This window comes from Nyctibius grandis, chromosome 1, assembly GCF_013368605.1.
Source record: "Nyctibius grandis isolate bNycGra1 chromosome 1, bNycGra1.pri, whole genome shotgun sequence".
Lineage (NCBI taxonomy): Eukaryota > Metazoa > Chordata > Aves > Nyctibiiformes > Nyctibiidae > Nyctibius > Nyctibius grandis.
Window position 1 is genome coordinate 16,969,711 of NC_090658.1, and position 62,259 is coordinate 17,031,969.

The 62,259-nt window shown below is 42.9% G+C and overlaps 1 long non-coding RNA gene across 2 annotated transcripts; it reads right to left on the reverse strand.

Annotated features, from left to right (window-relative positions):
- Positions 1-20,852: 20,852 nt before the first annotated feature.
- On the reverse strand, positions 20,853-59,110 carry LOC137670196 (uncharacterized). 2 transcript variants are annotated; one of them, XR_011049220.1, is made up of 3 exons: positions 58,970-59,110; positions 53,259-53,327; positions 20,853-21,094 (listed from the first exon to the last, which is right to left on the reverse strand). It is a non-coding gene; the product is annotated as an uncharacterized lncRNA (long non-coding RNA). The 2 variants fall into 2 exon arrangements; XR_011049219.1 differs by lacking the exon at positions 20,853-21,094 and adding an exon at positions 42,134-42,216.
- Positions 59,111-62,259: the final 3,149 nt, after the last annotated feature.

Consider the following 62,259-nt stretch of genomic DNA (forward strand, 5'->3'; position numbering starts at 1 on the left):
GTACATCCACTAACAACAAGTAATTTTGCTCTGTTAACTTTGAAAGATCACTTCTAATCAATTAAGATGATGAATTTACTTAATGTTTAAGCAAGAAGTCAATCAAATAAAGTTTAAAATTATTTTTGCTATTATTCACTGTTCCTATACCCAAAGGTTTGAGCCATCGATAAGGCAATCCATCCAGATCTATCACCAACAAACTGCTTTGTGTTGCCCAGGATCCACATGAGAAGGCAGCAGTGTTGCCCCAAACCCTACTATTTTGAAGACTAAATCATTTAAGCATGGAAATGCACTAACTTCTCCTCTGCAGAGGCAGGACTTCAGCAAGTGGTAACTTCTGCCTGTGCCACAATTCAGAGGCTATGTCTTGCTTCTGAAAGCCACCAACAAGGTGACAAGGTGGCCATGCTCACTCCAACCAAGGATCACTCTGGCCTGTCATTCTGTACCCAGCTGTGGCCATAAGTAGACAGCGGGGCAGGGGCAGGAGCAGCGCAAGCATAAGTGATCCTTCTGCCTCCTAATATTCTCCCAACCTCTGCTTACGTTCAGCTCAGGGGCTTCCTGAGCCTGGTGCGCTTTGTCTTTCAGTAACCAAAGGGTCTCTCCAAGCACTTTTCCATCTTCCCTTTGAACTCATAAAAATGTCTTGCATCCAAACACCATCCTTTAGGAAAGACTTCCTAAGGTTTGTCGCTTTTTTCATGGAGCACCACCTCCTTTTGTCTTGAACCTGGTTTACTCATTTACCTATGTGTAACTTAGTAGCATTAGAGTAAAGGTCACCCTGTTCGTTGTACAAAATTCCAACATCTTTCTCTGTCAAGACTGTATCTGTGACAAATGCTAGCCAGTTCCCCAATACACAGAAAAGTACTCTGAATGGTCTGAACCAAACTTGTGCTTTTTAAACAAGGGAAGCTAGGATGAATTGCCCAAGAGATGAATGCAGGTGACCATGCCAGGAAGCAGCTTAGTGATGGAAGAGGTGGCCCCGCATTGTGGGTCCATGACCAGATGGGGACACCCGGCCAGCAAGTGAGGAGAAGTCAGGGATGGGAACATGGCACATGGCGGTCCCAGGAGCATGGCAATGGGTGCACCCGGGGCCCTGGCAGCCAGCAGCAAAGGCCAGACACACTGCTTACGGGTTTTTGGCTCATTTTCCAGTTCCAGTAGGAAGGAGGCTGTGGCAGGAAAGTACGAATTAATCTTCTGGCTCGATCTCAAAGTCCAGTCTGTTCAGCAATTCCGATGCAGGCTAGTATTGGATGCTTCCCAGGGTGTAGAAAAATCTGCATTTCTCATCCCAACACCAGGAGTTAAACACTGGCTTCCAGGAGGCCATTCAAGAGCTTTTTCAACTTTATTCTCATTTGGTTTAGCAATAACAATAGTAATGCTGGATATTCTTGATTGTGCCCGCTCCCTTTTGAAAATCAGTGGCAATAGGAAAGCGGAACTGGAAATGATTCATGTGGCTAAAATCTGCAGAACAGAGGTGAACTGTTGGCTGAGCCAACACGGGCTCCTACAGATAACTTAGAGTTTTGTGGGTCGGAAAAACTCTTTGTCTGAGGAACAGAAAGACCCTCCAAAAGGCATTGCCAAACCTTTTTTAACTCCCTGATCACATAGCTGTGTTTACACCACCCGTGTTATTTATTGGCCCTGTGCTTGACAAGCGGTCACCATAAGGAATACTAATTCAAAGTGGCAGTAAATTTCAGGAAGAGAAGCAATACATTTTTCAATTAATATTATTTGCAGCCTTGCCTAGACACGGTGACCTGCTTATATGGAAATTCGTACAGTAAATAATTTACTTTGCCTATACATTTGTTTGATTGTTTCAAATACACAAAAGAAATACTTCTGTTTCATTTTCTACTAAACCCGAATGGTATTTTCATAAGCTAATAAATAGTATCACACCTTTATACACTTGCTTGATTTCTGTGTCAGGTTTATATGAGGCGAGAAGGGAATAATATCAGTTGCGTCAACCCCGCAGGCAGTTTCCAAAGAAATGTATAGATGCCGCTCGGTGAGAATAAAGCCAATTAGATATTAAGCTGGCTGCTACTGTTCTGCCAGGAACGTTTTTATTACCATATCAAATGTTTCTGACTCGCGAGTCAGTTGTAGCTGTATTCATTGTTTTTCACAGCTTCCCAAAAGCGAATGCCACAGCAGTCAGGGCTGGAAGCTGCTGGGAGCCAGCGACTGCTTAAGGATGGCTCCAGTTTGGGGAAGCAGGAGATAAATTTGCCAGTCAAATGGCTAGTGTTACAGATATTTTGGAAGTGTGGATCAAAGCCCTGTCCACCCTGCATCGCCACCTCAAACTGATATCATCATGGAATAGATTGATAAGGGCATAGAAAAATCAATCCACAGTATGCCATAAAAACCTATTGGCACATTCAAGGACACGTGTGATGTGGTATTTCACAAAATTGCAGTTATGCATGACAGCAGATTCCTCTGCCTTATGTAATCAGTGTATTGGCATTCGCTGCAACCTACTTGCAAGAGCATATTTTGAATTTTAAAAGCATGTCTAAGCTAGCAGACATTGTATGAGTCAACATTGAACTGCAAAATTGCACGTGAGTGATGTTCTATCATACATGAATATTGGCGCTATGCAACGACATGAAAAAAACTTGTCAAGGTTTAAATTAAACACACTTTAATTAAAATTAATTATGGCAATGATCTCAAAATGGATGCAATCACAGCTGATTACTTTGTTTAAAAAATGAGGTGAAAGTTCAAACAACAGCTGTGAGATTTTAACCACTGGAGTTGTCGCTCTGCTTGTTTTTACAATCAGATTTTCAGATTCTCAAGAAGTCCCCAAAGCTATGTTGCTGCTGATTATATAAAAATATAGATTTATTTATTTATTTATTTATTACCCCCTAGAAGAAAAAAGCAAAGTGTCTGCTAAGAACAGGGCAGATGAGATGTAAAGGATTACGCCTATCCAGGCCTTTGCTGGAGGAAAGGCCGTGCCACATCTGTGCACGCCAGCGTTGCAGTGCTTGGTTTTGGGGCACATCACCTCCCAGTGTCACCAATGTGCATCCTTGCCTTACACAAGGAGGCCAGGTCAGCACCTCGCTCTCTGCCACACTGGACCATCTGGATGCCCAGGAAGAAGCCTAGTGGCCAGGAAGGTGGCTAATGAACATCATGCCTCTCTTTGGCGCTCGAGCTCCCGTTCCCTGGGCAGCTGAGCCCCCAGATCTTCCCTTTGGCCAAGCACCTTCACCGTCCCCTTCTGAAAGTACAGAAATTGTGTTTCTGGGAGCAAATGGCAGCACTCAGGCTGGGTACGGGTGAGCCAGGCTGCAGGTCTCAATTTCTGACCTAGGAAGAAAGTGAAATTTTTTCTGCTGATGTAACTAGTTCAGCTCCACTGAGCTCATTAGAAAGATTTGTGTTTGTATCAGCCACACATCTGTCTCCCAGCTTCCTTTGTTCACTCCTTCCATGGATGATAAAATTAAATAAAGAGTCCAGAAATGCCACTCCAAGGGACCATTCTGATGTGAGGACAGGCAGGGCAGAGTTACTTGCATGTGGCAAATCAGATGTAATATCAACACTATTGATGTGTATCAGGCGTGCTTTCAACCCACAGCACAGCGGAGGATGACAGCATCGCAGTGCCAGCACAACCTCACCGGTATCAGCACCGCTGTAAGTGCGACCGTGAAATGACAGGCTGGTTCACAACGAAAAATAAGGCTGACCTTGCTGTGCATCAGCTGGGTCCCCCATCTTCAGGGGTTGTTGCACGTATGAATCCAAGACACCGAATTTGACAGCAAATGGAAACTTTGCAGCCGGACTCAGCAAAAACATAATTTAGTCATCAGTGTAACTTAGCTTAATTTTGTTTATCCAGAAAACATCAGGCTGATGCAAGTCCCATGATTTTGCCACTTAGAGCTGCTTTCTGCTTACCATGGGGGGGACATCCTCCATTACGTTTCTTCTGAATTTTCCTGCTCTCTGTTCCCGTGTCTTGTACATCATGCCAGCTGTCAGCATTTAATGAGTTACAAGAAACCAAAAGGGTAAGCTTTTCCCATGAGAATTAAACCAAAACAAGGCAGAGGATCGTTTAGGAACTTTATGAAATACAAGGGAGGTCAGCAGGACTCCTGAAACACCTCTGTAGCAGTGTTTCATTAAGTTTCATAACTAAAACAAGGCTTAACGCTTAATTGCATTTAAAATAATGTTGCAGACTTCAGGCAGCCAAATTTTCCTCCCAGTTGTGTGACCGTACAGCCACTCCACCCAGCCACCCTCAGGCTGCTCAGGTGAAGACTTCCATCCATGGTCAAAGCCACACTTTGAAACCAGTCATCTTTGGTGGAGTATGTGCACTGGACAACAGGGCTCAGCAGGAGCCTGCTTGGCAGGGCTTCCCCCATTTTAAAGTTTCTTAGGATGAATTTAACTCAGCGAAGAGCTCAATAGGAAACTCAGCCTAACTAAATGCTGAGGGCATATCATCATCTTTGATTTAGATTGGCCCCGTGTACACTTGAACATGCAACCACTGTGAAACACAGGGGCTAGGAGAGCACAGAGGCGGGAGAGCAGTGGGACTGTGCCTTTCTTGGTGGCAGACGATGACGATTAAAGACCGAGAGCTTGTCTTTCTCATTACTAGGCAGAGCTTCAGGCTGAAAGGCTAAAACCTGCCCCAGCAGTCACACCAAGGGCAAACAGACACCCCACACTATCACATGCCACTCGGCGTTCTAGCCACGAGCTCTTTGCTGTTTGCCTCTGCCCCGGTGCCTCTGCCCACTCAAATCCACCCTGGTCTCAGGGTGGTTGAGCAGATGCAGTGCCAGCCTCCTGCAATTTGCTACAAGGACAAAAAAAATGCTCTCCCACTGGTGGGGCAATGCTGGCAAAATACACATGTACAACTCACAGCAGCAGTAGAGTCTTTTTACTGTATTAGTTACATTGAGTGAGGGATTTTAGCTCTCTAGGAAGAAGGTTAGTTTTATCACTATAGGCTCTCTCTCTACTGCGGTCTTTGCTGACAAAAATCCTACCAACAAAAATGTCTATACAGTAGCCTGAGTCCCTGTCTTAAGATGTGGATGCAAATGCACTGTTTGTATTAACTGAAGAAAGCTGATCTTTCTGCTCTCAGCAGTATTAAACAGCTCCTCACACATCCTCTTATTCATATTAATTTCTCCCCAGCTTTAAATATGTTTTCCCAGATGCTAAGCCAAACCTTACTCACATTTATGACAATACAGATTTAAAATCTGTATCAATCAACAGAGGCAAATTCAGATAATCATCTTGAAAGCAGAATTTAAGCCACAACCACAGAAGCAAGTGCACTTGTTTATTATCACTGTGGTTATTAGTAACACTGCGGTTGCTTGAAAAATACAAGATTCTTTCAAGTAAATTCTTTTGGCATTCTCCAAGATGTGTGTTAATGTAGATAGCACATTTCCAACAACTACAACCATGTATTCTCAGCAATGGCTGTAACAGTGAAACTGTTTTTCATGTTTTTACTGACGTGATAATTGGTTTGAACATTGCAAAGTATGGGACATGAGAAATTGCTGCTGTTATATTCTAAAAAAGCTCTTCTTTCTGGCTCCATAACAAAAGGGAAAGTCATAATTAATGTAATTTGCAAAGATGTTATTACATTAGTTGTGCCACACAAATCAAACAAGGCAAAAAACTGGTTGAAAGTGTTCTCAATATCCATCACACATTTTGTGCAATGAAAGTGATATTTCTGTAGCTGCCAGTTAAAAAACCCTTAATCACCTTCTGCAGCAGCACTCAGTAATAAAAACAGAGGAAGGAGTTGGATTTGATTCCCTGTGAGAAAGATGAGCAAGGAGAATGACGACAAAATTGGTTTGTTTTGGTTTTTTTTAAAGTAAACAGCCACTTGGAGGAGACAGAATCGGAATAAGAATATCACAACATTTAATTTGACACTGGGATTTATAACAATCTTGATGGTAAGGTGAAGACTTTAAACAAAGAAGCCAACTTCACCCATGCTGTACCTCCAGAGGTGCAATGAAGCCACTGAGCTACTTCACGGAAGGAATAAAGCCTGCTGCCCTCATTTTTCAAGAGTCGTAGCTTGCAGACTTTGAGCTAGATGGATTTGTCCTTTTGAGCAGATAAGGCAAGACCTTCAGCTGGCACAAAAAAAGCAGCACTGCCAACATCCACCTGTTCAGCTTGGGTGTCTCATGTCCAGCTCACCCAGGCTCAGCACATGCTTCCAGGTGCCACCCTTATTCCTATTCTGGTTTTAAGGTTGGTTTGATACAGGATTTTTCCTTCCAATAGTAATTTGCTCCCCTTAATACTGAAGCCGGAGCTCATAAGCTTCTCCAGCAGTTGGTGGCTGCAGATTGTTGTGCAGATCCCAGCCAGTGAGTGGTGGCAAGCCTTCGGCACAGATAGCACTGACAGGCTGGCTTGCTGCTGGTTTCGTGTATTTTTTTCCAAACTTCTCAAATGACAAGATTAGGACCAACCAAAAACCACCTCTCTTGTAGCAGTGGGGTGGAGGAGTGAGTCACTTCAACTTGATGGCAGTGGGGAGGAAGGCCGGTGCACGAGCTGCATCCTCATCCTGCATCCAGACGAGTCTTTGGAGAGTTGTCCCAGGCCACGTGCAAACACCACTGTCCCTGCAACCTCCATTTCCAGTGGCTGTGGGGAAGGAGCCGACATGGGAACCCCACCTAGCCAGCAGCTCTTTGCTGCTACCAGCACAGATGAAACACACAGTAGCTGAGTGGAGGAAAGTGGTTTAAGGTTTAGTAATCAGTGAGGCACCAAATGCCAGAAAGAGAGAAACAAAATGCCTTAATTGTTGAAAAAAGTGGTGGTAGGTGTTGCTTCAGGGGTCGTCTTTTCCCCACCCATTTCCTAGAGAGGTAAGGCACAAACACAGGACTGGGATGCAGATGGACAATTCCTGCACTTTACCCACCCGCACAACAGTAAAACTACTGTTGCTTTTTCTCCACTAAATGAGACAAAGTTTGTAAGAAGATATTATATCTTTTATTAAAGCAACCACCCATGCAGGAAGAAAGTTATCCATCACTTTGGGTGCACAAGCCCTTTTCCCAGTCATGAGGAGGACTTTAGGGTAAGATACTTGAAGCACACCCTTGAACACAAAACAGCTGCATTTGGCAGCAGGGCAGTCGTGCCCAGCCTGAGGTTTCTGCACAAGGGACTTGCCTGTCTGCCCTTTACCGTTGCTCCAGCTCACAAAACCAGTACACAAGTGCCTGCTTCTTAATAACGCACTGCTCTTGGAGGCAATCTGACTACACGTTATCAACTACTGCTGCAAAAGGAAAGGGACCTCCAAGGTTTTAGGGATTCAAGAAAAGACGGCTTTGCCACGGCTTCTCAATTAACTGCCCTGAAAGAAGAAACAGGATGTGCTAATAATATACTCAAACTCGAATGCCAGACCTGGGAATTTTCCATGCAGATACACTGGTTGGGTCCTTGGTAGAGAGCAATTGGCCCACTTCATGAGCGCAAGCGGTACATGTTGGGAAAGGACCCCAGAAGCATCATCAGTACTCTGTGTTTTACTCACACGGAGAAATATTATTATTAATAGGTCTCTAAAATATCTAAAAATGCAGTGTGCCTTGTTACTGAGACACTAAATGCGAACTTTAAACGGTTCTGATGTTCTGCTTGTTCAAACATTTCAGAAATTGAGCTCCTCATGCTCTTGATACTGCACATAAAGTATTCACAACAAGCTGACTAAAGCCACATTGCTGACAGAAAATCTTTATCCTTTTCTTTGAACTTGTAAAGCTGCAGGAATGTTTTATCAGTGCAAGAGGAGCGTGTCTGGAGAGGCAGAAGATGCAGCCTCTGTAATCTTTCCTTGGACACTGTTTATCTGTGTGATAGTCGATGTTGATATACTGGTCAAAGATAACCTCAGCTGAGTGATTTTCATGGAAAATATTTGAGCATCTGAATATTTTACCTGCCTCTGTGGCATCTACATTCAAACAGGGTAATTTGTGCACTGAGTCAATCCTACGCTTTTAGCCTAGTACCCAGCACCGACAGGGTTTCATAGCAGAGGGTTTAGTGGCACGTACTCAAAGCCCGAACATGGGCAAGGAGGGAATGTCCTGTCCAAAAGAAGCTTTCTTCTAAATCCTGACTAATGGCAGTTGCCTCACGTCTAGTTTACAGCTCATCTGATGTAATTGGGGATATTCTCATTGTTCCCATAAGCGATCTAACATCTGCTCAGCTCCTGCGTGCACAAAGTCTTGTTGCGGCAAGTGCTGTGGCCCTTGGTGCGGAAATACCTCCTTCACCGCCTTACATCTGCAGCCTTCAGTGCTTCATGGGATGCCCGGTTGTGGAGGTGGGTAAATAAATGGAGACAGAGAGTGCTTTTGGTCCAGGTATTGTTCTGGGCAGAGCATGCATGTGCACGCATAGGTATTGTGTGCCGCAGCCTACCAAAAAGCCCATGTGGCTCTCAGCGTCTCCTACGGCAGGAGCAGACACCACGAGGTCGCACTGAGGGACACGAAGGAGTGAAGGAACTTGACCTGCCTCTTACATCTGCGATACAAATGTTCTTTACTTGACATGTAATGGAAAGCGGAGCCTGTTTCTCTTGCTATTGCTGTGACCGGCATGAACAAACATCGTTAGAGCACAGAATAAAATATTAGGAAGGTGGTAGGGGATACAGATGTTCACCTCGTGTGTGTGAAAGCAAACTGTGCCAGTCCACGCTGCCTGCAAGGACAGGCCTGCCGAGACATCTAGGAAAGCATTATCTACTCCATAGCAATAAACAGCATTTTGTTTCACTTTATTTTTAGCTTGGTTCCTCCTCTTCCTCCCCACATATGAGCCCTTCAGCTCAAGGCAAAGGTCCAAGAACAATAGCGTTTCGAGCCAAGGACTAAGCTCACAATCAGAAAACCAGAGCCTAGATATAACAGGCTGCTCTATTTACTAACACAGGGCACATGAAACCAAACCAAACCAAAATAACCTACTTCAATATTTTTGCTTCACGCAGCAAGGAAAGTGAGTCTCCCTTGCACTCAGCTCTGATGTGCTGCCATCAGGAATACCCTGAGAAGTCGGATGAAATTTATATAAAACACTGAAACCCTTGTGTATATGTTCTTGCTATAAATTTGAACCTCAAATGGGAATGTGATTTGAATTTAAACACTTAAAGCTGTGGCCTTAACAGTAGGCACTTTTGTATATTCATGCTCCTGCCACTGTCCTCAGTCTCCCATGGTCTTGAATGACATGTTGTTTTCAGACAATCAGCTTCTTGTCTGCAGAAGAGCAGTTTGGCCCTATCCCTTCCATTGTCTTTTATGTCCAGGGAGGAAAAGGGGGGCAGAGAAAAAAAAAGAGAGTCAGATTTCAGTCAAAAGCACTACATTGATAAGGGATTAATAACAGCCTGCCTTGTGATCGGATGAAACCTAACAATCAGCCTGAACGCCTTATATTTGATTAGCAAAAATGAGCGCTCCCAAGTATTGCACATAGAACTGACTACCTACGTCCCTTCAAGCAGCAGCAGCTCCCAGCAGTGCCCGTTGCCGGTGGGTTTTCACTCTAGCAGACCCTGCTGCGGCCAACTTTTTTTAAGGACAAGAATTTGTCCAGCTAATTGAGTAACGTAAGAATGGTGTTTAACAGCCCCAATTAATGCTGAAGACACAAACAGCTCTTTCCTAAATGCACACAACAGAACTGGTTATAGAGAACTGAATAGGAAAAAGTGGGTAGTATGGTGAGCACGGTGTTTTTGTGCTGTATTTTAACTGTTTCAGCAGTTTTTTAATGTTTGAAGTTTTAAGAGCCAGATATCCCACTACTGTGAAGAACCCAAGTGATGCTAGACGGAGCAGAGAACAGCAAATATGGGGCAGACAGGCGCTGCAGGAGGGAACACAGCAGTTTGGGTGCAGGCTTGGAGGTGTGAAAGGCAGGGGGGAGGCAAAGTCCCTGGCACACCTTGCTGCTTCTCAGGGTACCCAAACCATCCCCCGCTGAAGAAGCCAGGAGAAGTACCATCACACATGAGGAAGGTGCTTTCGCCATGGGAGTGAGGTTCAGAGACTCCGAAGAAAATAAATTGTCATGGATGCTCATGCCATCCATCAGAATGGATCCACCTGTGTCTCTAGGTTGTGTGATTCACTCTGTGAATTAACTCCACAGCAATCCCATTCCCACTGCTGCAGACAACTGGTGCTGTACCCAAACCAGTCATTCTTTACCCTACTCTTCACAGAGTAATTCAGCATTTGAGTGAGTTACTCTCACCATGTGCTGTTACGTTTCTTTTAATTTGTATTTTTACAACCACGTCTATATTTATTTGATCTAGGCCAGTGCCAGGGAGCCACCGAAGGGAAGGAATACCTTCCTGTTATAGGCGGCTGGGATCCCTGTGCCATCTTTGATGGCCCTTTACATCCAGGGTAAGCGAGAAAGGGGCACATCTCTATGTCACTTTAGGTTGCCACAATGAAACACACAGAGGTGCTGCGTAGACATCACAGGTAAATATGGGCTTGTTACACTCCCTGAGAAATAAAACAACCAGCTAACAGTTAGGGGTGATGACAGCTACCTCATGCTTTTTGTTGGCTCCTCCTCAGCATCTCACATGTTTTGTTGGGAGGAATAACTGCTCTTGCCAACATTGTCCTTGTCAGGATGCTTCTTGGTGACAAGCCTGTCTGTCATCACTTTCCTCAGCTAGAGATAGTCCAGTCCCGAGCCCTCTCTGCAGCTGAAATGGCGTCTTTTCCAGCCACCCACCTAAGGCATACCTGCTAAAAATTGCAGACAGAAAACAACACCCCACTGCACGTATGCAGAGAGCCTAGTACGTCTGCAACACATTGCACATACTGTGTGTATGCAGACTGATGTTAAGCGTGCCGGGCTTACTGCACACAAAATGAAGAGGCATTCCTGTTTGCATAGGAGTCAGGATTTCCAGGAATCTGGCAGATTACCAGGAAAAGTTGGAGTATGGAAGATTACTGGTAGAAGTGATAATCTAAAGCATGTGAGGTAGTGTCAAGGTTTAAAGCTGGGCCGGCTATTAAATGGATGGCAGATGCTCTCTATTAACCCTTCCCCCCGCCAGAAAGGGAAGAAAAAGAGAAAAGGGAAATAGACTAATGGGTTGGAAAGTTAAAACAGTTTTAATAAACAATAATAATGAAGAAGGGTATAATAATAATAATGGAAATAATTAAATATATACAAATGTATACAAAACCAAGATCGAGCTCCCTGATGACGATCACATCACCACCGGCACTGCAGGGCAGGCTCCGGGAAGGCCCAGACTGGATTTAGTGGCAGAGGGGAACTGGATTCAGGAATGCATGGATTGGGATCGAAGGCAGGAGGAACATGGACAGAATCCTCTTCAGACACTGACCATAGAAGAAGAGAACGTAACCCTCATGGATCCCTCAGCTTTAAACTACGTATGATGTGTGTGGGATGTAATACTTCGTTGCTCAATTTTGGGTCACCTGTCCTGTTCACACCTCCCCACAAGTGCAACTCCTTTACAGCCTTTCACTTGTGGACCATGAGGAATTTAGCAGTGACCTTGGTTTCTAAATAAATAAGTATAAGCAAGAGCCTTTCTGCATACTATTCCTACCGTTACCTCAGTAATAACTATAAACTTCGAGTGTTATCAATCCTAGAAGCAGACACCATCTGAAAAACATGTAGTCAGCTTCAGAAAGTGCAGTTACTTAGAAGAAACTTAACTGAAAGGAAAAAAATCACTGAAAGGAAAATTGGTTCTGTTCTAGTCCAAACTAGGACAGGTAGCTGAAAAAGGCTTGACATCTCAGGAGTGGTACATTAGATGCAAATGAACACGCAAACCAGAGCATACAACTGGAAAACCAGTGCAATCTTAGAGAGCACTAGCAGAAGTACAAATGTCGTAAATGCAAGTCCATACTGTCCCTGGTAATTCAGAGGGTCTAGGGATGTTGAGCAGGGTGGCCACTAGCACACAGCTTGTTTTCTGTCACCTGCCTTAGTGCCCCCAGCAATGTGAGACCCTCTGCACTGATGAAAACTTCCCACCAGTTACAGCCTTCCCCCAAAACCCATCTAAACACTCCTCTTGTCACTTCAGTTGCTCTAAGTTTTCATTGTCTCTCCCAGCCCTTTCCCTTCAGAGCAGAGAAAGCCCCATCCCCTGTGTAAATCAGCCCTGCCACCATTTATTCTTGTGAGCCGTGACTCAGCCAGGACCTACCTCAGCTATGCACAGAAGTGTCCATGGATAGGTACGGGCGACACAGTGGTTGATACAGCAATTTTCATAGCAATTGTTCATACCCTGACAGGAGTCATACAGCCAGGTATTCCCCAGCTCATCCTAGAGTGACGTCCATTTTCTGTTTCAATATCTTCACCTCCTACCTCTGGGAGATGAAGTAGAACTAACGCATTTGATTCTTCCATCAGGTTGAATTTGTTAAATACTGAGTTTAATACAATGCAATGGATTTAAGAGGCTCAGGAGAATGACTGAACTGCTGACAAGTGTGAATTTGTCAGACTCTCATTTGCAGTTGTCCTGCAGTCAGTGAGTAATCCACACGTGCAGCATCTTGCCCGAGTGCGTCCAAAGGACCCCACTGTGACCACTGCGCTTTGAACATTTCATTTTTTGCTGGATAATTTGGCCACATACAACACCAAAGTGCACGCTGTGTTATGAATGATGACAGTCTATATTTCACCAATATTATTTGTTAAGCTCAGGATGCCACAAAGAAACGCTGACAATTTCTTAAGTGGAAGCAGGGTCGCATTTTCCACATCACGCGTACGCTGCCCTTAGCAGTGGCTCACCTTTTGAACATGGAGAAATGGCGACATCCTGGTGCCACAGCTCCAGACCACAAAGAGCGCAAGGGGACTTCTAAAAAGTGACATCGCAGATGTTTTGTCAAGCTCCTGTTCACCGTCTGCTCCAAGCGACACCACCAGTTTTCCTTTCAAAAGGTCAAACCCAGCATCGGCGGGAAGACGGATGCCGCTTTCACGTGCTTAGCTACAGCTGGGCTGCGCTTGGTTACGCCGGCCTATGCACACAGCGGCCACAACAGGCTGGCTCCTCTTTATGGTAATCAGCCATCTGCCAGAAGGCAGCCCGGCAGAGCCGGCAGCGAGGGCGAGCGGAGCCAAGCCAAGGCAGCCTTGTGAAACAGTGGGAAATAAAGGTACGAGCTCTTGTTCGGCAGGAGGGGGCACAGCTTCATCCGTGCTCTCAGAGTTAGCCCCAGCACTTGGAAGATATGTGATCTGCTGGGCTCCATCACAGTGATCATTCCATATGGGAAACAGAGATGCAGTTTTCTAGATATGCATGAATCATACTCTATGTCATGGGAGACAGTCAACACCTCATGTTACATATAATAAACTATTGCAAAACAAGACATAATCATGCCTTCTGATCATGTCACAGTATTTATTCTGACACTAACTCACATGAGATGTTTTAACTATATCTGTATAAATATATCCATTTCATAGTATGATAGTGATGTATATTAAGGCTATGTTCCAACCTCATCTATAACCATTCACTTCACTGGTTCCTAAGCATTGACAAAATAGTTCCACTCAGACAGCATTTTTTTTTTATTTTTAACCTCTTTTTAGAAGCAGAAGGGGTTTATTTAAGTTCATAGCAAAAAAGGCCGAAGAAACATTGCTCTCTATATATGGAATAAGTGTGCTCTAAGCAATAGGTTCTGCTCATTGTTGGATACACAATATGGTTAAGTCGTGATATCATGATTTATTATACTTTTATATAGTCCATATATTTAAAACAAAAGGACAGAAAGATAAAAGCAGCCTGCAGTGAATATTTAGGCATGAACTCCATAAGACTTAGTACAAAGGAATTTTGGCCAACAGAGATCCCGGGGATGGGATACACAGGGAGTATCAGGATAGTAGTGCCCAGCCTGGCAGCGCTTGTGGGAGAGCAACGAGAAGACTGCAAGATCTCAAAGCCAAGGATACCTACCCAGCTGTTTCAAGATGTTCCTCTACTTGTGTGTTTGAGGGTATTGGTATGGTCTGCCAATTTGTCAAGTTTTCCGAGACTTTGATAAGTTTTAAGGTATTGCAATAGTGTAGCTTTATGTTCTCATTTTATGTTTCAGTATCTAAGGAGCAGAGAGATCAGATCCACGTCCACAGTTTTTTTTTTGGCATATAACTCCCTTCAAGGCAGAGTGGAGGATTAAGGCTACTATAAGACAAGAGTTACCAAGGAAGATCTGTCTAAATAAACTTCAAGAAGCAAACCAAGCCCAACAGAAAACAACACCCAATAATGTTGTCAACAATGTTGTTTGTACATTTTCACCGCTCTGGAACTGGTTGGGGATTTAGTACCACACTTTGGGAGATGGACTACACAGCTCAAATGAAGCGGTAATGGAGCATTAACAGAATTAGTGCACTGAAAGTGCTTTGTAGGCTGGAGTTAGACATTTTCATCCAGGATGATGGGATCACTTTCCTACAGTAATTAGTGGAGCAGCTGACATTAACTCTGTAAGTGACCTGCTTGTTGCCACCACTGTGAATCAAAATTAGATTAGCAGCCCCCCTACAGGTGTGGCGTGCAGTATGGAGGTTAAAAGCACATAAAACGCTTTGCTGATTCAAAATAAACCAAAATGCATCAAAAGGATTACATAGCATTTGGATCAGCCGCATGCGGCGAGGATTTGGGAGCGATCATATAGCCCCAGGGAAGGGAGGTTGAGGTGTCAATATAACAAACAATTCTTGGTAAGTATGGAAATATTTATTTCCAGTTCCTCATGAAATTTACAGTGGTCATGGGTTGCACATATGTGCTGTGTTCAAAACCAACAGATGAAAATAAATTAAAAAAAAGGTTAGCTTGAATAAATCAAAACCCAGAAACCTCCAATGCAAGGGGGAGGGGGTGGTAGTTGCTGAAAAAAACATACTTTGGGGGAATGCCAGAAGAACCGGCATCTCTCACAATTATATTACATACCTTGCAATATTTGATGGTTTGAAGTGATGATCCAAAAATTACAGTTTTATTCTAAAAGGCAAGTTTTTAGCCCTCACGGTTGCAGAACAAAGCTTGAAAAAGTGACCCAGATATATCCAAAGGACTTCTTAAAAACCCAGGCAAAATAAAAAGAGCTCTAATCTCTTAAAAACAGTCTCATGTTTTCTGAGCTATTCTCAAGATGCTGTGGGGGCCTAGCAAAATCTGTAACACTTAATTTCTTTCAATTCTGTTGTCAGGCATAAGACCCAAAGCACAGCGAACAAACAAACAAAAAAGATTAAGAAGTCAAGTACCATCTTCTAGGCTGCATCCTTGTTCTGGTTTCGCTGTGATAGAATCATAGAATCAGTTCTCTGTTCAGAAAAGCTGCACTTTTGAGAAGACTGCAGCACCCGATACGGCGGGAAAAAAGTTGATCAGACACTTTGGTTTAGTTCGTGGCCAGCCATGGTATGCGGGTTCCCACAGTGATTGAGGCCGTTAGCAGATGCGAGTTAGCCAGGGGCTAAAGCCAGGAGGAGGGAAAGCCAGGGCAGCTGACCCAGGGTGGCCGATGGAAATATTCCATACCATAAACGTCACGCTCACTATAAATTGGAAAGTTTGCTGGGGAGCCCCTCTGTTCTCAATGGCCTCCATCCCTGGAGGGTCTCGCCCGTCACCCCACTCCCGAGGGCTGCTCTCCCGTTCATTGTGGCCGTCGCGCTGTCGCTGGAGCTGTGGTGCTCGCAGGGTTCGACATCGGGCGTTCACTGCTGGGAGCGCGCAGCTCACAACCACCGTATGGGCTGAGTGTAACTCTGGGTATTTTATATTAGCATTAGTATTGATACTGGTTTTCTTATTTTATTAAATCTGTTTCTCTTTCAACCCACAGGTCTCCTTCCTTTTCCCAATTACCTTTCTTGGCTGGGGAGGGGTCAGTGAGTGATAGAACAGCTGGTTATTGTTTAGCCCTGGGTGCGGGATAAACAGAGACAATCCTTTAACTTTGTTTGACTCCATCACAATCGAGTCATCTGAAAAAAAAAGGAAAAGTGAACTCCGTCCCAGAGACAGGGACATTGGTGTGGGCTGTGAACACTAGCAAGAGCAGCAACACCTTAAGCCAGTGCTGCTGCTGAGCATGTGGCAGAATCAAAGCAGAGCCTCAGGGCAAGGCTTCCAGGACAAAGCCTCTTGTAACTGGGAAAGGAATAAAAGATGGGTATATTGGGAAGCAAGCTGATATGAAAAGGGACAGAAGAGGGAAAACAGAAGACAGTTGGAAGAAAATAAAGAGAAAATTTAATAGCAGCAAGGTAAAAAAATAAAATTAGAAAAAGCATCTCTGACTGAACCAGACAGGGAACTTTTACATAGCATAGGCTCCCGATCATATAAAAGAATATGTCTTATAATCTTGAGTTTATCATCTTGAGTGCTATCATGGGGCACGTACAGGACAACCAGGCGATAAGGCCCGGTCAGCATGGGTTTATGAAAGGCAGGTCCTGCTTTACTGACCTGATCTCCTTCCACGACAAGATGACCTGCATACTGGATGAGGGAAAGGCTGTGGATGTTGTGTACCTGGACTTTAGTAAAGTCTTTGACACAGTCTCCCACAGCATTCTCCTGGAGAAACTGGCTGCTCATGGCTTGGACGGGCGTACACTTCAGTGGGTAAAAAACTGGCTGGGTGGCCGGGCCCAAAGAATTGTGGTGAATGGAGTTAAATCCAGTTGGCAGCCGGTCACAAGTGGTGTTCCCCAGGGCTCAGTATTGGGGCCAGTTCTGTTCAATATCTTTACCAATGATCTGGATGAGGGCATCGAGTGCACCCTCAGTAAATTCGCAGATGACACCAAGCTGGGCAGGAGTGTTGATCTGCTGGAGGGTAGGAAGGCTCTGCAGAGGGATCTGGACAGGTTGGATTGATGGGCCGAGGCCAACTGTATGAAGTTCAACAAGGCCAAGTGTCAGGTCCTGGACTTGGGGCACAACAACCCCATGCAATGCTACAGGCTTGGGGAAGAGTGGCTGAAAAGCTGCCTGGTGGAAAAGGACCTGTGAGTGTTGGTCAATGGCCAGCTGAATATGAGCCAGCAGTGTGCCCAGGTGGCCAAGAAGGCCAACAGCATCCTGGCTTGTATCAGAAATAGCGTGGCCAGCAGGACCAGGGAAGTGATCGTCCCCCTGTACTTGGCACTGGTGAGGCCGCACCTCAAATAGTGTGTTCAGTTTTGGGCCCCTCACTACAAGAAAGACATTGAGGTGATGGAGTGAGTCCAAAGGGCAGCAACGAAGCTGGTGAAGGTACTGGAGAACAAGTTTTATGAGGAGCAGCTGAGGGAACTGGGGTTGTTTAGTCTGGAGAAAAGGAGGCTGAGGGGAGACCTTATCGCTCTCTACAAGTATCTGAAAGGAGGTTGTAGTGAGGAAGGTGTTAGTCTCTTCTCCCAGGTAACAAGTGATAGGACGAGAGGAAATGGCCTAAAGTTGCACCAGGGGAGGTTTAGACTTGATATTAGGAACAATTTCTTCACAGAAAGTGTTATCAAGCAGTGGAACAGGCTGTCCAGGGAAGTGGTTGAGTCACCATCCCTGGAGGTGTTTCAAAGATGAGTAGATGTGGTGCTTAGAGATATTGTTTATGGATATTGTTTAGTGGTTGACTTGGTAGCGTTAAGTTAATGGTTGGACTCGATGATCTTAAAGGTCATTTCCAACCAAGACGATTCTGTAATTCTGTCTTGACCATAATGATGTTTCACAAATTCTGTCTCTACAGAAGCCATAGCACTTTGAGCACACAGATCTCAAATTGTGTTTCTCTGAATTCAGACTTCTCAGATGATTTCTGGATAACTTATGACATGCAAAAGATGCATTGCCATAGGCAAGAAAAGAATTTGCTGAGATTTTCTAGTATCAGGAAAAACTGAGCAATAGGCCAGTTGTAGACTGAATTAAGCCATGTTAAATTGTGCCCAGCATATTAAGCTGTTCAAAATGCACATATAAATTAACATGGTTATTTGAAATAAAGTTATTCCCCACCCCCTTGTGCCGCAGCATGTAGTAAACAGCAATTTGTAAACATTCATGTGACCCCATCCCACCTTACAAAATCAGATTGCTGTCAAAAGACAAACTGTGATTCTTCTTGTTGTCCCAAGACTGATCTAGACTGCTAAAATACAACTATCACACGTTCTGTGTCTTCTGCTTTTCACCCAACGTGGGTATGAAGTGTCAGCACATACACAGCAGGGTGCAAGTAGCAGCACTGTCACTGATGGGCTGCAGAGACAGCTGCACTGTGCCTGTGTGCCACTCCTCTGGCTGGCCTGAAGTGGCTCCTGAAACAGTGGGGCTTGCACTAACTGTTAGCAGATTGCCAAATTAAGCAAAACCACCCACTTGCAACACACCAAAAGACCATCAGTGTTATCATAGACTTCACTGATCGCTGGTGGAAATGCTCAGATGGGCAAAAGCCAAAATACAGCAGCTGTAAATCTAATTCCACAATCTTAAAGTACAGAACTGTTTCATTTTAATTTAAAATAGCAATATATAAAATGGGAACTGAAGCAGAGAATCATTATCATGAAGATGAACTGGAATAACCCAGGAAAAAAAAAGCTTTTATATATAAAATGCTTTTTAGAATGAGCCTTTATGATGTCAGAAGTCCTTGTGTTAAGTGTCATTCAGCTGAATGCATTGATTTTTTGCTTTGCCTTTCATAATTTCCATCTACTATTTACTAAAACAGACAGACAAGATTGCAAGTTGATCTATAAAGACTCAGCCCAATGCCTCCCTCTTTCAGAGACACACGCAGACAAGAGCTTGCAGGAAAGTAGGAAAAACTTCCCAGACATCCAAGATGCATTGTGGGACGTATCTTCATGCAAACCAACAACATTCTTAGTAAGGGCAGGAAGGTAATGGCAGGTTTTGGAGGTTTTGGAGTTTTTTGTGGTTTGTTTTTTTTTTTTTTTCTTTTTAAGTACATGCAGAAGGAAATATCTGCTCTGAAACACAATCCATTCACATAATAAAGCCCTCTGCCATTGCTTTTTCCACCCCAGCATAATAAGGCTCCAGCAGAAGCTGCATAGACATTTGCTGGCACATCCTCTTTCTCAGTAGCTGCCCAGTACATACTTCAGAAGTAACCCAAGAATAAGTAACCAAATCTCCTCTCCCTTACATTTTTGAGTAGCGAAAAATAATCAAAAGGAGACATGGAAATAACACCTTTCTTTAGCTCCAGCCCTTGAAATCCCTAGGCCTTTATACACACCAAGCTACACAAGAGGGTCAGTCTGCCGATATAAATCTGCTCAGCTGCACTGGAGGAGAGCGATTTTGAGCCAATGATGTGCAGCAGCTGATGCTCTGGCAGGGCAGGGTGGATGATGATAGTGGGGGAAAGGAGGTGGCACTCTTTTGTCTTCTGTGAGATCTGGGTTTTGGTTTCATACGTGATGCCACCTTGGATCACTAATACTCATGTCATAAAGCAAAACAGGAGAGGGAAGAGCAAAAGTAGGGTACAGATTAATTCATAGTTTCCCAAATGCCCATTGCAAGGCCATGATTTAGAAGCTGGAAATTAGCTTCACATCGATTCTTGCAGCTTTCAGAAACTCTTAAGCATATCTCAATGCCATATTCCTGCAGCACTCACATGTGTTAATTTTTCCATAATTCAGAGTAGGTAACTGGAGTAAGTAGCAATAAATTCACCTTAGGTAAAAATCTTCAGTATAAAATTTTTTATTGTGCCTTGAAAATACCAGAAGTCTAGGAATTTCGGCTTCGTGGACTTAAAGCTGCTGATACTTCTTGCTCCATTAACCCAGATCTTTTAGCTGTCCCCAAGTCTTGTCCAATAAAGATAGAAAAAAGGCTTTTAGAGCAGCCCATCCTCTTCACCAGGTTCCAATCTACTGGTGCGGAATAAAAGGAAAGAAATGTTAACACCACTATGGAGCTGATGGGCACAGGAACATTACAGAAATTGAACAACGCAGAGTTTAGGATTGCATACAGAATAAAGCAAGCGTTCCCAACGTATGCACACGTCTTCCTCACAGCTCAAAAGCCTTTGGATGAGGCGCACAGACATGCTTTTGAATTGCTAAATCCATATAAGCATTTAGGCTATTTTCCTGCTGTGAAAGGATGGGTAGGAGTGTCTAGACACTAAGAGGCCAAGCCTATTGATGCTGGCGGAATCTATCCCCATGGAGCCGTCAGCTCTATAGAGCACCGCAGCTGCATGCTCTGGCTCTCCAGCTGTGCTGCGCAGAAGCAGACTGGCAATGCTCCTACCGAAAACAAAGCAGAGCTATTATATGATGATGAAAACTAATTTTTGGGGGGGAATCACCTCTTCAGATCCCCAACATAACCCAGTGCACCTTCACCAAAAGCCTCTCAGAGAGCATATTCAGAAATTTATGGATGAAAACAAAAAAGACTAAGTAACCTTTAATCATGTTCTAGTTTGCACGTACATGTAGGTACATGTAAGGCAGAGGAGATTCTGGTTCTGAGCATTGTGTGGGAAAAAACAATGTGCACCCCAAGCATCATTGAACTGAGAAGAGCTAGGGTTGGAGTACCTCTCTGTCCTCTCTCCCAGTCTGAATTAATGTAGTGAGGGAGGTGCCAGGAGTCAGTATGTTTGGCATCCTCTTGGCTGAGCTTTGCTAAGGAAGATTGCAGAACTGGAAGGGACCGATGACAAGGAACAGAAAAGGAATACATGGTGATGGCCTTCTCACATGGACGCTGGGTACGGAGGATGAGGGATTCCAGACCAGGGCTTCTGCAGGGCAAATTCCCACTCCCTCTGTGTCCCCTCACCTTCCTCTGTAGGAGAAAAAAGGTTGGCAATAAAGACAGAAACCAAACCTCATACCTCATCTGAGGGCAAAGGGCATCTTTGCAAATTATTGCTTTTGCGGAAAAGTAAAACAGTGTCACTTGGAGATGTCTACATTTGTAGACATTTGTAGACACTGTCTACATTTGTAGACACAGTAAAACAGTGTCACTTGGAGAGTCTACATTGGTGGGATCATCAAAAGGCAAACACTGAGGCAACTCTGTGGTAACCTTGGAGACTGCTTTCAGAGAAAGCCATATGACAACAGTGAGTTCACTACAGTTCCAAGTGAAGATCACAAAAATTTTATACCCAGGGAGAATGTTTTATGCAGTCCATTCAACTTACCTGAGACGACAATGCCATGCTGTCATGGTTTAAAGCTGGGCTGGCTATTAAACCGATAGCAGATGCTCTCTATTAATTCTTTCACCCTCAGAAGGGGGAGGAAAAGAGAAAAAGAGAGAGACTCAAGAGGTCCCCAGTTCAAATCCGGGTGCCCCCTCGACTTGTATGGGATGGAATACTTCGTTGCTCAATTTTGGGTCACCTGTCCTATCTGCTTCTCCCTGGAGGTGTGACCCTTCTATGGCTCTTCGCTTGTAGTTAGTGAGGAATTTAGCAGTGACCTTGGTTTCTATAGGAATAAGTACAAGCAAGAGCCTTTCTACACACCATTCCTACCGTTACCTCAGTAATAACTATAAACTTCGAGTGTTATCACTCCTAGAAGCAGACACTGTCTGCAAAACATGCAGTTAGTTTCAGAAAGTGCAGTTACTTAGAAGAAACATAGCTGAAAGGAAAAATCACTGAAAGGAAAATTGGTTCTGTTTTAGTCCAAACCAGGACACATGCACAACACAATAAGAGTGGCTTCAGGAGAATATGGGAAAGTTGGTTGCATTTTCCAGAGCGCTAGAAGGGAGACATGACATTGAAGGCTTTACTCAGTTCCTTATTGCTGTCTGTAGCATAAGGGGGTAATGTCAAGTTTCTTAGGAGCTATTTGCTCTTTAGAATTTCAAGCCCCAAGGCCATTTTAAAAATTTATTTATGACATATATTTGATGAAAACAACATGCAACTGTAAGTTCTGGCCCATGTTTATAGGTGATACAACTTCTATAATGAGAAGGACAATGGGCGTTGCAGCTGTCATAACCAAGGGATATCACAGATCTGTTAAATTGCTGTTAGGTCTGGATGTACAGAGCTTATTCATTATCATCGTATTATCCACCAGAAAGCTGTTACTGAAGACATCTCCAATGCAGTGAGAATTGTTGGAAAGTCTGTAAACATCCTTAAATCCAGAACAATATACTATTGCCTGTTTGAAACTTTTCTGACAAAATGAAAGTCTATTTCAACAGCATTTTAAAAGCTGAGCGGGTGCCAGCCTACAGTGATTTTTCATGTCATTGAAAGAAATGGATGAAATTAGGAATCAAAAGGAGGAGGTCTTATCTTAGCCAAGCTATTCTGAGTGACTGTTGAATTTGGCTTTCTCAGGTGATACTGCTCAGGTAATGTTTCTTTAGTTAACTCAAACCAAAGTGCAAGGCCAAAGAAAATTTGCATTTGATTTACAGCTGAGAGAAAACTGAAACCATTGAAGAAGAATGCAAAAAGTCAGCAGAGAAAAAAGTAGGGAAAGCCATAAAACTCCTGCACTTGAGCTAATAATTGAAGATCACGGAATATTTATAAGTAGAATTCAGTTAGCATTCCTTGGATTTCAGGTCCCAAGAGTAAGCATTTGCTATTTTTCAAGGGCCTTATACTTGTGACTCAGAAAGTCCTCCAGTAGAGAGCTCCAGCTCCAGCTGTTAGAGTTTATTGACTTCAGGTGAGTGTAGAGACAAAGGTTGGAATGAAGTATGGCTGGTTTCTGTTAAAGGCTGCCATTATGAGCTATGCAGTGTTTATTCAGTTCTACCATTACCATTGTTGAATCTCTCCCTACAAAAAAAGGAGAAAATCTTTTCCACTGCCAATGTACATTAAGAAGCCTAATTTCTGATAACTGTTGACCAATGCTCACTTTCACCTGAACTCTTGCACTTTGACCTACATAAACCCTATTCACGCATCAGCCGACTAATAACAGTCCCTATTGTAACTCTACACACGCAGGCACAGTGCATCAGTTTAACATAAAGGTGCTGGACTGCAGGTGGAGTGATTCAGCAGCTGTTGGCCAAATATCCTATACTTTAAATGACAAAACATGATCCAAACTTGAGGAATCAGTGTTTTAAAGACTTATTCCTGTAATCTTCACTGAGGGAGCCGAGGAGCCTATGCAACACTCGTCCACCACCAACCGAAGTCGGTGCAGCTGCCTACAGCTGGAGCAGGGCTGCGCCAGCTCTTACTGGTACAGCAATAAGCTGTGATACATCTGTATTACAATGAAAACACAGATTAGCTATTTCAACCTATTCCTACCATTTTACATAGAGTAAGATTATTTGCTATGTAGAGGGTAATTCCCCTAAAGGACACCACGATTAAGTGGCAAATTAATTTGCTGCTTACATTCACTAGCTCTTCCAGCTGGCTTAATTCTCATCAGCCACCATAATTTATTAACAGTGAGGTGAGAAAAGACATGAATCAGCTTAATGTGTTATAAGTAGGGCATTGTCATGGCAACAAGATGCGGACTGTTTTCTACTATTTATGTATGGTTTGTTTTGTACTCAACATTAAGATACCGCTTGAAACAACTAGAATTAGAAACATCTTTTTTTCCACTTTTTTTTTCACTTCAGTGTATTTTTTAAAAATGATGAAAATAAGCATGTGAAAGGCTTGGAAGCATCTCTCCAGGAAAATAGCTAGCTATGTGCTCTTCAATGAGTCTTCCTAGAAACAGAAGCCTTAACTCTGATCTCCCAACCATTTTCTCACGTTGTCACGCAACTGATTCCATGGATTAACTCCCAGTTTATACCAGTCTGAGATCAGAATCAGACCTTCCCTGTTCTGTGCTCTACTTATGACTACTAACTGGGAGGGCAGGAATTAAATGGTATTATTGAAAAAAGAAAAAACTTTTTTTTTAAATGCACTACATTGTACTTAACACAGGACATGGAAAAACAATTAAGGATGTTGCATTTTTACAGACTTGTGATGGGGAAGTATAAAGTTAAAAATTAAAAATTAATTGTAAAGGATTTTTATTGCCTTCCCGGCTAAGCCTAAATCTCATGCACCTTTTGCATCAGCAATTAATGGTTTCCGTAAAACCAGCTCTTCATTCAAAGTTCATTTTATTTACTACCCTGCTGCATAAAGGGAATGGTTGGAATGCTAACACAGACCTTTGAAAAACAATTACCAATATTACTGGTTTGATCTGTTTTTTTTTTCCCACCACCTCAGAAATCTGATATTGAATAGTTAATGAAAATGAAAACATCTCTAAGATGTGTCAGGAAGAACACATGGAAAAATGAAATCCCTTTCATTTTAAAACATTGCTTTGTTCTGAGTAAGGACAAAAAAAAAAATTTGAAAAATTCAAAGAATTATTCCCCTTTTCTCCATCCAGTACTCATTAAGGCTTTTTTTAATATGTCTGGGTTTATATTACCCCAGGTATTTGTCTGCATAATAAGGAGGGCAACAGGCAACTGGGCTGTACCATAACATACAATAAAATTGTTCTTATTTAGCAACCTGAGAAAAAAATAATAAACAATATAATTTTGAACTCAAAATTTCTGTCAAGCTACGATTGCAAATGTTCAACTGAGCACTACTAAATGATACCTGCTGAGGTCAACTATAGAAGATAATTAAGAAATGAAAGATCTGGACAGCCTTACCTAAAGGTTCAATGGATTCGTTCAGTCAATGTTGCTAATGGCCCCAAATACACGAGAGTTGATAGCTGTTAATTAAAAGTGCTTACGGAGGCCAAGTCGGGGGAATGCCAGTCTTGTGTTCAACACTTCTTTACCCCATGTCAAGTTCAGCGAGAAGTGGGTCTGGGCTGCAAAGTTTGGCTGGGGGCCTGGGTCTAATATGCCACATAACAAGCAGGTATGCCAAAACATTTGGTGGGCAACATGCACAGAGGCGCGCGCCGCGTACAGCAGGCTGCCAGCGTGCTTTGGCTGGAGGTGCCGTGTGACTGATTACATTGCTCTAGCACGCAGGGGCCTCACTACGTACCAGCTCCCCGATGCAAGAGGTATGGGTTAGACATACAAGACAAAAGACAAAGTCATCCCCCAAACCCTACGGTTAGACAGGGGAAAGCGTACTGGATTGTCACCGTGCTTGCACGTCCAGTGGCACTCTGTTTGGTGCAACGTGTCCCTCCAGGGGTCACCACATGAAGCAACCTGGGTGCTCCTGCCACAGGCTGAATGCGTTTCTCTGCGAGCCTCAGTCATAAGACGGTGGAACAAACTTTACTGTGGAAAAACAGAATAATTTGCGCCATGCCTGCCCTTGGTTAACACATCACTCGGTGCCGTTGGTGGCAGATTTTGCCTCCCAGGCATTTATCCAGTGGGAAGTAGTTTGTGACCAGTACATTTCACAACAGCTATGAAATCACTGAGAAACAGCAGTGACTTTCCCTGACCACTGGTCCGGGCAGCAGAGCCAACCCCGTGAGCCACTCTGTCCCTCACAACTGGCACCTTTTAGCAATAATGAATGAGCTGTCAGATATCCAGCCGCTTATACGACATGGTCCAGTCTGTCTCTGGATGCTTTTTCTTTGCTCGAACTACGCTCTTTAAGGTTGCAGTTTCTAATGGACAGATTACATTTTAGCTGTCTTCTTGCACAGAAGGTGATTATAGTTTACTTGGGAAAGAAAGGATATTTTCAAAACTGGCTTGTGATCTTTTTTCCTTCCTTATATGTGAGAAGACAGCCTGAATAGTTTCCCCCTCCCCAATATTTTTGACTGCCGAGAGACCCGGAGTATGTCCGTCGTGTTGGAAAGATCCTGGCTCAGTGGGTAGGAATGCTCACCCCTTACACGAGACTTCCTTCACTCACACAGTGAATGCTTTTTTGATGTTAGAGGACTGTTAACAACAATTTTTTTCCCCTCAGTGTCAAAGTGTATGGGCATTGTGACCCAGGTTGCTACACGTCCTGGGCTACTGCGGGTAGCTGGTGTGACTCCTTCGTGCTCATCCTGACTACAGGTAAGTGCAGAGAATGAGACAGGATTAAAATGAAACAAACTAGATCCCTGCCTTTGTGCAATTACCTGATGCTTTCCTCACACTGAAAACAAAGCATATACAGCCTCACCTTTCCCAAAGCTAGCCCTCCTCTGTTAAAAATGAATATACATTTTGATACCAAATCCTTCCTTGCAGTTTTCAGCTTATGCCTGTAGGAAGTAATAAGTAATAATGTATTACTTATTTGTTGTTTGACCCTAAATCAATCTTTTCCACCTCCCTGTGATTCTTGTTACTGAAAGGTACTGATGCAAGAGTCCACCAGGGAAACAAGACTCTGGAAAATACTTCATCATTTGCCTTAGTTTTGTGTTATTTAAAACTGAATTTCCATCTTAATGAGAAGTATCACATATCTCTGCCCAGTCCTGACAAAATGGCAGGAGAAGAGAGAAAACACCCAGGATCGAGCTTACGGTTTCCAAGATGAGGGGAGGGAGAAGGAGGTATATGGGCTTAGATTGTCTCTGTTATCAGCAATCTGAAATTTAAATCAAACCCTGGGAAACATGAGTCTGGGCATCCATTTGCAGAAACGCCTAGAGAAACTGCATATCCCAATCCCATAGAAAGCAAATAGGAGGCAGGGGCCTCCTTCTGAAGGTGCTGTACCAGCCCATGCCTCAGGGGAGCAGCTTCAGCAAGAGGTCTGGAAGCAAAAGTCCTTTATTCAGCCCCAGGGTATTTTGAACCCCTCACCTTCCTGCAACACGTGAATTCCAGTCAGGAAATATTGCTTTTGTTGGTAAAGACTCGTTTCAGGAGATTACTTTGAAATGAGGTGATTAACCCTGCTGTGTGAAGCCAGGGGAGATCCTTGCCCACCTTGGGAAGTCTGGCCTTCAAAATAGAGGCTCTGAAGACCATGGAGAGGAGCCAGCTCTTCGTCAGCTGGAAGGAATGTCTTTGATTTTGCTTTCAGCTAATGATGCTGGATGTAGGACCAGACAACTGAAAAATAATTAAAATACAGAAGATGAAGAATACATCTTCTCCCATGGGATTTATTCAATATAATTTAAAAGATAACAAATCAGTAAAAGCAGGCACTATTTTGCATAACATTGCAAAATTCTGCAAGACATTTAGCGTATAAAGGACAACTGCTGGGTATTGAGTGACTTAGTAAGTAAGAATTTTAAAAGATTTCAAAGGACTGCCACGAATGGCAGATGCAAAGAAAACTCTACGAGGGTTTGCAGAAGTCGCTGTGTTAACCACTGTGCTTTGCCACAAAAACATTATCTCCTGTGGTGAAGAAACACTCTTCCTGGTAGTGTTACACAGAATTGTTAACTGTGTTTGTGGAGGAAATGTGATTTATTCCATTGAAACCTCTTGCAGTCCCCATGTGAGAAGCAGTGCTGCTTATAAGGTCAGCTCTTGGTCTAAGACCTGTGGTATGAGAAACATGACCTAACAGTTCATTTCTATACAGAGGAGCATATATCTCAGACTTGGGGTTGAGTTACCCAGTATCCACCGATGTACCTCTTCGCACCAAGATAAATTTACTGATTGAAATAAGGCAACATGCATGGCTGACGGGGAAGACGAATAATTTTGTTAAGTTCATAAGAAAATTAAGATTGATTTAAGCAATATTATTAGAGTTTCCTAAAATATATGTAAAACTTTATGTGCTAATAGTACTCCTCACAATACGGCAAGGACTGGTAGGACCTGAGGTTGCTTGCGTTGCCGGCACCGCTCTGGTTTGCAGTTTGTGCCCATTTCCTCAGGGATCGATAAAGATCCAGGGAATGCCACATTCAGTAGAGTCACTTTCTCAGCTTACCTCTTAATGCTTTCTGAGACAATCATCAGGGAGAGAAGAGCAGAAAAGCCTTTTTGCCACCCTATACAATGTCTCGAGCCTTGAAAAGCACCTCTGTTCTCCAGCACACCCAACTCCGGCCCCTGGCCAAGAGAGAGAGAAAAACCTGGGCTGGAAGAGAAAGGGCGGTGGTTCTTTGGAGAGCGCCCAGCCGCAGGTGAGCCCTACCCGGCAGAGCCCCAGCCCCATCCCTTCCTCACCTGAGCCTGACCAAACAACTGCCTGGGTCTCCGTCCCCCATGTCCTTGCTCAGGGCATCACCAGGAGCCTCCAAACAGAGAAAAAACGCAGGAAGGCTACTCGTTCCCTGCTCTGGGGAAAGTGGCACCTGGGAAAGCATCTCGTGGCTAACTTGCGTGTGTGAGCAGTATGCTCACACGGAAATTTTTGACCAGTTGGTGTCCAAGAAGAAGTGGGACAGCTGGAGAGCTGGCTGGGCCCGAGCGGTGGGTGGCGTGGCCATGGCCCCCGGGGCCTGAACCCCCAGCCCTGGCCGCACAGGGCGCCAGGCGGGCAGCTCTGGAATATAAAAATTAAAGTTTGCCATCTAGCGGTAGATCTCTGGCTTTTGGGTGCAACCACCCAACCCCCCCAGTCTTCAGGCGATCCCTTTATGATTTCTGAAACATATCTTCGTTTGTTTGTTAGCCTTCCCACCATTCCATCCGTACAAGCGACAAAAGGAGGAGTTTTCATCTCTGTGCATTGCCCGCTGTGGCCGGGTCAGTGGTTACAGCTCCAGCGCCTGGGCTGTGGCACAGGTCCCTTGGTTGTCACACAGTGCAATGGGGATGGTTCTGTGTAGTATTAAATCCCAGATGATTTAAAAAGAAAAAAAACAAAACAAAACAAAACAAAAAAAGCCTTCCAAAATTTCACTGTGATAAAAAAATGAGGCAATGAAATGCAATCATTTCCTTCTCTTGCCTGCGACAGTGGTAATTCTCAGGAGACTGTCTCCTTTCTTTCTTTTAAGTATTTGTTTCCCCTTTGAACTGAACTGCATCTGCAAGTGGCACACCTGTGTTGAGTTTGTGTGGTACCCCCTTGGTTCAGACCAAAGCTGCCAGGAGCCAGCGCATCTGCAGAAGCACGTGTCCACCTTGACAGAGTCCCTACAAGCTTCCTCTGAGCAGCGCATGTTGCTTGTATGGAATGGTCTGTGCCTATAGGATCCATATGGAGACCTCCTCTGGCATCACCAGTCATTTATTTCCATGAGAAGGAATGATGCAAGGCAGTAGGAGTATAGGCAATGTTTTCCAAAGGGAAGAAAAGGTCAAGGATCCTTCCCGGAGGAAGCCAGCAAAGAATGGCTGTGGTTGGGGAAAGGGCCTGGAGATGATGGGGGAAAGAGAAGGTCTGGAAGGTGATGGGCAGCGTGATCTACTTGGGTGCCCGGACTGTAATTAAGGAGCTGCAGGCATCCAGCCTGCTGCCTGCACAATCTCTCCTCTTCCACACACACCACTTCTATTAACAGAACTCCAGGTGGGATTAGCAATTTTTGCAGCATAATCACATTGTTGAGTCATATTTAATTTATGAACCACTATACACACACAATCATTTTCTCATATTGACGCTGAGCTGATTATTTCCCATTTCATATTTATTCATTCGATATCTCCCTCTGCAGTGTAGCACTCCATACTCGTCATTAGTGAACTTCATCTTGTTGATCTGAGACCATCTCTTCAATTTATCATTCTGCATTCTGATCCTGCCTGCCAGCCTGAGCAAATTTTATAAGTGTACTCTATATTTATCCTCCAAATCACTAATAAAAATATTGACTAAAATCAGCCCTGAAGATCTCTGCACATCTGCTCAGAATAGTCTCTTGAAATTTACTTCCAGTTTGACATTGAGTCATTGGCAATAATACTTTGAGAGCTTTTTCATCCATTTGTATACACACTGATAAACATAATTTTACATAAACTGCATTTTGCTAGCTTGTATGCAAGAATTCAGGTTACTAGTGCCAAAAGCCTTCTTAAATATATTGTCTACTGTTTCTTCCCATCAGCAGTGTTTAGAATACAGATATTTATGTCCTGCTACAAAACTGTGTCAGTGCAGCTATGTCAGAAAGCAGCAATTTTTACCCCCTCCTTCAAATGTGTTCATTTCATTAAATGAGAATTAAGTCTCCTTCTTTAATGAAGGAACTGATGAGTAATAAGCCACTCAATTTATGTTGAGTGTCCGCGTAGGTGGGGGTTGTGGAAAAAGCTCTGTACCTTTGTGTTTGACTTTGTGCACAGTATCAGCATAACAAAAATACTTGCTGATGATGTAGATGCTCCTTAATATAGCACATAGGACAGAAATGATGCAAGTGCCTATTAATCCTAAGCTAGAATTCCTGGTAAAACGTTAAAAAAAAAGAAAAGGACTTAATAACCATAAATGTGTCAGTTTTACTGCTAGCACATAATTAGATCAGAAGACGACAATTTCAAAATGTCCACAGCATAAGTGCTTCCTGCTGTTTAGGTGATATGTTTCTGATTCAGAAGCTGCAGTTCATCTTTAATTTTTAAGTGCAAGAACCTCTTCAGGGCCTACGTCCCCAGAGTGGGAGCACAAGGATGCTCCTTCCCAGCCTTCAGATTCTGTCATTTGCAGAGGAAAAGTATTTATCCTAAACAACAAAAAAAATTCACATGCTTATAAAAGGGCTTGGTTTTCCCTGCACAAGACCTCTTACATGTAACGCCTCTGTTTCTGGCATGGGCTGGAGGCTTTTAGGGACACCGTGGATCTGGAACGTAGCATCTGCATGCCAGCCGTCTCAGACAGGTGCTTGGGAAGAGGCCAGGAAAACAGTTGTCCATAGCCCCACGATGGAAACAAAGCAATTAGTCAACAACCTCTTCCTCTAAAAACCTGCGTTAAGGCAATGCAATCAAGGAGCCAATCTGGGAAACGGCTTGACAGCTTGAGCAAAGCCTGGCTTGTGCCACAAGCAATGAGGCAGCAGGATGGATTTGGGTCCGGCCCTGACATCTAACAGCCCTGTTGGTTTTGGGGGGGTGGATGGTCACACTGCTGCCTTCTTTTTAAGCTTCCTGCTGCTTTTTCTGGTGAAGCTATCCTACTGAGAGCAGGAGTAAACATCATTTTGTAGGTGTCTGCAATACAATAAAAGTGGCCCCAATGCAATACCCCACGAAACACGTAACTGCAGACAGAGATGAATCATGCCACCACCGAGTCAGCTCTCACATATAGCCAGCGTAGGTGTTATTATGACTGTAACAGGCTTCAAAAGAATAAATCACACAAAAGCCAGGCTGGCAGCATTTCCCGTTAGCGGCAGTTCAGGTAATGCTGTTCAGATCATCTCCTCACGTTACGATCACCGTTCCTTGAAGGAGGTTTGGCTGTAAACTCCTCCCAACTCCGTGTTCATTCCGAAGGATAACATGAGAGTCAATTAAGCACCAGCGTGACTCAGAAGATGAAATATTGCCCTTGATGGGAAGTCAGGAGAGCGTGTTTCTCCCTGCCTCCACCGGCACACGTTACCCTACCCACTAGGTGTCCCTGACAGCCTGGGAAAGCGCGCGCCGCAGCCAGGCCTGTGTTTGCTTCGTGCCATTTGGCTTCGGCTGAAAAGAGCAAAACCAAACAACCCAGGCAACATGTCTGAAATAACTTCTTCTTCTTTTGGGTTTTTTTTGGGTTTTTTTTTTGTTTTTTTTAAACTTCCTTTTTGAAGCAGCTCCAACTTCGTGCACAATGAGCAAAATGGAAAAGGCAGCTCTGCATTTCCCCATGTGGGGTAACGGGAAGGTTTTGGCCTGAAGGAGAATGGTTTCCCCTCCCGGGTAGTGCTGAGGTGATGGGCTGCTCTGGCCCAAGCACCACCAGCTCCATCCCTCCAACCTCACCTCTGACTTCTGTAGGACCCAAATTGTACCATAATCCCTTACCTCAATTTGCTCATCTTTAAAATAAATGCTGTTCTAATTTGTCTCCTGCACCACGGAGCTGTGAGGTTAAAAGAAGGGTGATGATGTTCCTTTTGCTTCCCAGTTAAAAACATGCAAAATTAAAAAAAAAAGATTACTATCAATGTGCGAATGTTCAAGTCTCACAAAAATATGCATAATTTGGGGGTAAATAGGGCTAGGTGGATGGAGGTGTTTATAACCTCAGCATGGATTAGGCATAACACACATGTTCAGTGGCTGCCGCTGGAAAGAAGAGACCTTTTTGCCCGGCTACGGTTTGCTCCAGTAATCCCCAGAGAGTTTCCAGAGATCAGCAGAGAAGCAGGGAGGAAAGTGAAGACATTAAAGGAAGCACATACTTGCAGATGTGGCAGCTTCTGCCAGCCCGGGAAGAGGAAGCAGGAGATAAAAACTTGCAGATATGCTAGGAATTTTTTGTTTTTAAAAATGTTTTGTCTCTTTGTATTACTGAATGTCTACGTTTAGCCTGCACGCAGGGCTAAACAATAAATTTTAGCATCCTCGCAGCTAAACTGAGGAAGTGTGGTCTGGATGATCGGGTAGTGAGGTGGATTGTGAACTGGCTGAAGGAAAGAAGCCAGAGAGTAGTGGTCAGCGGGACAGAGTCCAGTTGGAGGTCTGTGTCTAGCGGAGTTCCGCAAGGGTCGGTTCTGGGACCAGTTCTATTCAATATATTCATTAATGACTTGGATGAGGGATTAGAGTGCGCTGTCAGCAAGTTCGCTGATGACACAAAACCGGGAGGAGTGGCTGAGATGCCGGAAGGCTGCGCAGCCATTCAGAGAGACCTGGACAGGCTGGAGAGTTGGGCGGGGAGAAATTTAATGAAATATAACAAGGGCAAGTGTAGAGTCCTGCATCTGGGCAAGAACAACCCCATGTACCAGTACAAGTTGGGGACAGAGCTGTTGGAGAGCAGCGTAGGGGAAAGGGACCTGGGGGTCCTAGTGGACAACAGGATGACCATGAGCCAGCAGTGTGCCCTTGTGGCCAAGAAGGCCAATGGCATCCTGGGGTGTATTAGAAGGGGTGTGGTCAGCAGGTCGAGAGAGGTTCTCCTCCCCCTCTACTCTGCCCTGGTGAGGCCGCATCTGGAATATTGTGTCCAGTTCTGGGCCCCTCAGTTCAAGAAGGACAGGGAACTGCTAGAGAGAGTCCAGCGCAGAGCCACGAAGATGATTAAGGGGGTGGAACATCTCCCTTATGAGGAGAGGCTGAGGGAGCTGGGTCTCTTTAGCTTAGAGAAGAGGAGACTGAGGGGTGACCTCATTAATGTTTATAAATATGTAAAGGGCAAGTGTCAAGAGGATGGAGCCAGGCTCTTCTCAGTGACATCCCTTGACAGGACAAGGGGCAATGGGTGCAAGCTGGAGCACAGGAGGTTCCACTTAAATTTGAGGAAAAACTTCTTTACTGTAAGGGTGACTGAACACTGGAACAGGCTGCCCAGAGAGGTTGTGGAGTCTCCTTCTCTGGAGACATTCAAAACCCACCTGGACGCGTTCCTGTGTGATATGGTCTAGGCAATCTGCCCCGGCAGGGGGATTGGACTAGATGATCTTTCGAGGTCCCTTCCAATCCCTAACATTCTGTGATTCTGTGATTCTGTGATAAACAGTTTTTCTATCACCCAATGTCCCTTCCCCAAACAAGGAAGGGAATTGGGAAAAGAAGGGAGATTTGTGGGTTGAAGTTAAACAGATTTAATGAAATAAAGAAATCAATATAAATGATAACACAAAAGAGACAAAATTATACTTACCTATAGAGCACCGGCAAGTTGCTCCAAGAATCACAATTGTTGGAAACAAGGGCAAGAAGAGCAGGAAAAGACCCCTTCTTCCTAGCAAGCCCTCCCTTTTACAGTGAACTTGATGTTAATGGTATAGAATTATACCTGGGTCTGCTGCCCTGGATTTAACTGCTGAGGGCCTTGATCACCATGGCTGGCCACAAACGGAAACCAAATTCCAATGAAACCAGGACATTGAACTGGGGGAGATAGATAGAGAAAAAAAGCAGCCTGTTTGCTCTATAAGCTGGAGAAACCCATTCCACATTTCTGTACTTCTCTTTGCTGACCTATCAAACAAGGGCGACAGCATTTCCCTGCCTCATGTTGATGCTCACTTACGAACAGCCCGAGATCCTCAGAAAGGAGAAGGGAAAACCACAGCAGAACTGGGTTTTCCAAAGCCATCACACATGACGATTTCTCAAGACTTCAGAAGTCTCGTCTGAAGGCTCTGCATTTTGGAGCCACCAACAGAGATCACGGCCTATTTTGTCATGCACTGTATAAACACAGCGAGAGACGATCCCTGTCACAAAGGACTTACTCTCCAAATAGAGACGATGGAGGAAAAATAGGGGGAGGGGGGATGAGAAACAAGTTGAGTAGCTCAGCGTTGCACAGTTCGGTGAGGACGCCAGAGGCAGAAGCCTGGTATTCTGATTTCCAGCCCAGCAATCTGCTCTTTCTCACGGACAACCACCTTTTGCTGTTCTAATGCTCACGGGGTGTTAACGGCACTAAAGATAATTATATATGACTTGGTATTTTTAACTAGTGGGAGCTTTACATAGAGGCACACACCGCGCTGAACTGGGTCACCCCCAGGGACAGTCCCCCCCATCCCGGCCCTAACACAGCTCAGAGGGCGCTCAGCTAGTGCCTATAAGGTGACCTTCACAGCAGAAATGCGATACGAGCAAAGGGAAAGGAGGGGGACCCAGCTCTTGTGAAATCTGGCTGTTGAAACACCTTCACATCTTGCAACACAAATTCAAAAAACTCTTTGTCTTAAAGATTTAAGAATAGACATAGGAAGAACTGTATTTATCTCATGTTAATCACCTAGGCAACTGGGAAAGCAGAAGTGAGCTTCACTTTCTAGTGGGTTTAAGAATCTGCCAGTTCATTCAAACGCCCTTTTCCGGCACATCAGAAATACATGTGGTCTTGCTGCAAATTTGCATTTTTAAGAAGAAAAATGGTATCGCTAAACAATCAGTTTCGGCTTGTTGCTTTTCCTTTACCCCAGGCATTGTTTGCCCACATACCTAGGTAGTTATTTAGTGGCCCAGGATCTGCATTAGAAGCAGAGCCTCTCTCCTCATTTTAATTTCTCCTCTCAGTGATCCCACAGTTGCTGCAGCAAGGATTTGATAGAGACCGCAGCCAAGGAACAGGCTGGGAACTGCCCTTGCCTTTTCCAGTCAGTAGGGAACAGCTAAAGCCTCTTGCTCAAGACTGAAAGGTGTTGTGAAGGATATATCCTGAAAATGAAATAACACTGTGCATATGCAGACCTGCAGCCTGTGTTATAACCCTGCAACACTGCTTTCAGGAAGCGAAAAACAATCCAGCCTGCCATAGGGTCTTGCAGGATTCAGGTCTCAACTCGTACCTTTGCCATGGGCTCGTTCAGGAAGGAGGCAGGAAGGCTGTGTCTCTTAGCAAGGGAGAACAGCGAGGTTGTATTTTTCCAAGTGGTTCATTCGAATCTAGGGTTATTTTTGTAAATAAAGGTTAGCGTTAGCAACTGCTATTCTGCAGAAGCATATAAAAAAGCATAGGTTTAAATTCTCTGTTGCAACTGATCTTTTGTCAGAAACTCAGACCTTTAAAACACAAAATATTTCACAGACAGCTCCTACAATCCTAAACAAAAAGGTTAATTTTCACGTGATTGTTCCTATTCTTGTCCAGATTGCTCTCCTTCTAATAGATTTTGATAGCTTTTTCACAGGCTTCTTTATTTCCTAAATGGAAAAAATCCTCCATCCTGGATGGTCCTTTCCTAGAAGAAAAACATGGTTTTGGTAATGTCTTTATTTACATTGTTTCAAAACCTATTTTCCTTGAAAGGAAATGTTTATGAGGTTTGGCTTTTCTCCCTACATTTCCTAGGCAGAGTTGCTGGTGCTTTGCTCTGCCTGCCTAAGCCCAACATGAACTCCAAATCATTAGTATTATTTTATTCAGCGCAACAGATTTTCTGGGTTTTCTAGCTCATTTACAGCTATGCAGAGGGGATGTGAGACCCTGATATTCCATTTGGGCAACGTTTATAAAAACTTCCCCCCACTCCAACTTTGCAAAGTTACAAATAATTATACAAAAGGCGCAAAGCTTTGGAGAAACAAGCCAAGTTTATGAGGCCCAGAAACTGAGGGAATTAGGAATTTTTCCATTCACTTGGATGAGTTTTGGTTTAAACACTAGAAAGTCAGATTCATCTGAACACGCTGAACGAATGGAAAAGTTACAAAGCTATGGACAACATGATACCCTTCACGGAGGCTAATAAAAAAGGCTGAGAGAAGAAAAAGAGCATGATCAGATTCGCTACCAATCTCTTTAGCGGAAGAGCACAAACCGAGGAAGGACAAGAAGGAACAGAGCAACCTCGTAAGCCCTTTTAAAAGGGATAACTTCGTGGTGAGGGTGAAGGGGAAGCAGTGTCTGTGGCCATGGGTCTCAAGGCAGAGGAGAGCAGCGACCACAACCTGAAGAACGCAGGGCTGTGGGGTGTGCGGGGTGTCAGAACCTGCCTCAGTGCATATGGACAAAAAGGAAGCCCTCGTAGATCCAATGTGCAGGCTGCAAGGTTTGTTTTTTCCAAGGTCATGCAGCAGCAAAAGGGAAAGAACTGAAGGCCTGGAAAATTCAGAAAGTGAAAGGAAGCTGTTTTGATGTTTCTTAAATTTACAGATAATAGAAGGTAGAGATATACTGCTTATACACTAAGATGGAATTAAAAATGAAATGTTAAAGGCTCACTCTTTGTTATTTTCAATAATTAGAATTAATGAATGAAATTCCTAACCACGCTGCATCTGCCTTTAAATAATAACAAGGATCATGACACTTACAGGATAAAGCCATGCGATTGTCAGCATGTGATGGCTCTAGGAAGTATTGGAATCCAATTATTTGCCTGTGGAACCATTTGTTAACATTTTAAAACCGGTAAATAAGAATACCATTTATTCATTAAAAAGGATGAGCTCTCAGGAGCCTGATATGAGCCTCAGGACCACCGATACGAAAGGAAGTTGCGTGTGTAGAGCAACTATCATCTCCAAACAGACTTGTTGAACCTGGGCCTAGAAATTATGAATAACTAGGCAGTCTTATGTGCAAAGAAAGGCTGTTATATTAGCAGACAGAAAGTGTTTAGGTGGTGGAATAAAGGAACGGGACATTGGAATAAAAGGGGGAAATTTGGCAAGGAGAAATGTTCTGTGGCATTTGGGAGCTAGCTGCACTGTGGGGGTCTCTCGGGCTTTGTAGGAAAAAGGCAGCTAAACCTGCAGGTTACAAATGGATGTAATATGAGACAGAAGCCATATGTTGTCATTTCCACTCCCCTTGCAAAAGACATCATCCCTAAAGTCTTGATCAAGGAATGGCCTGTAAATCACAGAAGAGGCAGGATGCGAAATTCAGTAATTTCCATTAACTGACACTAGGCTAAACCCATAATTGGTAAAAAAGTGGTTTGGGGCAGTCTATTAGCTTCTGCTTTGCTGTTCATCATTCTCACAAGTTCATAACAGAGTACAATGCAGTAAGATACCCAGGTGCCTATTAATAATTGATTTAATGTAACACATGAAGTGTGTGTAATCTGTTTCCTTGCTCCTCCATTTAATATAATCATTGCTGACCCGTAAAGAGGTTGATTGACCACATGATGCTAAAACTCTTTTCCTAACTCCAGCTGCTGACTTGCACTTAAGCAAGCTAAACGTCTACTAACTACTTTGTGGTTATAACAGGGATGCTCTGAAAAAGGGAGACAATTAGTCAGTGGAGTAAGATAATGATTGCTTTTGGCTAAGAGCTTGTAACTCTGCCTTCTGCTATTTCCAGTAGTCCCAAGTCTGCCCAACATTAGATACTAAAATAATTGTTGTCAGACGTAGACTTCTCTCTTTTTGGCCTAGTGTCTTGTCCCAGACCTAAGGAAAAGTTTAACTTACAAGCAGAAGCTGCTTCTATTCCCAACATATTGCTATAGGTATCGATACCATGATACCTATCTACCCTGCAATCACAAAAGATTTCCTATTTTCAGTACCTTTTCAAGGTGAGGAACTGCTATTCTTCCTCTTTTACTAATAGGGAAATAAGGCACAGAGAGTGTGTTGAGAACCTGTCTTTGTTAGGGCTCTTAATTGTACTATTTCAAGCACTTCTGCTCGTGGACATATGTGTGTTTTTCACCAATGCCAAGATTTTCACTCAGTAAGTGTCACTTCCTTTGTGAGCTCCAAATGTGCAGGGGTTGGAAGGGCACCTTTACTAGTGAAAAATCTCTCAAGAACTTTTATAAATCATTCAAACTTCTGGTTGAAAATGTTTGCTTTCACACACTTCTTAGTGCCAAATACAGGCCCATCTGGAATCACCATTAATTCTGTTGAACTGTTTAATTCCAAGTGTTTTTTTTTAAAGAAAGACTTGATTCAGTATTTTATAACCATAATTGGAATAGCGCATTGAGACTCAACAGCTCATTTTTTTATTCCAGGAAATGGCAAGCAACACATATTGTACTCAATCAGTTACATTAGTAGAGCAATGCTGAAAAATCTTGTACCATGTAGCTACCCCCAAGTTTAATTCTTCTTATACATTTATTTCCCAGACATGCAGAAATTAAAATACCCTTTGGGGGCTTAAAAAAGCTTCTTAAACAGTTTGGAGGACTTTTCTATGCATGCTTCATTGAGCACCTCAGCCAGAGAATTAGAAGAATAGATGCCCTGCCACTGAAATGCCCAAGCAAAGTGCAAATCATACTCTTCCATATACAAACTCACATCAAAACGGGTGTTTCTGGTTCATCATCAGGAATGAACCATTAAATTCAGTTTGCAAGCAACGTCCATTCACATTTCAAAAATTAAAAACACAAAAAACAACTAGTGGTTTTGTGTAAATCTGCTTACCTAGCTTATTTTTGCATTAAATGTTGCCTCTAGGATTTGTACGCACATGTTTAAGGGAGGGGAACTGTGAAATCTTGCTGTCATTGGTATCAATGGCACAATTTCCATCGACTCAAACTCAGGTTGGCTTGGAACTTCTCTGCCCACTTCTCCATACGCAAGTGATGTGAGAGACACTTAGGTTGTACGTTTGGCTCTTTGACAGTTGCGTTGAAGAGCAGTCACATGTCTTCATGCATACACGGGGTTGCAGAGCCTACTCAGTGCAGTCAGGCAGGCTGGAAACAGAGTGCCAGAATGTGTGGCTGGCCAGTGAAGGGCAGAGGTTGCATCCACCACAACTTGTAGATTAAAGCACCAGAAGGTTTTTGTCCCTAGAAGCAGGTGGTTAATGTTCGGCTACAGAGATCTGTAGGTATGGAACCAGTCAGTTTTTAGAGTGATACAATTATAAATTCATAGCCAGACTGTCATGATACAAATTAGTCTCAGCACTCATTTCTTTGGCAAAACTCCCATTCTTTGGATGCCTTTCTGGTGGAACTTACTGTGACATGAAAGATATCCAAAATACAGATAAAAGGAGTACTTTTCCAAGTGCAAAATTCACTACAAGTGTTCGCCATAAACTCACCATAAAATAAGCTGGAAGGGAGCTTTCACGCCTCTGGTCCATAGCCCTGCTCAAAATAGGGTCTGCTTTGAAGTGAGATGAGGTTACTCAGGGCCTTATCCAGGTAGGTTTTGAAAATATCCAAGCATGGAGAGTCTACAACCTCTCTGATCACATGTTCTAGTGCTTGATAATCTTCACTGAAGCTCTTCTCCTTATATCTAATTGGGATTTATCTTGCTGCAGCTGGTATTCACTGCCCCTTGCCTTTTTGCTGTGCACTCCCAAGAAGAATCTGGCTCCATCTTCTCTATAACCACTTATTAGGTAGTTACAGAGAGCAATAAGATACCCCCTTAGCCATCTCTTATCCAGGACGAACAACGAGCTTTCTCAGCCTGTCCTTGTACACCATATGCTCCATCTCCCTGAGCATTCTGGTGGCTGTTGCTGAACTTGCTCCAGTATAGAATCATAGAATCACAGAATGCTTTGGGTTGGAAGGGACCTTAAAGATCATCTAGTTCCAACTCCCCTGCCACAGGCAGGGATACCTTCCTGTAGATCAGGTTTCTCAAAGCCCCATCCAACCTGGCCTTGAACACTTCCAGAGAGGGGGCATCCACAGCTTCTCTGGGCAACCTGTTCCAGTGTCTCACCACCCTCACAGTAAAAATGTCCATCTCTTTCTTGTAGTGGGGAGCCCAAAACTGGTCACAGCCCTGCAGACATGGTCTTACCATGTCTGTGCTGAGTAGTGAGGAGTAATCACTTCCTCTGAGCTGCTGGCTGCACTCTTACTAATAAAGCCAGTATGCTGCTGGCCTTCTTGGCCACGAGGCCACACTGTTGACTCCTGTTCAACTTGTTGTCTACCAGGACACCTGGGCCTTCCCTTCAAAGCTGCCTTCTAGCCTGCTGGACTCCAGCCTGTGCTGTTGCAGGGCATTAGTCTTTAGCAGGCACAGGACTTTGCAATTGCCTTTGTTGAACCTCATGAAGTCTCTGCCAACCCATTCCTCCAGCCGGTTGAGATTCCTCTTCAATGCCCTGCCCTTCAGTGTATTAACTGTTCCCCCAATTTTGGGTCATCAGCAAACTTGGTGGAAGTCCATCCTATTCCATTGTCCAGGTTTAATGAAGACATTAAATAGTACCAGACCCAGTAGTGACCCCTGAGGAACAACACTAGTAACCACTCACTAGTTCAACTTTGACCTGCTGTATGCTATTCCTTGAGCCCTGTGGCCCAGTCAATTTTCCATTCATCTTGTCATTCTCCTGCTCCGTCCTCATATCTCCAGTTCAGTACCCAGGATACTACTGGAGAGTGTCAAAAGCCTTGTTAAAGTTCAGGTAAATGACACCCACTGCTCCCCACTGCCTGCTGAGATAGCCATTGCCCACTGGCACTGCCCATTTCACTGCCCATTGGCATCATTGCCCATAGTGTTTTCCACAGTGTTTGTCACAGAGATGATGTGAAAGGATCCTAATGAAATTGGTTTCCTGGTACAGCTAATATAGCTATGAGGACCTGATTGATTACCAATGCCAAGAGACCACGACAAAATAAATTTTGTTTTAAAATATTGCTGCAAAGTCATCGTATCCATACAGAAGGGTTTGATGTATCAGTAATCAACCTCCCTGGAATATTCCTATAATTATTACGGCTCTTTACGTGCAAGGAAATAATCTTCTGGATTTGGATCACTATGTTAGTTAGTCTGACAAGCCCAAAATAAAGTAAATTTTCACACATCAATCATTAGCATATTTGCCTAAGAAACGGTGTGCAGAATTCATGCAAAATCAACAGCTTATTCAAGTAAATACATATTCATAATTATTCTAGTGAAATATTGCTTTCTGAGTTTATTCAGTGAATACTAACTACATTCCTAACAAATATACTAAAATAGCAGTTCCCCTGTTACTATGGAGAGAGAGAGGAGAAAGTGCTGTGCTTGAGGACTAATTGTAAAATCTTTGGAGTAAGAACAAGATAGTGTGATTCCCTCATATACTATAATAATAATTTAGCAGCCCATGGTTTTACATTCAAGGTTTTGGAGAGAGAAATGGAAAGCTGCTGATGACTTGGTCTAGAGACACACCAAAGGGTTGTTTTATGGGAGGGACATTTTCCATCATTCTGAAATGCAAGAAGGGAAAGTGTAATTCTCAGCTGAAGTGAAACAAACACGAGAACAGATTTGGCATTAGCAAATATGCTACAACTTAAATGGATTCTAGCTCATTGGACACAACCATCGCTATCATAGTGAATCCCTTTCACATCTCCTGCAGCCCAGCTAGCAAAGCCAAGCGAGGATACATATCTTTGAAGGAATCAGTATGCACATGTGTGCACATACAGACCTGCAGACACACGGCCATTTGATTCCTCATCTCCATAATACGAATTTCTTGTAGCAAGCAGAATGCAATCACTCCACTTCACTCCTCTGATGCACTGCAAGGAACCAGCATTACATGTTTTATTACCATGGGTGTAGAAAAACTAGTCTGCAAGTCACATTGATCAGAGAGCCAATAAGGCGAAGAACGCTCCCTGCAATATGGACCCTGCAGAAGCATTGCCAAGTATTGATTGCAGCACTGCCAAGTGTCACTGCAGCGAGGCACGGAGAGACTCAATACTGCGTTAAGTAAAGGACAGGGCATGCTGCATTTCATGATGCAGCTAAAAATAATATTTTACACTTTATCACCTTTTTGCCGAGGATTGCTAAGCACTTTGCACAAATTAATGATGTTCACGTTCCAAGGACCCGTATGTGGTAGTTTTCCATGTGGCAGAGGGGCTTTTTCAGCCCTAATAGCACATTGCTCTCATTATTATGCAGTAGATTTTTTGTTTCTGTACACCAGGCCTGGGTTCTTACAAGGAAGTGATTATACTTGCCTAAATGGAGATTCTGGTGACAAGATAATTTACAACACTCTGTTGCATAATCATTGAGCCAAGGTCAGGGAAACCATTGATGGAGCATAGTCAGGGCAGTTGTAAATAAAACACATGTCACCAAAGGGTTCACTCTCAGTCAGAACAGGCAGACAAGAAAGAACAGAGAAGAAAGAACCTCCAGCACTCTCGCCATGGTGAAATCTTATTCCCCTCCCTTGTCTCCACAGATCCTGTGGTTGGCTAATTAGAGAAGGAGGTGTAACTATCAATCTAATCTCACTTGTTTTCAAATTTACCATAATTTCTACACTTGAGAGGCTGGTGAAATGAAACAGCACTACTACTACAGTTTTCCATTCATCAGCGGGAAGCAGAACAACTCAGGGAATTAGGCTAAAAATAATTAAGGAGGATCAGGTGCTGCCCGCATGCATCTGCGTCTGTACATGGGCATTCAGGCACATGAACATTTACTGGAGGTAGCAGCAGTAGCATAGGGGGAGATGAGCACCACCAGTAATTTTATCTCAACATATGAATGCTTGCAGATGTACTCACAGCATACTTACTAGAGAGGCAAAAAAGCCCAAGAAAACTGTGATCCAATTACGCTATAAACAAAATCAGCTTTTTAAACAAATACAGCCACCAGAACGATACCATCAGCAGGGCTGCAGGAGCCCTGCAGGAACTGCTGGGGCAACCACAGCACACAGAGCGCTCAGCACGTGGCCCTTAGCCCAGCGCGCTGCAGGTGCACAGAAGGTACGTCACCCTTGAGCAGGAAGCTCGGCATTTTCTGGAAGCATTGGCACTATTTCATGTGCATTGCCATTGCTTTGCACTTGTGCAGTAACACTAGAGTTTTTCAGAAAGTATTGGAGCGACTTTTGGACCTTTTCCATACAGGCACGCTGGGAGCGAGGTGCAGGGCTGCTGCCGGGGGCTCTGCTTGGCACAGCATGGATGCAGCTGGTCTGGGACATCCTTCAAAAGACAGACTGGTCAGACACACAGATACCTTGGATCATCAGAGCTGTTCTTCGAAATCTGCTCAGATGAGATTGCTGAGAGAAGGAGGACGTACCTGAGGAGCAGGCTCAGGATGGAAGACTGAACTAAATAAGTAGCTCTTACCTGAGGAATTGGCTATCCAGCAGAACAATTTCTGAGAAAGATTCCCCAACACTACCACTAGTCAGCCTAAATATAAAATTACTTGCCATGTTCCAGCAAAAGCCTTAACTATCTAGTTTGCAGCTCCTCTGAAAAGTACAAAGAAGCGATAATGGCCCAAATCCTCAAGCCAGTGTAAATCAATGCTATTTGCTTGCCTCCGCGGGAACACCCACTCTTTATTTCAGTTAAGGAGCTAACACACAGTATCCTAATATACACTTATGTTAATATTTGCACTTAGCAGGGCTAGGTAGACTGCGCAGCTGGCACATGTCAGACTAAATGTCACTTCCAAAAGCTAAGGGACCTAACTGGAAGCTGCCATTCAGAGTGACTAGCTGACAACATGTGGAACCTCTCTGGAAAAGCCTTCCCACCTCAAGCACCTCCTTGTGATTAATCTTTCACAGAGACAATACACATCACTATTTTTAAAAACTGAATTTTTAAGGACAGAATGCATTAATGAACAGAGGAAAATGTGAACAAATTAGCATCTTCAAGCACTGCGAGCACAGGGAAGGAATACATAGGTAGAATAACCAGGTCCCTTCAGAGACCACAGCTGTAGCCCTTCTCTGCAACATTGCCCCCTGGCAGCGAGACTGGAACCAACCCCAGAATCCAGAATCCGTGCCAGTCACTCCAGAGTGTTATTAAGATGCACGGCACCATGGCAGAATTAAAATCAATGTTTCTTTCCCGCACGTTGGAGTGGACTAGGTAGAAAAGATTGACACGAAAAGTGAGCGAGCTGCCCAGTAATTATGAGGTTTTCACAGAATCACAGAATCACAGAATCAATCAGGTTGGAAGAGACCTCTGGGATCATCAAGTCCAACCATTGCCCTTACACCACCCTGTCAACTAGACCATGGCACTAAGTGCCAGGTCTAGTCTTTTCTTAAACACATTCAGAGATGGTGACTCCACCACCTCCCTGGGCAGCCCATTCCAATGTCTAATAACCCTTTCTGAAAAGAAATTCTTCCTGATGTCCAACCTGAACCTCCCCTGGCGAAGCTTGAGGCTGTGTCCTCTTGTCCTATCGCTAGCTGCCCGGGAGAAGAGGCCAACTCCCACTTCACTACATCCTCCCTTCAGGTAGTTGTAGACTGCAATAAGGTCACCTTGGAGCCTCCTCTGCTCCAGGCTAAACAACCCCAGCTCCCTCAGCCGTTCCTCATAGGTCAGACCCTCCAGACCCTTCACCAGCTTGGTCGCCCTCCTCTGGACTCGCTCCAACACCTCAACATCTTTCTTGAAGTGCGGGGCCCAGAACTGAACACAGTACTTAAGATGCGGCCTCACCAGTGCCGAGTACAGAGGGACAATCACTTCCCTAGACCGGCTGGCTACACTATTCCTAATAGAGGCCAGGATGCCATTGGCCTTCTTGGCCACCTGGGCACACTGCTGGCTCATGTTTAGCCGGCTGTCGATCAGCACCCCCAGGTCTCTTTCCGCCGGGCCGCTTTCTAACCACTCTTCCCTCAGCCTGTAGAGCTGCATGGGGTTGTTGTGGCCGAAGTGTAAGACCCGGCACTTGTTCTTTTTGAACCTCATGCCGTTGGTCTCGGCCCATCTATCTAACCTGTCCAGATCCCTCTGTAGGGCCTTCCTACCCTCCAGCAGATTGACACTCCCACCCAGCTTGGTGTCATCTGCAAATTTGCTGAGGGTGCACTCAATCCCTACGTCTAGATCATCTATAAAGATATTGAACAGCACCGGCCCCAGAACTGAGCCCTGGGGAACACCGCTAGTGACCGGCCGCCAGCTGGACTTTGCCCCATTCACCACCACTCTCTGGGCTCGGCCATCCAGCCAGTTTTTAACCCATTTAAGACTCCACCCATCCAAGCCCCGGGCAGCCAGTTTGTCTAGGAGGATGCTGTGGGAGACAGTGTCGAATGCCTTACTGAAGTCTAGATAGACTACATCCACAGCCCTGCCCTCATCTACTAAGCGGGTCACTTTGTCATAGAAGGAGACCAGGTTGGTCGAGCAGGACCTGCCTTTCATGAATCCATGTTGGCTGGCCCCGATGCCCTGATTGTCCTGCATGTGCCGTGTAATGGCACTCAGGATGATCTGTTCCATCACCTTGCCTGGCACCAAGGTCAGGCTGACAGGCCTATAGTTCCCTGGATCGTCCTTCTGACCCTTCTTGTAGATGGGCGTTACGTTTGCTAATTTCTAGTCAGCTGGAACTTCTCCAGTTAACCAGGACTGCCGGTAGATAATAGAGAGTGGTTTTGTAGAGGTTTTGTATCATGCAAGCTTAGAAAATAGTCTGGAATAAAGAACATGTGCATTATTGCCTTTCACACTGTGTCTGATCTTGCACTGCTATACAACTTAACTTAAACTATGAGTATCTGGCAGAATTCGAGATCATTTTGCAAAGACTTGCCATCCTCCTTCACCAGATCACTCTCGGTAAGACATGATGGTGGGGGGAGTTGAAATACCTTGTATTAGAACGAATATAAATGGTAACGATCATGCTCTTCCACAACACTTCTGCTCTAAGGAATCAGTTATTTAACCCTGATTTGAGCAGGCTTGCCAGTCAGGAATACAGCAGTTGAATTAATAACAGCTTCCTGACCCCTACTTCTCAAGGACAAGATTCAGTAACCCTTCTTTATGTTAAACATTAGCTTACCCTGTGAGGAACCTCCAGAAATCAATTGGGATTGCGCTACATGGGTAAGACTGGCAGAATCTCATACCAGTTATAAACTCAGATTGGCCCTCAGCTGGGTATTTCTGTCTGCTTTTTTCTTTTTTATACTGTCTTTCCGCATTGCTCCTCCTCCATGTCTGCACCCAAGAAAACACAGAACCTTCCCTCTTATAGAAGGCGTTTGAATGGTTGTTTTTCCTTTTTCTCTTTAATCCAAAAAGTATGAATATTTCTTGTTACAGGAAGGTAATGTTTGACAAAACTTGGCAGATTTGAGAGTATTTCTAAACTTGGAAGGAGCCCAGCCTTTTTGACAAAATGGAAGCAACAATTTGTGGCTTTTTAAATGTGAAGTGGTTTATTTCTTCTTGAACAAAAAAAAAAAAAGCGTAGCTGAAATCACTAGAGAAAGCATTAAGAGAAGCAATCTAGGCTTAAAGAAAAGGAGATATAAGATCTGCACTTTTTTTTTTTTTTTACCAAAATGCGTGGGGGAAGAGGTGGGTAGAAACATGGGTATGTATTTTCCATTTGCAGTTCCTTTCCCCAGATTTTCCCAGAAGCAGAACAGACTGTAGCTGGATAGAGGAACTGAAAGCCTAAAGATACTGGTAAAGAGAAGAATACCCGTGTGATGTAAAAGGAAGGTGGGAAAGACAAATCCTTCAGCCTTTTATTTTGAGTAGCTCAAAGTCAATTTTCATCTCTCTGCGCAGGGAAACTGTGTCCCCTGAGAGCTATAGCTTGGGTTTCTGTGTCTCCTCTCTGGTCTGGCCTCCCACGTTGGACTCCTTCTCCTAAAATGTCACTGCCACATGCTGTGTACAGCAGGCTCCTCGCCCCAGCCCAGCCAGAAAAGTACATTTTGCTACTGGAGCAGTAGTTGGGACAGGGAAGCTGGAGGGCGGTGGGGGCAGCTCCCCGCTGGCCTCGCAGAGAAGCAGCTCAGAATTCCACCTTTTGGGTTAGCTCCACACACTGAAGGACAGTAAACTTCGGTTAGGCAACCCTGAAAGCAAGCCAACTTTGTATGTCTCCCGATGAAAGAGTTGTTAGTATGTTAGATTTGTTCATGTGGCAGGAACTGCATTTTTGATCAAACACATTGTTTTGATGGGAAATTTAGAAGCAGGACTATTCTTACGGAAAAGGAATAGTCCAAAAAAACCCCAGTGGGCTCTCAGGAATGAAATCACGCAGAAATCCTCCTTCCAATACTAATGTGCCAGCACAATAGATATCAATGTTTTCTGCTACTGAACGACTACTGTTCACTCTGCCTTTTTCAAAGCCAAGTGACAGATTGTGCTGGAATTAGATGGGAGGCACTGCTACCTTGAAGCTACATAACTGCCCGTGACTTTGCAAGAGCGACTAGTTTTAAGTCTCTATTTCCCCCCAGTCTAGTAGGTACTTTTCTGTATGAATTGGATGCTTCGAGATTTTTTGAGCTTGTTTTTCACATCAGACACTGCCTGACTGCCTGAAACTACTGGATACCTAGCAAGCTAAAAAAAAAAAAAAAAAAGCAAGCTGTATCTGGCTCTGGTGTTGTTTTCTGCTCATGTCCTAAAGCCATGTCAGGTTGAAATAAGGTACACAGCGTGTCTCCCATCCTCCTTCTTCGACAGTGTCCTGGTTTCCATGGAAAAGAAAACCTGGAGCATATGCTGAAAGGGAATTGCAGCATGGTCAAATAGGTCCCTGATATAGATGACGGGGGAAGCAGGTCTGCAGGCACCTGCTCGGCTGTAAAGACAGAGCTAGCAAGTCAGGAATGTCTTATTCTTTTTGTAGATACAGACAAGAAGATTTATTGCTTAGTGTAGTATTGCCTCTGGGATTGGAATTGGATTTCTCCCCAAACTGTTACTTCATTTCATGTTCCTTTCAAGCTCCTCTTCTGTGCAGAAAATTTTAGAAGGAAATGCCACTGTATTACACAGCTGCTGTCTGCCTGGGCTTTAAATGTGCCAATTTGCATCAGTCTGTAGGCAGTGCTGAGAACAGGCTGGAAGTGACTGCAGCCTTCCTACGTTACTAGCGGCATCTTACTTGCAAATCTGAAACAATTGAAGGGAAAAGGTGCAGTAGAACTAGAAACAGACAGCTCTGAGCTACTAAAAAAAAAATTAAAATCCTTCTTTTCTTCTGAGAAAAGCATGTGTGAAACACAGTACTCTTGAGGGATGCCCTACAAGACATCAGCATGAAGCTACAGTAATCGATGGAAGAAAAATGAGGTTCGCAAAGTAAAATTGTCCCCATTTGTGTAATTGATCAGGCTGGGAATGAAAATTATTGAGAACAAGCCTGTCACTAAACACACTGCAAACTTTTTAAAGACAGATGGAAACAGTATCAGTGTACTATGAGAAAGCTGATTCCTATCCTTGTTTTGCAGACGCAGATAATTTGGATACAAACGCAACTGCAGAAATGCTGTTTGAAAGTGAAGCTCCAGAGCTTTGCAGTTACCTTTTCTGTTAACAGCTAAGCAGGCATATCACTATGGGAAGCATCACCATGTAGCATCACTACAGAATTTTCTAATGTTACCTTTACAGTGTGCAAGCAGGTTTTCATCAGAGAGACCTGCTGTCTTGCTGTTCAGTCTCCGGGTTACGCAAGGACTTTGTGCCTTGGCAGACTCAGAAGAAGAGGAGGCAATGTGAACAGCCTGAAAACTGGCTGTCTGCCTTAACTCTTGTTAAATCAATTCTGGTGTTAAGAGTTGTCTCTTGGGAACCAGACAGAGATGTTGGGCTAGGATTCCTACATGAAGGAACTGCCTTGCATGTTGGCTGCACATCCTCATTTTGGGACTGGTATATATGTTGAATAAAGCAATTCAAATTCAGAATACCCTCAGACTTCTTTTATGCCCAAAAGGAAGGCATAAAAGAAGCATCTGCTAGTGATGGATAGAGCATGCAGATGTTGGAAGACAAGGCAACAAAATTTCAATTTACTGTTATTTGCCCTTCTTTGTGTTAGAGACTTTTAAAGGGTAGAGTACAGGAAAAATGCTGTATGTACTCAGTGCTTCCTTAGAGGAAGGTAATAATCCCTTAAGACACATTCTGTTGAACCAAGTTAGTAAAGCATGAGATTAGTTAGCAACCACCATTTTAGAGGTGCCAACCTTTGCTGAATGGTAACTAACGTTATTTCAAGACATTTCTAAATATTTGTACCAACAATTTCATGATTGCAATATTGGCTGCTCCTCAAGGTTCCGTGCTTCCTTTCAGTTGGCACATTTGAGGAGCTCAGTGTTCAGTACCACAATCTGCGCCTAAGGTGAAGCACTTTTTAAAGGCCTTAACTAGTAAATTAGCATCCCTGGTTTCAAATGGGATTGTGAGAAGAAGAAAAAGGAAGACTCTCGAGTTAGCACTTAAAAACATAAGTAAAGATCATGTAGAATTATTTATAGAAACTAACTTGGACAGCTGCTGCTATGATTATCTTGTGGGATTCATTAAGGCCCTGTTTGACATACAAATAAGTTCTTGTTTCTGGTGGCAAGAAAGAAGGAGAGTGTGTACTTTAAAGAAATTACAGGATTTAGAAACGAAGATGAAAGATTCAGAACTATCTTGTAGTTACTTTCTGCTCCCTCTGCCCTCTTATAAACTGGAAATATTATGACAAGAGCTACAGTGGCCTCTGATGTGCTGCACAGGAAGACATGAGAAAGTTAATAGGGGAAGAACCAAATGAGACACCTGAAAGAAGAAGATTAAAAGACGAATAAGAATACTATCTTGCTTGTCAGCATGGCATTATAGAGCCGAACCTCATCTTTTTTTCAGGTTTCATTAAGCAAATGACTGGATAGGGCTGCTTCTTTCACTGATCCGTGCAGCTTATTAAAAAGGCAGGATACATTCACTCCAGTATTTGCATGTTGATAACATGCAAGGCCTAAAAATTATTCCATGAACAATGGAAGTTCCTATGGATTTCTATTTTACATCTCTCCCTCTTCTCCTAACTGGACATAACTTTTCCATGTAGCCCATTCTGCGAGTGGGACTGAGAAGAGTCCCATCCCTGCTGCTAAACATCCTCATAGTTGCTTCACAGTCATTTCTGCAGCCAAGGCACAGATGTTCCTTGTGCTTACTTTATTAAACACATAAGTGAATGGGGTTTGTGTCACATAACCTGCCCTTCTTCCTCCCTGACTGTCCCCCCGGTCATCCCATGATAGCATGTAGGATCAGCTAGAAGTTTCCACTATAGCTTCAGGGGAACTGGAAACGTGCGTGCATTTTGCTCCTCATTTATTATTCAGCAGCACTCAAACTTAAGGTGTGGACCTTACTGATGCAAGGTCAGAACTTGATGCATCTTGAGCAAATGCTTGCAAGTGTTAAAGATGTCATTAGCCATTCAGGCTTATTCCTCTTGGACTCCCATTTGTTCCTGAGTATCTTCCAGCTACATACAAGAGTATTTCTTGCCATATGTGGGCTGTAGGAGCTAATGCTCAAATACTATGATGATGAAGATAATCTAAAAATATATAAAATCTGAGTAGATTAGACTAAAATAAACACTAAAGAAAAGTATGTGTTGGGCGATGATCCTTTTACTTGAAACTTTCACCTCAGTGTGGCAAGGATTGAGATTTTTTGCTCTCTTGATACATTATAAATCCTGTATTTTTCCCTAGGCAAAAAGATGCATTGACAACAGCGTAAGTGGGTGAAAAATATAAGAACTGGCAGACTGAAGGGTTATGGAAGGTGTTCTGCTTTTTATCACCTTATTATGTGAATTTCATATTTGGTTTTGTGCTGGTTGTATGCCTGGGAAAGATATATTTCATAAATAAAAAATCAGAAAAAAAACAGCATATTGCAATATATCTTCACCTGTTATATGTAGGCAGACTCTTCTTAAAAACTACTCAGAATGTGAGAGCCCGTTCCTAAGACATTGATTTTGTTCTTTAAAATCAATTTCAGTTGTATAGAAGTTTTGAAGCTACACACATTAAAGATTGAGATGCTCAGGTAGTGTAGTAACTGGACTGACTGGTACAATATATAGCTATCAGAAACCAGTAGGATGTTCCTCTTTATTTTCAGTTCATACAGGTTTATATTGCCTGGCATCTTGCTTTAAAATTTAGCTGGAAATAAAGCTCATTCAAAAGTCACTCCTATCAGAGTGAATTTCAAATGGTTTGGAAGATGGTTTTGTATCCAAGTGCCTCCATTCCTTCATGCACTCCTTTCTAGAAATCTAGAGATTGAGTTTTAAGATAATTAAAAACATCAGACAAGATTCCAATTGGTCTGATTTTCTTTCAAAAGACTTGATCTGCACCGCACAATTTCTGGCACATCCCCCTAAACAAGCAATATGTCACTTACCTGTTGTCATGCTGCATCCGTGGGACCGAAGAAGTAAAACCTTTCAGTTATACAGGCATGTTCAGCCTATGTCACTCATTCCTAGTTCTACCTACATGTTCCTACTCGATTTACCAAAGGCTGCTCCCTTAGATATCTGCTCAACCTCTGTCTGAATTGGCTGTCTGGAAACAGAGTTCTTGGTGTACGTATTAGAAAAAAAAGTGAACGGAAGAGGCATGAGAATGGAAGGAAAATGATCAGAGAAAAGGCAAAAGAAGTGTTCTGTACCAGTTAATCTCTGAGAGCTTTCTCTTATCTTGCATTTTGTCAAATGCTTAACTACTTCAAAATTATTTTTTCCTTGGTTATTTTTACAAGGGCTGTGCAGATTGGTCTGGAGGATCTCTATTTCGGATGCCATTAACTAAGTATTATCTGCTCATTCTGACAGCTGATCTATGACAAGAAATCAGCTGGTATCATTCCTCTGTCTTTCTCTCGGGTTCAGAAGGAAACACTTCACCTGAAATATTCTCATTGCAAATTTCAGAATTTTTCTTTATTGACAGAAAGAAAAATTTCATGACATTATCTCATGACTTATGGCACTCTGAAAAAAATCCCAGGGTTGTTTTGAACATCTTTCCTTCAGCCTACTCTTCAATAAAGATGTAATGTTTATGTCTTCAACTTTTATGTCTGGAACACATCTCTACGACAGGAGAGTGCAGTTACAGAGGTGCTACAGCAAGGAGGTTAAATGCCCACAGACGTGTCACATCATGAAGATTGATTTAGTTTGGTTAAGACATCCGATACTTCCTTTTTATGTGGGGATGTTCCTAAAAGAGTACCTTGTACTTTGGGAACACCCTTATCTGCTATGTGATCTGAATTAATCCTCTCTTATACCACATCCTCCAATTTGCCTTTCCAAACTTTCTATTTCTTCTGCTGAAAGAGTTTCCTTGATAATCGCAGTAAGTCTTGCCTCTTTACTGCTTTTCAAGGCCACTGTCTCTCTTGGAATCAAAATACCATCGTGAAAATCTCCAACTCATTCTCTTTTAGATCCATGTGGGCATCAATTTCCAAAGACAAAAACCCCTTTCCCCATTAAAGCATGTTTTCTAATCCCCTGCAATGACACTGGGAAACTGCCCAGCACAGCCCCCTGGCTTCTCTCCAGCTTTCAGCTACATTTTGCAATTATAGGGGCTCTAGAGCAGCCACACTTCTATGCAGAGCCACACTCCCTCCCATCTCTAGCCCTGTGCAACAAGCCCACCCCATCGGGTCCTCGTTCACTTCAGGGTCACATCCCTCCCAGGACATTTTGATACCTCAAGCTTCATCTGTGTCTATCAGGGAAGACTTCAAAGCTGTGGTGGGGTCAGGGTTCAGATCCTCCTCTGGAAAAACAAAAGAAGATTCTAACTGTAACTTATGAGGATTGATGGAAAGCAACTGATTACATTTTGTAAAGGAGAATGAACTACGCACGGGCTATGTGATAAACAAATGATTTAAAACAATTTGCAAGCCATATTGACTCCATGTTCTTTTAGGACGTACCCTGAAGGATTTTAGGGACACATTTATAGAGGAGTTGCACACCTACCAGGAAACAAAGCACTGATACACTAACAGGCCACCACAGAAATCCAAGCAGTTCCATATTGGAGGAAATTTTCTTCCTTTTCTCAAAATGCAGAAATTTCGAAGTGCAAAGGGATTTCTAATGCGCAAGCAAAGGCAATAATAGTAGGATAGCCTAAATCACTAATTCAGGATTTCCAGACACAACCTATCATGGAAGTAGGCAGTCTCATGCAAAACAGCAGGAAAGAAAAACATTGCAGAGAAGTGAGAGAAATGCATAAAATTAAATGCCAGCCATACACATTAGTCCATTGAGGAGTTACAATAATTAACCCACACCAACACCAGACAGGATTATAACCAATCTTGAGGACATGAGGAGGGCTGACCAAGTTCCCAGATAACGACCAGACCACACAATTACCCCTTGTGCCTGGATGAGACAGAGCGAGAGGAGTGTAAAATATCCTGAAGGGTGTTAAGATGTTTGAAAGATGTTTGCCTCTTAGTAGAATAGGAAGTGGCATAGACAGAAGGTCTGGTGATACAAGCAGGAACTGAGATAGCTGGGAAGAAAGGTTGGTATGGGTAAGTTTCTCAATGATCCTTCTGATCCCATGTGCTTACAAAAATAAGTAAAGACAACCTGAATTCCCCGGACAAAATCCCTTGACTTCATGCCATTTGCTCTAATGACATTAAAACTTGTTTTGAAACCGATGAGGTTATATAGGGTAAGAGTAGAAACTGGATCCCTATTCAGGGAGATGCTTACAGTTCTCCAGAGGATGATGACAGGTAATAACACAAAGAGAACTTTTGCTCTTTAAACTTGACATTAATAATGCCAAGCTATTCCCCTTTCCACACTCTATTACAACTAGTTGTTTTTGTTATTAATAGCGACAGTTACTGGTGATGCAGTAGTGCCTAGAGATCTTAACCCAGATCAGCCCTATTGTGCTCTGTACTTTGCAAATAGCGAGTAAGATGGAGCTTGCAGCCTCGCCCTGCCCCGAAGCTCAACTCTAAAAAAGACAAAGCACTCAAATGGTAGGAGGAGACCAGAGCGCAGAGAGACGGGAAGGGAATCAGCGAAAGGTCACATCTCAGTGTCGGAAGGAAAAGCAAAATGAGGTGCTGGGATGGATGGTTGCCAGTGCCAGCCTGTACTAGCAGCAGCCTCTCAAACCCTGGTTGATTTGCACTGGTACCTCGGTGGTACTTTTCCAGAGACCTGACTTTGACGAGGCTGGCTTTTTCAAAACAAAACTTGCACAAAATCCCCAGATTTCTTGCCCACTCTTTCATTTTGTGATGCAGATGTTTATTGGCCTCTAATAGGTAGCGCAGGTTACCCACACAACCTGACTGATTAAATTTTTACGTTGGTACCTGGTAAAACATTACTGAGCAATTTGAGCCCATAGTATGGTTAACCAGAATAGCTTAGTCTCTGTTTTGATCTGTGCATCCTCGGTTTTGTCCGGTTACAGTTATTTGACACAGGCAAACAACTGTTGGTCTCCTCAGCTCCACCTGAAGGCAACGAATGTTCAGTGAGAAATACAAAAGTGTGTTTGATAAGAGGAACTACAGTCTGAACATCAACCTTTCATCTGAAGGGATCGCAAAGCACTTTCCAAAACGGAATAAAAACTCCACGCAGCTGCAGGAGGCTAGGAGATGGCAGCCAGGCTGACAACTGGCACATCCTCACCGGAGAAGGATGGGGAGGTGGAAAATTTGATCAAGGATATGAACGCAAATCCTTATTGCTACCAAGAGCCATAAAATCTGTAACAGTGAATCAGGGGAGGGCAAACAGGTTTTCTGCTTTTTGAATCTCTTAAGAGAATTTCAGATGTTTCTTGCCTATCAAATATGTGGAAATAAACTTGAACAACTTGGGAGCAGTTAAAATAGATATATTTCAGAGAATCTAAATGCTACATTATCGTTAATCCCCAAAAAATTGAAAAATCATTAAATTTTAAGAGGAGTAATTTCTTTTTCTTTGGGTTTTTTTGGCACACTGCACTCATGTTTTCCATCTTCCCAACTGCAGATACCAGAACTTACTTTCTTTTCTAGAAAGAGGTATTTTAACATTATTAAATTCTTGTTGAAGTGGGAAGCTTAGTAAAAACACCAACACAACGTTTAATGAAAACACCAACACTGAGACAAATGTCAATGCTGGTGATGCAAAAAACCACTAAGCCATTTCATCTGACTAAACAGCGTAAGAAACAAAGGCCTTTGAATTGCTAACAAGTTAATTTGCAAATTGTACGTTTCGCTATTAAATATAATATACCACAAGAAACTTTATCACAAACGATTAGAACTGGCATTAATTTGTGCTTGGCTTCCACTGCATAAAGCCCAAGTGCACCCCTGAGAGGCGAAATCCTTGTGCCTGTGGAAAATAACTGTGAACTTTGCCCTATGGTGAGTTTGCAAGAGGCTGACACAGGAAAAAAAGAAGTGAGGGGAAAGGATCTGACTGGAAACACAATAGCAGACTTAAAAGGCCCTGATAAATGAGAAGTCATTCCAAGATTAGGGTCTCATTCAAAAAAATAACAAAGACATTTTCTGGTATGTGGCTGAAAATAGATTCCATATGCAAACACTTAGTAGAGCTTATCAAGGTTTTTAATTCTCAGCCCTCTTTGAATAAATGCAGCATTTTTAAAAACTAATATGCCACCTTTAAAACTTCCTGAAATTTAGACACAGAAGCTACGCGATTAATATTTTCATTTTTTCAAACCAATATTGCAGTTTTAAAGATTTTGCTGTTGCAATTCCTTCACACTTCTTTTCCTTCCATCTGCCTGATCTTGTCCTCACTTCTCATAAAAATACTACAAGTGAGGAAAAAGAAAACAACTTTCCTTGCCTGACAACTGAACTGACTCAGAGGCAGTTAATTCATATGTTCCAGAAGCTTTGTGGAAAATTTAGAGAAAGAACTGAGAAATGTTTACCATTTTCAGATCATCTCTAGTATTCAATGAATCTTTAAATCTCTCTTATCAGGACCTATCTAAGATTTTGAACTCTGTAAAGGACTGTTGTGGACAGAATTTGTTTTCTATTAAAAAAAACCTGACGGACTGAATCTGAAATGCAATTTTAAAAAGACAAAGCAAATGAAATAAAACTATGTAAGTTTCCTCAGGTTGTCCAACATCTGCTCATGGTGCAGCATATACAAATAAATATAATAAATTCAGTTGTTTAACAGTAAAAGCACACCTGGGAAAAAAAGGTATTACTGTGTTGATACATTAGATATTAAAGCCTTGCAGCACTGAGTTAAACTGCTTGTAAGTACAGGCTCAGCACCACCATGTTTCTCACAGAGTACATTAACCTGGGAGCAGAGATGGTCGTAACTGGCACACAGGCAATCCCTCATTTCAGGAATCTCAGCCAAAAAAATAACACCCCGGCTCCCTAGAGCAATTTTGTTCTAAAAATTCCCTCCAGTCCAAACGGGCGAGAGATGTTGCTGTCTAGCTTTAGAACTCCCATACTTGCCTTCCAAAATAAACTCCGGCTGAAAACTTCCAGCCCAGGCCACTCACACCCTGGGAACAGGAATGCAGGAGACCATGTAGGAGAGCACCACCTAGTGACTAACACCCCAATAATATCCCTGGTGAAAACCACAAGAGGAAGAAAAACAACCCCAAAACTTTTAATAGCAGTGTGCCATGTCCAGTTTATTTTTATATTTTTTTTGTCTCTTTGTCCTTGGAGAGGTCTCATTTTAACCAGACGTTGTAAGTCAAGAGACAATTTAGTTTAAATTCAAAACATTGGGGTTTGGTAAAACATATCCTCTATGTTTTAAAACAGGCAGGTCTGCTATTAGAATTTGCACTTTAAGACCGTAAATATGCAGTGTAGGAATCTGGGAATCCAAACCACCAAAAACTCAATTCTGCAATCATGACTCAAGTGAATAATCATGAGACATCTGTGGGACTACTTCCAGGAGCAGGAAAAGCAGCATATGTCTCCGAAAGTGCTTAGAGCAGTACCATTCTGCCAATTTTATCATGAATCTCCTATCTGCTGCTTGAAGCCACAGCTTCTGGAGTCAAGTGCTTCCACGTGAATCTGGATTTTAACCTAAAAAGAAAAATTAATTTCTAACTCTGAAGTTCAGAGAAAAGCGGGGGGAAGTGTGAGACGCATGAACCCTCAAAACTAGAAATCACCGTGAGGAATAAAGCAGCACATTTTAAGATCTGTTTGAATGCCACTGAGAGAGCATGGGCATGGGCGTCTGGAGAAAACAATACTGAGCAAACTCTGTGAACCTCGCTCGTGGGTGCAGTAGTTCAGGCAATCAGAAAAGACCACAATCACCCCAAACTCCACAGGCTTGCTTTTCTGCTGCTGCTTTCTGCTATTTCCGAACAACCCTGTGCAAGAGGTTGGAAAACAGTTCTGCATTGCTTTGGGAAGGAACAGGGAGGAGAGGGGATACTGACAAATCCTATTTATTTTCACAGATCAAATGTGGCAAGTGCAGGTAATTACAGTTGTATCAACTCGAACAACTCGTAACTACAGTGCATCTTCTTCAACAGAGAAGTAGCCTAAATGCATATACAGCCACAAGATCACTATGTACTGTATTGCTCCTCTCTCTGCTTCTACTAAAAATATAAACTACCAAGCAAATCTAATTACATGGCTTGTTTCTTCCCATTTCCACAATGATCCCAGATTTTCTGGGATAGCAGAACGGGGCAATCTGAAGTAGTAAACATTTCATCTTCATTGTCTCAAGTCCAGCAAGTCATATGATTGTAATATGCCATAGGAAACTTATTTTACTATGTTTCTGTTGATGTTTTCACCATTATGTGATTTTTAAGTTGCCGTTCGTGCCAGTTCGTATCCTGTAGCTGGAAGTCAGCATAGCACCTAGACTACATCTTCAAGCAAAGGGCTTCTGCAAGCTGATGCCCATGGTGGCTCTGTTCAGAGGTTTGCTCTTGTAGGGGAACAGGTAGGTCTTCCTCCTGGTTGCTTCTGAAAGCATCTTTCTTCACTGCACTTTCCATCTGCACTCTCTTTTGTTTGCCATTAAGGTCAAGTCTGTGTGTTTTTCCCACTCTGCCTGTTGCATTAGTGGCACTCTGAAAGTGAGACTTTCTCTGGATAGGAAATGTTTGGTGAATTTTTAAACACCATTATTGATTTCACATTAATTTTCTTTATGAACCAGGAAAAGCTCTTATGGAAGGCTGTAAGAGCCAAGAAATATTTGACAAGTTGTTTAAAATCTACTGCCTGGATGAAGTCTGATAGATCAACTAATTTATTTTCCTTATTTTTTAGTATATTCTTCAAGCATACCATATCTTCACTGATTAGTATTATCCATCCTGAAGTATATAGCACTAAAGTGATCACACATTACCTCTTGAACTTCTGCTACAACAGGTATGGATATTTTGCCCAAAACTGTTTTCTTCCTTTCCTTCGATGGCACGTGATTAGAACATGATGATTTTGCCTCTGCACCAGCCAACACTGCTTCGGTGGCTTCTTTTTTAGGGCATCAAACCTGTAGAAGGGCACATTCCTTCATATAAGCAAACTTCTTGCCTGTTACATCAGTTTATTTCATATCCCGTAAGTCTCCTTTTGGATACAGATTATTGACTGCTCTTTAGTGAGTAACTTTTTTTGTCATTCTTTGGCCTCAGAAAATTACCTTTGAAATGTTTTATGCAAGAGTATTCATTATGAACAATTAATGTACTGAAAACGTCAGCACCTAAGAAGGCATTGTATAAAAGATGAGTAAATTTATGTTCACGCATCATTCAAACTTCCTCCACTTTTCATTCTTCTAAAATGTATGTCTTACATTCTCATACAATAGCTTATATGAATTTGATGACCTGAATGGAATAATGTCAAAACTGCCTTACTCTGTATTCTAGAAAAGGAAAGCAACCAATTAAGAGTTTTGTTGTCTCTACCGCTGTTTTTAGGTAAGACATCTGGCAGCTTGATAGTAATTCGAAGTACTTACCCTGGAATATCTCTTTGCATGTTTTTTACCCAGAAGCCAAAAAAATTGGTTCAGAGGGAGCTACAGTCTACACAGAGACATTCATGTAAAGTGAGAAAAGTCTTTCCTATCAATTGGGGGGGTGAAAGGGTTACTTGTACCCACTTATCCTGATATTAAGTTTTAAAATGTAGAATGATCTGAATTTAAACCTCTTAGACTTTTCCCCTTGACATGTGGAAGGATCTCAGATTGTTTCATTTCATTTAGCAAGGTTTAAGCTTTAAAAGTGATGCACGTTTCCCATTACAATCCAAATGCTCTAGAAAGTATTTTTAAAGATACTGCCAGCTAATTAAACAAATCCAGGAGCAGCAGATCCTAATCTAATTTAAGGTAACATGTGAAGTAACAGCATCAGTCACTTCAGTTGGTTTGCACTGTGGGAAGGAAGATAAGAGCATAGGTCACTCTACATGACCAGCTGCAGTCATGGGTAGCACATACCTCTCTCATCATGTCACAGCATCACACCTAGGAAAAGACGAGCAGAGAAGTTCAATGGCTGGTTCCTTCTTAGCAACAACAAAGTCCCCCAAAAACCAGAAGAACCTTCACCTCTGAGCTCTCAAAGTCATCGATCAACCTCCTTCTCTGGTTTACAACAGTCACTCTTCGAGGCCACAATACGAGTGCCATCTTTTTACCTTTTTAAGGGGAGAGGCACAAGGAGGCTTGTGTTCATGAGAGAAGGGTTTATTGATTGGGCTTTATTAATTTTTTGGCTGACAGAGATAATTGCTAAGTTCAAAATTAATAGTAGCACGAATTTTAGACAAAAGTAATTAGATTGCAGAGAGATTAGGGACAAATATAATGCCAGTTGTATATCTCATACACCACAGTAAGGGAAATATTGTTGGAATAAGGTCTGTATTTCAATTCAATTATATTTGGCAGGTCAATTAGAATTGCTCACTAACTATAATACAAATATTTCCTCTTTGAGTGTGCTATAGTAATGGATATTTTTCCCCTTTTATCTCACGATATGAGTGATGAACAGGATGATTCTAATTAAAACCAACGCCAAACATTCCATTCACCAATCTTCATCTTTTTATGTTACTTCACTGACTACTCTTCCACACCGCCAAAAAATTTGACTCATAAATCAGACTGCTACCTTCTTTCTCCCACACCTCACAGGCTGAGTATGGAAATATTACGTATACACAGTCCTACACAGTGTCTTGCAACAGAACATAGTTAGCTGTCAAGACGCTCATGCAGGCTGTGGAAACCCTATGATTGTGATAGCTGGACCTCCCCTATCCACCCAAACACGTTCAGAGCTATGCAAAATCCCAGCACTGGGGTGCCACAGCCCAGCACTGCCCAACATTGGCTACTGCAACTAATGTCATGTTGGAATAGAGTTTATGTAAAGAAAATTTGATCTGATGCTTTTCCTTCTTCTCAGTTCTCTGCATCACATATCACAGATAAAAATGAAGTAAAATGCCCGACTCCATTTTTTGTTGTGAGCAAATATTATGCTAGTCCATACTGAAAGTGGTTCACAGAAGTAATGCTATCTACATAGATGTAAATCTAAAAAAAATCAACTTCCATTAAAATGTGCCTGGTTTTGCCAAGTAACGTTACTAGACAAAGTCATCCATTTAATCACACACAATAATAAGATCACCAGTTCGATAAAAAAGGAAGACAAAGATCAGCTGTTAAGAAATGCAGATTACAAACCAAACAATAAAGCTTGACCATTTATAAATGTTATAGAGTGACAGCTAGTCTACCTATCTTGAACATGAACTTGCAGTGACTGTCAATAACCTGTACACACAAAACAGCATAGACACATCACTTCCCTTTATCCCGTTCCTAATAGAAAAATTCTGTAAAATATTAGACTAGTCTTGTCTTACTCAAGTTTTCCTTCTCATTGTAGCTGAGACTTGAAAATACATGATAATCTTGATTTTCCATTTTCTCTTCTGCTCTGCTGTGAAGAAAACCATAAAAACTTAAGCTGAGGAATGAGAAGATGTAAGACTTTCAGTGACTCAGTAAATCTGAGTTTGTAGTATTGGACACAGACAAGTGGAGGAAAAACAAACCTTATTTAACATATTTAAACCGGTTGTTTTGTAAGCTGTCTTTACAGTGAATATGCATTTACCTATACTATATAAACTTCTTCAAGGCCTAGATCACACTGATGCTCATATATGGTCAGTGGAGAGGATTTTACAGTGCTATTGATCTCATTTCCACACACATTCTTCTGAATGGATGATCTCTTCTCTGTCTCTGCTTGTCAGCATAAAACTGATGAGATCCTGAGACATTAGTTATAGGCAACTGAAAGAGAGGAGAGCATTTTCCATATATAGAACAGTTATTCTTTATCAGCTAATTTGGGTGAATTTCTGTTTTTTTGTCTTTTGCATAATGAAAAGGTCACATATCTTTTGGTATTTCTGTTCACATGCTGGGTGACATACAGTCAAGACTAGAGAATACACACCTATAGGGCATATACCACACACTCTGCTAAGCAAGCAATGCAAGCACTCGGTTCCCTTTAACTGCAAAATCCTTGAGTCTTCCAGGGATGCAACCTACCACTCACCTTGGCAAGCATAAAACCCCATCATCTCCAGATT